We start from the raw sequence: 72,089 nt of genomic DNA on the forward strand, positions 1-72,089 counted from the left end.
GCAGCAGGAAACGAAAGCTGTCCAGGAAGACAGCAGGAGAAGAGGGACATTAATTAAAACCACACAGAGCACATTTCCATAAGAAAAATGTTTGGCATTCTGGACAGTCCAGTAGCTTGTGAAACAGCTTGAAATGTACAGAGATCCCCAAAGACAACTGGTTTGCAAGGCTCAGCCTGATACCCTCAGAAGCAGCCTCTAAGCAGCCTTAGAGGAGAGCCAAGAAAGAGTTAAAGGAAACTGGCTGTATTTACATGTTCTCCCATTAATGCAGTGTCAGAAGACCTCTGCATTATTGTCCTTGCCGTCAATCCCTCCTTAATGTTTCTTCCTAAGGACATCTCATTTAAGGACATAAGTCACTGCAGGTGTTTTCATCTGACAGCACTACTCTCTTGGACATGGGAGAGGCCCCAGTGAGCTCTAGACCTTTGTCATGGGCTGTGACCCACATTCTGATGTTCCCACTCTCCGTGGCCGGCAATGTCCACACCCATGAGATCTTCCTGGGGCCTGCTGCATACTAGCTGCAGGGGCGGGGGTAGGGGGGATGCTTAGGGGATTGATTTGACTACTCTGTGCCTTAACTTTCATATGCCCAAATAAGAGCAACAATAGCATCTGCTTCACAGTGTTGCTGCAAAGGTAACCTCAGGTGAGGCATGTAAAAGTGCTCATAATACAATCGGGCACATAGTAAGTTTCAATACAATTAGCCTTTCAATACAGTTAGCTCTGATCAACACCGTCACCGGCATCATTATAATCATCACCACCGACGAGAGGCAGGCATGGCTTGTACTGAAAGTTGATTCAAAGATTTCAAACAGTGGTTTTCAAACCTGCCATATATGGAAATCACCTGCTCTGAATTCCCCCACCCCAGACCAATTAGATCAGAAGCTTCAGTGGTATTCTTTAAAGCTCTTTGCATGACCCCAGTGTGAAACCAGAACTGAAATTCAATGATATGGAGTCGTCAGGCCCATGCATACTATTTAGAACATGATGTTGCCAGCTAAAAGGTCTGCATCTTGCAAAGTGGCAAAGCCCTCATCTCAGCCTCCCAGAGAGCAATGGGAATCTTGGAGTTCCACTTTGAGATGTGATAGTTTGGAGCACTTAATGACCCACGAAGGAGCAACCACAGCCTTGGCTAAAGGAATGTGCCTGGTGGCTTCTCCAGCTGGCAGAATGATGCATTTACAACATACAGAATATAATGCATGCAGCCAAATGTTTCCATAAGATACACCTGGGACTTGCACAATCCTCTGTCTGGGATCAGGACATGTATGTTCCACAAGGGCAAAGGTCACCTACGGGCGCTAGACAAAGGACTGTCTTCCCCCGCGGTTTAGCGAGGGCAGTACAAGCAGAAACTGCTCAGAGAGAGCATACTAAGGCCCCAGGAGAGGAAATGACTACCACCCAGATCTCAAGGAGTGAAGATGAACCTGTCAGAACGTACAAACTTCAGATTTGGGCTAACCCTGAATTAATGTGACAAACCTAACCAGTTAAATCCTTAGCTATCTTGATGACTTTGGCAGCTGTTCGACACTTGCATTTACAGGATCTAGGAAAACTGAAACTTTCAACTACTTAGACTCCTAAAACCAAAATAAATCTGCCAGATGCTCAAAAGACAATCCTCTATTTATTCATTTTTAATATTTAAGACACTTCCGCCACAGAAAGACCTCCAAGACCTAGGATGAAATGATAGAGAAACCACAATTTAAAAAAAGAAATTAAGAACAATAAGTAGCATCTAAACTCATCATTCATTTCAACTCGTGTTTTCCTTCCGGCAGGAAGGGATTAACTTAGACTGTGGTGGTTGCTGGAAATCTGAAAGGGGATCAGTTCATCCAAAGGAGTACAGGTTAGCACAACCCTCCTGCCCTCAAAGGGAGCCAGAAAGGATGCGAGGGTTCAATTTCCTTCCCAATTAGAGACAACAAACTCCCCACTTTGTGTAATTATTTAGGGTTTCATGGAGTTTTTGCTTCCGTGATTTTTTTTTTAAAAGGCAAAATCAAAATAAATGCAAACTATCCCTTGAAATAACAGAAGCATATCAGAAAAGGAAGATTTAAAGCATGAGAGATTGACTGACTTAGTCAGGAGTCCCTAGGCTGTCTCTGACCCTAGTGGGTTGAGTGACCTTAGGCAAGCTACTGCACCTCTTGGGGCCTTGGCTTTCTTGTTATTAAAACCAGGGAGTTAAGGAAGATCACCAAGGCCATGAAATTCTGAAGTCCACAATTCTACACTTTTTTTTCCCTTGCCTCATTATTCAAGTCTACTTTGGTATTTATGGAAATATCAGAATCACGACAGGCAAGTATTCTCCTCCCTACCAGTTATATAAAGAAAAGAGGACAGAGTTAAGAACAGTTAGATGAAAGTAACTTCACTGTCAATTTTATAGGCAAAGAACCCACAAAAGTTTGCAAACCCCAAGACTGAATACTGTTTTTGCATATTTCACTCCTTTATCAGGAAGTGTTTTGATCTGATTAAAGTAGTCTTTTCTTCATGATTGTAAGTTATCTAGTTAGAAGTTGTCAGGTCTATGCCTGCCCTTGAATGAGTAGCTGAGACTGTGCTTAAGACTCGGGAGACCAGCATTGTCCAGAGTTCACGAAGAGCCAGGTCATTACTACAGCAGAATGCAAAGAGTCTTTCCCACCACTGGGATCTTTCTAAACTTTCACGCCTCCCTCTTGGCAATCACTGCCATGATTTCAAGGGACCAACAACCCAACCACAATCTGCACTGTTAAGTATCTTTTTATCTGACTTTGTCCTTTCTTTCTGTGTTGTCTCTAAAGTATCTGGAAGTCAGGAATTTTGCTTCAGAACTCCTTGCCAAGGACCATGGCATCTAGGAGAAAGTAAGAGTTACTGCCAGCCAGCCTCTCAGGGCCACAAACCGTGCAATCTGCACTTCGTTCTTTAGGCCAGTGACTCTCATTAAAGGAAAATTTGTCCTCGTTCCCATTCCAGGGACATTTGGCCGTATGTGGAAACATTTTTAACTGACACAAGTGAGGGGAGCTACTGGCATCCAGCTAGTAGGAGGCAGGGATGCTGGCTAAGCCTGCTACAATGCACAGGATGACCACTACGACAAAGTAGTACTCAACCCAAACAGTCAATAGTGCCAAGAAACCCTTCTTTACACCACTGAATGTTTCATGAAAATTCTAGAAAATAGATTTTCTCATCCTTATTTTTACAGTTAAAGCTCAAACACGTTAAGTAACTTCTCCAAAGTCACCTAAGGCAATAGAAAGGTCAGAAATGGATCTCAAGTCTCTAGGTCCAAAGCCTCACTGCCCCTCCTCGAATGAATGAATGAACAGGGAATAAATAGCCTGCTGTTCTGTGTCAGGAAAGCCGAAGAAGGGCAGACTGTACTAAAGTCCTAGGCAGACTGACCTGAGACCACCTCACTGTTGATGCCCCAAGCCAGATGCTCAGTTAATACATGCTCACAGCCTCTCCGTCACTGTTCTCTGGAACTGCCCACCCCCATGGAATGGAGACAGTAAGGTAAACGAACAGGACCTCACGTCTTCATGACACTGCCTGGCTCCAGGGAGCTTCTGGGGAGGGCACAGCTAATACTCCCCAGAGTGGCTCCTGAGAAAGCCGAGAACTGGGACTGCAGAGGTGCATGGGCAGAAACTGCAGGCCACCTGGGGCGGTGGTCCAGCTCCAAGGAACCCTTAGGTCCTTTCTTTCAGGAAATGGAGATGGATGGGAGAACAAATGATTGGGAATGGTCCCCCTGTCCTAGACTTTCCCTTGGATAGACCACCTCTCTATCAGCTAACTGCTTCCAGTTTTTTTTTTTAAAGTAAGCCATTTATTCAGCAGAACAACACACAAGATGATGGTGATTTTAAAAGATAAACTCCCCACTCCAGGACCTCCCCAAAAGCCTGCTTTACACTGCCACCTGAGGCTTCCCCAGATTGATGACAAGCACTGGATTTCATGGTGCGGTATGGTGGAGAAGGTCAGCTTCCAAAACCTGGTCACTGGAATCCACACTTGGGCAGCCCCTTCCCACCCAGTGCCTCCTGGCCCCTCACATCCCCACCAGGCCCTCAGAAACAAGGGCCCACTGTCTGAGCCATTGCAGACCAGTCAGCTGGATGGAGTGATTAAGGGCTGCTTCTGTCAACCGTTTGTGCTGAAAAGTCTTAAGAATATTTAACTCCCACAAGCCCCAGGCATTAATTAAATCCTTTTTACCTGCTCTTTCAGACTTTTCTGGAAGCAGAAGGCTGCTGGGGGAGAAGAGAAGCCCTACAGCATGTCACACTGTAGACGTTAAAACCCATCCATCAGGGGTTTAGCAAGTGCCTTCAAGGTGGCTGGGCATCTCGTTCACTCATAAGGGCCACTCTCCCAGGGACCAGACCACAGTGACAGAGATAGATGTGAGTTTGCAGTTGCCACCCAAGGACACTATAAGGATACTGTAGTTCTAGAGTCATCTCCAAAGCACCCACAGCTGGTGGAGTTTTATATATATATATATATATATATATATATATATATATATATATAAACTATCGAGCAAAAGAAACAAAATTTATTAAATAATATATGATAAGGTGTTTTTGCTTTATTTTTTTTATGGGCTTCCCTAGTGGTTCAGATGGTAAAGAATCTGGCCACAAAGTGGGAGACCCAGGTTTGATCTCTGGGTCGGGCAGATCCCCTAGAGATATTTTTCCTCACACTATTAACTAAAAGTTAGACTTTATTTAGATTTTACTAGTTCTTTATTAATGTCTTTTTCCTGTTCCAAGATCGAATTCCAAATAACTCACTGCATTTAGTCAACTTAGTCTCCCCTCATCTATGTCAGTTTCTCAGTCTTTGCAGGTTTTTCATGACCCTGACACTTCTGAGGATGGTCAGGTATTTTGCGGAACATCCCTCAATTTAGGATTGTCAGTGTTTCTCATAGTTCGACTGGGGTCCTGGGTTTTGGGGGAACAATAACACAGAGGTGAAGTACCTTCTCATCACATCCTACCAGGAGGCATGTGATAATTATACACCCACACATCCCTGGACATGTTCGTCCTGATCGCCTGGTTACATGTGAGCAGGGCCAGCTCCTCCACCACAGACTTGCTCCTTTCCCCCTTCTGTAGTCTATCCTTCTGAAGCAAGACACTAAGTCCAGCCCACATTCAAGGGGGAGTGAAGCATCTTATCATGTGCTGCCCTAAGACAGACTTCTCAATAAGAAATAGAAATCAACTTTTATAAAAAACCATAAGCTGGAAGCCGGGACCTCCGTGGGCTCCAGTCTCAGCTGTCTGACATGTGATGTGCTACCGCCGCTCAGAACAGCTCACACAGCCTACCCTCTGTGAGATAGGCAGGGTGGCCCTGCCTTCTCCAGAGGCTTGCTGAGGGATCAGAGGAGCAAGACAATGGGAAAGGAGTCTCAGCTGCCGTGCTGTACCCCATGGCCATGACAGTCGAAATGCTTCCACCTTCCTTGCGTTCCCCCTGCACCTGAAAACACCCAGCACTTGCCCATTTTTGGCCTCTGTTACCTCTGCTGGAAATGCCACCTCCCCTCAACCCCCCGCTCAAACATGATCTCCCTAGCAAAGTCTTCCTTGACCTTCCTACTTAAAATAACATTCTTGTACACGCTATCCTTCACCCTGCTGAGATTTTTTTTGCGGCTGTCAGCACTACCTGCCATTATATTCTATTTTTAATTCTATTGTTGCCCCCTGGACAAGGTTGCTTTCCTCTTGAATAGCAAAGACTTAGCATGCTATATTTCCCCACTGAAGCCTCAGTGCCTAAGACAGAGTCTGGCCAAAGTAGGCAGAGTGTCAAGAGGTATTTTTGAATGAAGGAACACATGAAAAGTGAAAGTTAAAGTCACTCAGTCGTGTTCGACTCTTTCTGACCCCATGGACTATCCAGTCCACAGAATTCTCCAGCCAGAATACCAGAGTGGGTAGCCTTTCCCTTCTCCAGGGGATCTTCCCAAACCTGGGATCGAACCCAGGTCTTCTGCATTGCAGGTGAATTCTTTACCAGCTGAGCCACTAGGGAAGCCCAAGAACACTGGAGTGGGTAGCCTATTCCTTCTCCAGTGGATCTTCCCAACCCAGGAATCGAACCGTGGTCTCCTGCATTGCAGGCAGATTCTTTACCAACTGAGCTATCAGGGAAGCTCTTAAGGAACACATGGAAATGATATTTCTCTGTATCTTTGCAATGCTTGGTGCTCTTGTAGATTCATGAACCCTCAGGATAACTCTACAACATCATACAACCTCCCACCAGGCTTAGAACCAGTGCCTAAACTATGAGTAACTAAGGTTATAATGTTGGATGAAGATGCCTCAGGCAGGAGAAAGACTGTACCACAGGGGTAGGGAGATGGCTTTATCTACCATGATACCTGTGGTCCATGGACAGTGGCTGCCTAGAAACTGTTCTAAGTAAATTCCTGAGACCAAATCCAGATTAAGTGGGAGAATGTAATTGGTTGAGCTGTAATTTTGTAATGTCTGCAGTGAGTTAAAGAACAGGAGCAGTGAGGCACATGACATTATTATATTCAGGAGTAGTGAGGTACATGAGATTATATAGAATCTCATCATTCCACTGTGAGTAGGCCTAGTTTTCTAATACAAAATGATTGCCATTTAACCAAACTCCTGTAAAATAATTACTTATATCCAGGGATGGTAAATTTTATATGTAAAGAGTCAGTTAGTAAATATTTTAGTATTTATATTATTTAGTATTTAGATATATAACAGTCTCTGTGGAAAACACTCTATTCTGCCACTGTAGCATAAAAGGGGCCATAGACAAAACATACATAGTGGGTGTAGCTGTGTTCCTATAAAACTTTATTTCTAAAAACAGGCTTCAGGCTAGACTTGGTGGGCCACTGTTTGCCAGCCTCTGACCACAATAAATTTCCCTTCAAGGAATATCTTTCACCAGTCCACTCTCCCTATCCCCCCCACAAAACAACCAAACAAACAAACAAACCAAGGTTTTTAGAAAAACCAAAAATTATTACTCAGCATAGCTAGATCTTCTGACATCTGCCTACATAGGGTCCACAGAAATTACTGACATATCAACATCTTCTGGCACTTTAAGAGTTATCCAAACTGTCACCAGTCACCAAATGTTTCATTAATGACTGCCAACATCTTTAGAAAAATGCCACAGTGGGTTTCTTTCACCAAGTGATTTATTTCAGATATAATTTCAGTTTAATTAATAGGGGATTTCGTTGTGACCCGGAGGGTGTAAGAATCAGCAGAGAGTCTGTGGTTTGGTTAGGAGAAAACTAGAAACCTGTCTGTGCCTGTAGAAGGAAAATTTAACAAAAAAGAAAGAAAGAAAGCTGGCTTTTTTTTTCAGCTGTGAACCTTCAGCCGATACCCTCATTAAAGACACCAGTGGAATATCTTAGAAAAGCAAACTCAAAGGACATGGAAGAGGAACTGAGAGGTACAAGAGAGTGGGGAAATGGTATCTGGCTTATGCATTCCCTGAAAATAAGTCTGCTCCTTAGCTGAACTGCAATCTTTGTCTCTACCATATGTTCTTAAAAATCCGAAATCAGCAAAAGCAACACGTCAACAGAACGATTTATTAGACCTCGCCTGGCACCACACAGCAAAAATTAAGAGACATGGTCCCTGCAGTTGAGGAGCCAAGTCTTCCTTAAAGTGGCTTCATTTGAACTTCCTGGCACTCTCAAAACATACAATCACTTATCTGAGCAATAAAGTTTATTTTTTGAGGGGTGCATTTGGAGAAGGGAGGGCTGTTGTTTTCAATTACCAATAAGCAAAATGCCTCGTCCACATTTCCCAAAACACCAGGTTACATTAGTTTCAGTTTTAATATCCTGCCAAAGAGAGAAAAAGAGGCCCTAAATACGAAACAAATACAGCTGTCTAATATTGCTGTTCAAATGCCACTGCATTAAATAAAATTCCATGCTGTAAAATTTTGCAAGGTGATAAAACAAAAATGATATAATAAATATAAAACATCTGCGTTTTTTTAAAAGCAAGACATTTGGAAACTGATTTCATTTATATTTAAACTTGTTTTGAAGTGTTCCTCATTTTGAAAAACATCCTAGTTACAGTATATTAGATTTTTTTTTCCTAGGCAAAAGATTAAAGGGCTGATGCCCAAGTGCAGGAGGACGAGAGGAGGAGAAACCACCACTGTGCTTTCCAGAATGAACTTTGAATCTTCAGCTGGCTTTCAGTCATAAAAAGGGGAGATGAGCTCCTTCCATCAGCAGGGCTGGAAAATGGATTTTCACACACGCACAAAAATGCATTAAAACAACATAAAGTTTCTGGCAACAGCTGAGGCACATACATCCCAAAAAGAAGAAAGTTTAACAGTGTTTTTGCCTCCCTCCAGGTGCCTAGGCAGTGTAGTTTCTAAAACACTGGGAGAAGAGTAAGACCACCCACCACTTTTGGTTTTAGGCAGGCTTTGACCTTGAGGGGTAGGGCTCAAATAGGGGAACTCTGCCTTTACCATCAGTCTGGGAAACCCAAGGTCTGAGCATCTGGGCACTGGACTTAAAAACAGCTCAAAAGGTCTCGGATTTCCTTTGGTTTCCTAAGGGAGCACAAATGGCATTTGGGAAAGAGGAAACAATGCATGCATCTGTTTGCTACAGACAGACATGCGTCTGTTTGCTACAATCTTGAGCAACTTCATTCTCCACTGCTAAAGAGAAGAATCTAGGACACCTGAATTCATAGATGGGAACTCCACCACCACTCTACCCAAACACCATTTTATTTACAACACCTGTCTTTCGACCCAAACTCCAGCTGCTGCTGCTGCTGCTGCTAAGTCGCTTCAGTCGTGTCCGACTCTGTGCGACCCCATAGACGGCAGCCCACCAGGCTCCGCCGTCCCTGGGATTCTCCAGGCAAGAACACTGGAGTGGGTTGCCATTTCCTTCTCCAGTGCATGAAAGTGAAAAGTGAAAGTGAAGTCGCTCAGTCATGTCCGACTCTTAGCGACCCCATGGACTGCAGGCCACCAGGCTCCTCCGTCCATGGGATTTTCCAGGCAAGAGTACTGGAGTGGGGTGTCATTGCCTTCTCTGCAAAATCCAGCTACAGAGCTGCAAAACTAGGAGTGAGCTCTTTGTTGATTTCATGGCTTCTAGCAGAATGCACAACAGGTAAATTGTGCTTGGAATAATCAAGGGAAGGGAATCTGACCTGAGGATGGCTCATAAAATGAGCTTTCAATATTAATATTAACTAACATTCATTGAGCAGCTCTTTGTGCCAGGAACTCTACAAACACCACCACATTTCATCTTTACGACCACCACTGTTGCAGGTGATCGTTACCATCACTTCCAAATGAGGTTGATGAACTTCAGCAGAGCCAAATGAACCGCCCTGGATCACAGTGCTGGCCTGTGGCAGAGCAGGAACCTGAACCGAACTCTGGATTACAGAATCACTACAAGTCATTCCTCAGCATCTGGTGAGTAAGGAGTGGGTTGTAGCCAAGTTTTACATAGAAAGTTTACTGATCAATCACTGAAGACAGGACCTCTGAATAGATCAAAAGGCTGCTTAACAGAATGTGAAGAGAAGTACAATTATTTTTTGGCTAAGACAGCACTTGGGACTCCATTAACCATGTATCAAGTAAAATCAGAATACCACATCTTGATGCACAGTTAATAGTGGTTTGTGTACAACACATGTCACTTATACATAAATGCAGTTTTCAAGGCCATTTGCAAAGAATTCACTTCCACAAACTCAATCTTTTCTACAATGTTCTTTATTAATATGTTTAGGAAACTTTTTTATTGAAGTATACTTAATTTATGGGCTTCCCTTGTGTCTCAGCTGGTAAAGAATCCTGCAATGTGGGAGATCTGGGTTCAATCCCTGGGTTGGGAAGATTCCCTGGAGAAAGGAAAGGCTACCCACTCCAGTATTCTGGCCTGGAGAATTCCATGGACCATTCCATGGGGTTGCAAAGAGTCAGACATGACTGACAGACTTTCACTTAAACCTAATTTACAATGTTTGATTAGTTTCAAGTGTACAGCAAAGTGATTCAGTTAATTTATTGATATACATGTGTTTTTTTTTCAGATTCTTTTCCTTTCAGTTCAGTTCGGTCGCTCACTTGTGTCCAACTCTTTCCAACTCCATGAACTGGAGCACACCAGGCCTCCCTGTCCATCACCAACGCCCAGAGCTTGCTCAAACTCACGTCCATTGAGTTGGTGACCATCCAACCATCTCATCCTCTGTCATCCCCTTCTCCTCCCACCTTCAATCTTTCCCAGCATCAGGATCTTTTCAAATGAGTCAGCTCTTCGCATCAGGTGGCCAAAATATTGAAGTTTCAGCTTCAATATCAGTCCTTCCAATGAATATTCAGGATTGATTTCCTTTAGGATTGACTGGTTGGATCTCCTTGCAGTCCAAGGGACTCTCAAAATCTTCTCCAACACCACAGTTCAAAAGCATCAATTCTTCAGTGCTCAGCTTTCTTTATAGTCCAACTCTCACATACATGACTACTGGAGAAACCATAGCCTTGACTAGACAGACCTTTGTTGGCAAAGTAATGTCTCTGCTTTTTAATATGCTGTTCAAGTTGGTCATAGCTTTTCTTCCAAGGAGTAAGCGTCTTTTAATTTCATGGCTGCAATCACCATCTGCAGTGATTTTGGAGCCCAGAAAAATAAAGTCTCTCACTGTTTCCACTGTTTCCCCATGTATTTGCCATGAAGTGATGGGACTGGATGCCATGATCTTAGTTTTCTGAATGTTGAGTTTTAAGCCAACTTTTTCACTCTCCTCTTTCACTTTCATCAAGAAGCTCTTTAGCTCTTCTTCGCTTTCTGCCAAAAATGTCATAAGGTGTCACCATAAGGTGTCATCTGCATAACTGAGGTTATTGATATTTCTCCCAGCAATCTTGATTCTAGCTTATGCTTCATCCAGCCTAGCGTTTCTCATGATGTACTCTGTATATAAGTTAAATAAGCAGGGTGACAATATACAGCCTTGATGTACTCCTTTTCCTATTTGGAACCAGTCTGTTGTTCCATGTCCAGTTCTAACTGTTGCTTCCTGACCTGCATACAGGTTTCTTAAGAGGCAGTTCAGGTGGTCTGGTATTTCCATCTCTTGAAGAATTTTCCACAGTTTGCAGTGATGCACACAGTCAAAGGCTTTGGCATAGTCAATAAAGCAGAAATAGATGTTTTTCTGGAACTCTTATAGGTTATTAAAAGATACTGAGTATAGTTCCCTGTGGTACACAATAGGTCCCTATTGTTTACCTGTTTTACATATAGTAGTGTATACATGTTAATCCCTAATTCCTGATTTCCCTCCCTCCTTCCCTGCCCTTGCTATCCCCCTCAGTAACCATAATTGCTTTCTACACCTGTGAATCTACTTCTCTCTTATAAATAATTTCATTATATCATTTTTTAGATTCCACATACAAGTGATATTATGTATTTGTCTTTCTCTGATTTATTTCACTTACTATGGTAATCTCTAGGTCTATCCATGCTGTTATAAATTGCATTATTTCATTATTTTTATGGCTAAGTACTATTCCATTGTACATATGGATCACATCTTCTTTACTCATTCATGGGTAGATGGACACTTAGATTATTTCCAAGTCTTGGCTGTTATAAACAGTACTGTTATGAACATTGGGGTGCATCTACACTTTTGAATTGAAGTTTTCTCCATACATATGCCCAGGAGTGGAATTGCAGGATCATATGGTATCTCTATTTTTAGTTTTTACGGAATCGCCATACTGTTCTCCATAATAGCTGCACCAATTTACATTCTCACCAAACATATAAGAGTGTTCTTTTTTCTCCATATCATCTCCAGCACTATTTGTAGACTTTTTAATGATGGCCATCCTGACAAATATAAGGTGATACCTCACTGTATTTTTGATTAGCATTTCTAATAATTAGCAATACTGAGCATCTTTTCATGCGCCTGTTGGCCATCTGTATGTCTTCCTTGGAAAAATGTCTGTTTAGGACTTCTTCCCATCTTGTAACTGGGTTATTAGAATTTTTTTTATACTAAGCTGCATGAACCTCTTGAATATTTGGGGAATTAATTCCTTGTCAGCCACGCTGTTTGCAATTATTTTCTCCCAGTCTGTAGGTTGTCTTTTCATTTTGTTTATGATTTCCTTTGCTATGCAAAAGCTTTAACGTTTAATTAAATCCCATTTGTTTGTTTTTGTTTTTGTTTCCATTACTTTAGGAGATGGATCCAAAAAAATGCTGCTGCTATTTATGTCAAAGAATGTTCTGCCTATGTTTTCCTCTAGGATTTCCATAGTATCCAGTCTTACAGTTAGATCTTTAATCCATTTTGAGTTTATTATTATATATCGTGTTTATTATTGCATATGGTATTTGAGTTTATTATTATATATGGTGTTCTAATTTTATCCTTTTACGTGGAGTTGTCCAGTTTTGCCAGCACCACTTGTTGAAGAAACTGTCTTTCCTCCATTGCATATTTTCACCTCCTTTGCCATAGACTAGCTGGCCATAAGTGCATGAGTTTATTTCTAGGCTTTCTATCCTGTTACACTCACCTATATGCCTGTTCTTGTGTGTCAGTACAATACTGTTTTGATTATTGTAGCTTTTTGTATAGTATGAAGTCAGGAATGGCGATTCCTCTGACTCTCTTGGGTAATACGGTCATTTTAACAATATTGATTCTTCCAATCCAAGAACATGATGTATCTTTCCATCTGTTTGTGTTGCCTTCAATTTCTTTCATCAATGTCTTATAGTTTTTAAGAGTACAAGTCCTTTGCCTCCATAGGTAGGTTTATTCCCAGGTATTTTATTATTTTTGACGTGATGATAAATGAGACTGTTTCTTTAATTTCTGGGAAATTTTTCCTCATAACTAATTTAAAAGCTACCTTCAGCCCAACCCCTGTTCAATTCACACAGAAGTGCTTAGTGAACATGTTCCCCTGACACCATCCCATGAACACAACTGTCGATCAAAATTTTAACTTGCCTTCGTGACATACGCTTTCCCTAATTACACAAGCAATTTCAGATTTGGGCTTTCCGTTGCTTTGGGGTTCTTATGTGACAATGATGGACTCTGTGATTATCTCCGTAAGATCTATTTTATGCCCCCAATGAGGCATGAGGCATGAGTCTTCCAATGAGGACTGCCCAGACCCTGGCTCCAGGATCATTTAGCCCATCACAGTAATCCCATCTCTCTAAACCAAACAGTTCAAGGCTCAGGGATGGTCCAATCAGGGAGAAGAGCAGGATTCTTATTTGATACTTCTGGGGGAAGACATTCCTTCTACCCTTGGATACAAATTAGGAAGCAAACAGCTCTGGTCATGGCTATCTACTCTCTTGCAGTTAAGAGAGGCATTATCCTGACAATGAACTGAGAGTGAAGTTCAACCCACACACAAAGGAGAAAGCTGAGAAAATCTGAGAGAAGGCGAGTAAGAGCCCTGAATGAGCTTGACCACACACTAGCCTTCTCAGTAATGTGCAGCAATTCATCCCCTTCCCTGTTCAGGCCAATTTGAGTTGAGTTTCATTTTGCTTCGGAGTTTTATTCTGCTAACTGGCACACAGAGTTTGTTAGAGCTCTTTGAGGATGTACTAGGCAAACCTCTGGCACAAAATCATATAGCATCCACTCAATACAATGAAGTTGCATGAGTTTAGAATCTAATATCATGATGTAAAACAAAAAACCCACACATTGTGAAATTCACTATGGAAAATTCCCTAAAGATGCTATACAGTAATCGTTACATAAAGTTTGAAACTTAACTACAGGAAGAAACACATAAACATGTTCTATTTGACATATTTGTATCCCTATATTAATGTTCATGGATTCAATATTTCTACCTCGAAACCTACTCCATAAGGAGGCATTTATGGTCCTTCCCAATCAGACCCCACCTACTCCACTTGCCTCATCACATTTCATGCCTCCATGCTTTAGCACAGGTTGTTTCCATTAAAGTTCCTTCTATATTTTTCCTCACCTACTTATACTTACTCCTACTTATACTTCAAGGCCCAACTCAAATATCATCACTGCCTAAAGTCTCCTGACTCTCCCAGGGAAACAATCACTATTTGCTCTGCAGTCTCACAGCACTTTGTTCAAATCTCTATTAAAGCACTTACCTTGTGGTGTGAGACTTAGTGGCTTACGCATAGACCATGAGCAATTGTAGAGTGGAAGCATATCTAATTCACCCCTGTATCTCCTCTTTAGCCTACAGGACTGGCTCAGTGTATGCTGTCATTGTTTTTGCTGAATTAAGACATTCTTAATTCATTTGACATGTCCTAAATCTATCTATTTCTCTCTATCTCTGTCTAATTCTGTCTTAGCTGAGTGACAGCAAGAGCCTCTTAAATTATCTGACCACTTTCATTCCTACTCTTTTCAATCTTTTCAGGGCAGACACAGCTTCACAAGAGTTAAAAAGAAAAGCACCCCCGCGCCCCTGCCCCCACACACCCCAGCCGCCTCCAGTGGTTAAGTTAGAAAAAAGTGCCCCTTCTAGGCTGATACTGGGAAATCTGAAGAAAGAGGCCTCCTCTTTTCAACAAAGTTACCAAATTGACAGGAATGAAAATGAAACTAGCAACTCTAGGAAGAAAGCCTGCTAGTGGTCTTTGGTACTGCAATGAGGGATGCATTCTTGAGACTGAAGTCGACTAGAAGGAAGAAAGATGGAAAAGGACAGATTCCTGATTATGTTGTTGAGCACCTGGGTTCAGCCACACCCGAAAGAGATGTCTTTGGACTTTTCAGTCACCTGAGCCAGTTAAGTTACCTTTGTCCTCAAACTAGTTTGAGTTGTACTATAGACATTTACTACCTAAGCAGTTCAGAATATATACCATTGCTACATGCTAGGAGTATAACATTACAATGTGACTCAGGCAGAATTTTCTGCAAGATTAGAGACCAGATTTATTGACACCAGGATAGACCTAGACTCTTCATGATCTCTGATTCAAACCCACTGGCAGAATCTGCTTGAATGAAGACTCTCCACTGTAACTGTGCTTTGAGTTCAATATGAGTGAGCCCCAAACTGGAGTACACAAGATTCACCTTTTACGTTCAGAATGCTTTTGTCATATACATCAGAACTAAGAGGAAACGCTCATGAGAGGTCATCATCAGCATCTCTCTACCCCTACATCACCCTTAAATCTTTCTGCCCTTAGATCACCCCCAAAACAGAGCTCCCTAACACTGTCTTCAAAAAGGAAACTGCCAGATTCTCTGAAAGAGTGAATGTTCAGATCATTTCATATCATTTAAAAAAAAAATGCTCAAAGATACCAATGCAATCCTATGAAATACTAAACAGAAAGTCTTGAGAGAAAGTCAAAAGCACCCGAAATCATTAAGTAGGCATGCCCTATTGTAACTAAGGTTATAACTGTGGCTAAGAAAGTGAGAAATTATACCAATGGTTTATTTATTTCCTGCTATAGGCACATCCCCTGTCCACTTCCCACTTACCCATCACATCTCACACAATGTTAGATGATTTGATTAGAAAAGTTTGTGGCATGGTAGATGGATTGTGGGTTCTTTTGATTCTGACACTTATTTTCTAGGTGACCTAGGCCAGTCAATTACTTTCTCTTGGACTCAATTTCCTCTTGGGAACAAATGGGGACAGTAACAACACAGCAACTCCTTCAAGAAGTGAATGAGATTCCCAGTTCAGAGTACCTCCAAAACATCATAATCACAGCAGAGTCACCAGATACATTTGCTCACTTTTTACTGAACTGACTGTCTTAAGCAAAACCAGGCAGTTATTTTAGTATTAAACAAGGTAATTTCTTGCTCAAAGCATTCCCTGGCTATTCAATCCAACCAACAATGACCCACATGCTCAGACCAAAAGCGAAGTACTATATTGATCTTGTTTCCCTCACACTCTACATCCTATCCACCAGCAAGACCAGTTGGTTATATCCCATATATACCTCAACTCTGACGATCTCTCCCCTCCTCCCACTTTCCTGTCCACGTCATTACCACCTCTCTGCTGGATATTGCAGCAGTCTCCTGTCTCCTGCCTCCCCACTCATCTCTCTCCAGCCTCTACATGGCAACCAGGTGACATTTTCTGAAGTGCATATCAGATAATATCACTCTCCTGCTGAAATCCTCTCCTACCTTGCAATAATATTTATAATAGCAATAATAGTATCATTAATTTACTGAGCATTTACTATATAAAAAGGACACAGGTCTAAGTACTTTGGGGCATATTACATTATTTAACCTACAATAACTTTTCAGTGTCTGTTGATAGATGAAGAGATAAAGAAAATGTGGTATATGGTTCAGTCGCTAGGTCATGTTCGACTCTTGCGACCCTGTGGAATGTAGTCCACCAGGCTCCTCTGTCCATGGGATTTCCCAGGCAGGAATACTAGAGTGGGTTGCCATTTCCTTCTCCAGGGGATCTTACCAACCCAAGGATCGAACTCACATCTCTTACATCTCTTGCTCTTTACCACTGAGCCATAGAGAAGTCCGTGTGTGTGTGTGTGTGTGTGTGTGTGTGTGTGTGTGTGTGTATAACAGAATAGTATTCAGCCATGAGAAAGAAGGAAATCTGTCATTTGCCACAACATGGATAAAGCTGGAGGGCATTATGCTAAATGAAATAAGTCAGACCCAGAAAGACAAATACTGTATGATCACATTTACATGTGGAATACAAAAAAGTTGAACTCATAGAACCAGAATGTAGACTGGTAGTTGCCAAGGGTAGGGGTGGGGGAAATGGGAAGAGGCTGGTCAAAGCATACAAACTTCCAGTAAGAAGATGAGTAAGTTCTGGGGACATGATATACATCATGGTTATTATAGTTAATATCACTGTATTATGTGCCTGAAATCAGCTATAAAAGTAGATCTTCAGTGTTCTCCACACACATACACAAAATGGTAACTAGGTGAGGTGATGGATGTGTTAATTAGCTTGACTGTGGTAATCATTTCACAATATGTATGTATATTAAATCATCATGTTGTATACCTTGAAAAACACATCGTGTTGTATAATCTAAATATATACAATTTTTATTTGTCAATCATATCTCAATAAAGCTGGGAAAAAATAAAGCTATGCAAGAATGGTAGCGTTCTATTCCCCCTTTCTTATGCATAAAGGTCATACAGTTAGTGGTGCAGGAGCCAGGAGAAGGCACAAATCCTTTCCCTCCCTGAGAGGCTCTATAAGGATGATCCTGGTGCCAACAAAGGTCCATCGAGTCAAAGCTACGGTTTTTCCAGTAGTCATGTATGGATGTGAGAGTTGGACTATAAAGAAAGCTGAGCACTGAAGAACTGATGCTTTTGAACTGTGGTGTTGGAAAAGACTCTTGAGAGTCCTTTGTACTGCAAGGAGATCCAACCAGTCAATCCTAAAGGAAATCAGTCCTGAAAATTCATTGCAAGGACTGATATTGAAGCTGAAACTCCAATCCTTTGGCCACCTGATGTGAAGAGCTGACTCATTTGAAAAGACCCTGATGTTGGGAAAGATAGAAGGTGGGAGGAGAAGGGGATGACAGAGGATGAGATGGTTGGATGGCATCACCGACTCAATGGACATGAGTTTGAGCAAGCTCCAGGAAGTGGTGATGGACAGGGAGGCCTGGCGTGCTGAAGTCCATGGGGTCGCAAAGAGTCAGACACAACTGAGCGACTGAACTGAACTGGTGCCATCCACTTCACCACTTCACCTCCTGACACCCACCCTCCCTAAGCTCCTGCCATGTGGCCTTATCTGTCCCCCAAACATACCACAGCTCATTTCTTTCTCAGGTTCAGAGACTCTTCATCCAGGCTCTGCTCAAAGGTCACCATCATGACCGCACCGATGGGTGAAGCACATATGAGTACTGGTTTTATCACCACCATTGTAATCACTTGCATTAGTTCAGAAGGGTGCTCCCTGAGGACCTCTTATTCTTTTTGCCGGGGATTTAAAAACATAGGGAAGAGGAGAATGAGTTTGAGTGCTATGATGTATCATTTTTATCAGGTAGTTCATAAATCCCCCTAATTTTAAGTTTGATTCTGAACAGTAAAAATGCCTATGGAGAGAGTGAAAATTCTATAGAGTGGTTTTGGAAGCTGCTTCTTAGAACCCTGAAAAATTTTTCGCCCCCTCAGTGAATGAACTTTACTCTCTCAGAAACTCTGAAGGCTGAAAACTGACAGTACTGAAAACATTCTCTCACCAAAAAGGGCTTATTTTAACTTTTTAAAAAATATTTATGTTTCTTCAAATATGTCTACGGTTCTTTTTTTAAAAAAAGCAATTTAATTTGGGGGGAAAACATTATGACAATATGCTTCTTCATGCCAAAGAAAGCTTTTCATTGGCCTCTCCCATGTTTCTGGATTTCTTTTTCCAGCTGTTATATCAGATATAATCATCCAAAACTTCAATTTGTCATCTCCATCAACGTTGGTTTATAATTCTGTGTTGAACTTTATATGAAAACATTTATGGATTAAAACTCAAGAGTAAAGTGAAGATTTCACAAATTAGGGACAAAGTTAACAGTCTTCAAAAGGCTGGATTTCAAGTAGACCTGAAAAACACTGAAGTTTATCCCAGATAACAGACACATTACCGCCTGTTCTACTGAAATGTGGTAAAGCAGATTCACACTGCCAAGCCAGTCTGGGAATTAGGTTCCCTCCTACAAGTAACTGAATGATCTGGGGCAGGATGGTGGATAAAAATGAGTTCTTAGACCACTGAATCTGTCAGTCCAAAGACAAGTATCAAAGTGTCACATTTATGCTCCTCATGACAGCAACATATTGAGTAATTACTATATAGTAGGCAGTGTGTTGGGAAATTGGCATGCCTTATTTTATTGAATACATGTTTGTGGCATAAGTAGAGGTTCTTTTAATATTTATCTATTTATTTTTATTTGGCTGCATCAGGTCTGAGACTGACATTTTTGTAGGTGAAAGCAGTCCAACAGTAGCAATTTCAAGCAGTTCATTCTAGTACTGTTCGGTGCCTCCTGGCTGGCCCAGCACAATGCTTATCACACAGAGAAGAGCACAGTAAGCTCACATTTCATTTATTCTTAGTTGTACACAGAAACAACCTCTGAGAGGAGGGACAAATAGCAGGATTTCAAGCAAGATTCAACCCAGCCATCTCTGCTGCATTATTCTCAGACACACAAGTTTCCTCTGAAGCGTCTCAGGCTACTGACTTGCCTTCATCCCCAAGGCTCACTTAGCAAAACAGTGAGCCTTCCCTGTGTGCCCTGCCAAGTGTAACTGCAGGGAGCTTTGGGACACTTCTGGAAGGTACTCAGGTACAGCTCTTCCCTCCTATCCCCAGGCAACCTACTTTTCCTATCTTGAAAATCAACGTCAAAGCCATTGAATGGTTAAAAAGCTGCAGAGGAGCGCTCAGGAGGACTGAATCCAGTACTGGGGTTAACCTTAAAAATCAAATTCTAGACTCAACATATATCTCAATTAATAACATTTATCATTTTTTAGGAGGTGAAATGAGACAAAAAATGAGTGACCAGAAAAAGATTGCATTCCTGATGAAGCTGAGGGACAGTGGTACAAGGATACTCAGAAACCCCAACCAAAACCCTAGAAATTTAACTAAATGTGAATAGAAAAGAAGTTGAAGCCATTCAGACAATGGAGTAAGACGTTGTTCCGTTTTTAAACGTTGCCTGAAGGAATGTCTTTGCCCAGCCCCTTCTCACCCAACAAAGAAACAAAATGAAACAAACAAACAAAAAAATTCACCAGAAATCAAGAGGTTCCAATTTCTCCAGAAGTTAAATTGAAACCAAAGAGCAATGGCTGAACAACAGACCACATTCCCACATCTCCCACCATCCACTTGAATATTTTACAGCCCAGAATAACAGAAGATGAAGTGACTGTCCAGATCTGGTATGTTTTGAACTAGGAATAATTTGCCATTCGAGGTGGGGGATGCTGAGCACATTCCAAGCCAATCTCTCTAGCCCACTCGTTACGGAGCAAACAGACAGAGGAATGCCTGTCAGCTCTGAACATGAACCACTGATTCATCTACAGATATGAGACACCCAACTTCTGTCCACCTGGTGTACAGGACAGCTGGAGCAGGGAGGGAAGAGAGGAGGGGGCTGGTTAGGGGAGCACTTTTTAGAACCTGAAGCCAAGAAAGTTCATGTAAGGACTCACTGTGGCCTACATATGCTTCTCTCCCTCTTCTTCCTTGCCCCATCCCACCCCTTATCCTTATGTGTTAACCAATGACACTGATATCTTGTAGGTTTTTAGCTACGGGAATAACAAATAAGAGATGTGTTCAGCCCTAATGAGAACAATATGCATGACCAAAAGATCTTTTCTTAATTTTGTGAAAGGAAAAAACATGAAGTAGTTGTGACATAAATCTAATGTGGAAATGCAATACAGGTTGAAAGTTGCCTTGTGTGCACTAAGTGGTACCCAGAGCACCCATTCTTCTATAAGGAGAATGGCCACTCCCAGCCCAACAGGATTCAAGATAAGAAAGATTAGGATCTATCCTCCACCAATCCAGATACAGAGCTGATGCCACACGGGCAGTGACCAGGCTGGGAAAGGCTCTGTCCTCTTTGGCCAAGGATTCTGCCCTGTGAGCTAGAAGTTCTACAGCAGGAATCAGAATGCAGCATTCCTGCAGAGGGGTTCATTTGTAGCAGCTCTGGGGGAAAAGCCTGGTCCTATCTCCCCTGATTTATAGCTTCTGTAATTCCTGAGCCATTGGCTCTGAGAGAAGAGTAGTAACACAGGTGAGGATTACACTAAATGAAATCTTAGAAAAGACCCTTGGGTCTTGCTCCTTTCTGCCAGCCCATCTTTATCCTGTATCCCATGCCATCCCTCAAATGGACAAGAAGTACACACTCCATTTCAGTGTCCTCTGTTTTCAAGCAAGAAACCCATGGCCCTGTCTAATAATCATCAAAGACATTGCCATTAAAAGTGTGAACTTCAGAGTTTGATAACCTGGTTTTGAACCCTGGCCCACCCCTGACCTTAGAGAATTGCTTAACTTCTCACTGCCTAATTTCCTGTGTAAGATCAGGAAGATAACTGCTAGGGTTGTTGTAAGGACCAACTGAGTCAATTTACTTAAAGGACTCAGAAAAGTCACTAGTGCATGGTGAGCAATTATCATCATCCTTGTTCTAGCTTCCTTTTGTCAAGAAATGAAAACTTATGTTTTTGGTCTCCCTAGTACACAGTCTCGGGTGGGGATAAACTGGACATCCAAAACAGCACTGACCAGGTGACACAGGACATATGCTTTGTAGGAGTCAGAACGAGGAGGGAGAAACAGGGCATGACGAGCTGGGAAAGGTGCACGGAGGGGCGAGGGGCCACAGGACCTCGCACAAAGGCGGTATGTGCATGGATGCATGCATGCGTGCATGGCCTGATGGGTGGAAAGACAAAAGAGGGACTGCAGAATCCAATTTCTTATAAAGGTTCTTTGTAGGGTGTATGTGTGCTGGGGAGGGGGGTTCTTTCTATTGTCTGTAAGTGACAACACTGTTGAAAAAGCTCTTCTCCCAATGACCTCTCTTGAAAATTTTTACATCTAATACGGCCCCAACTGCAAACAACCAGAGTAAACTCCCACAGTAGCAGTCTCTTCCCCCATCCTCCATCTAGTCAACACTGTAAACAGAACTGCCGTGCTATTATTGAGAAGGGTGGCAGCTCCCATGCAAACTACATATTTGATTACAATCTGAACTCTTTGCTGAACCATGAATTCAAAATAATTTAGGTGATACATATAAATTTAATTTCTTTGTTCAAACTCCACATCTGAAATGATGCCCTGCAAATGTGGAGCTCTCACTGAGGTCTACAAAATGAGTCTCCCTCCTAACTCGTCTATACTGTGTGGAAATAATCTTCAAGCAGAGGAATAAACCTACTTTAAAAACAGCTGAGTCCTTTAGATCATATACCCTAACCAATTTATGAAGATAAATGGAATTCAGTATTAAAGAAATATATTTTTTCCACTCTTCCAGAAAATGTAAATGCCAGCTACAAAATAAGAAAGAAAAAGACAAAGAAATCAAGAATAAAGCAGCAAAGAAAGAAAACCAGAAACACCAATTCAAGGACAATTGAAGAACTCTTGACTTATTGTCCTCTTCTGCCTCATCTTCTCACCCCCGTCTCCCCCACTGATCCAAAAGCATTGTATATAAGAATATCACAGAGGAGAGGAGCCCAGGGAAAACAACTGCTAAAGAAAACAGAACTCATGTCTGCCATCCGGAAGCAGGGAAGGCACAGTTCTCTATGGAAACAAACCCCCTCTTTCTACAGTGGGGCAGTGTTCACTGCTGGCCATCTTTGCTACATAGCATACACCATTTCAGTGATTCTCATCTCAACTCTAAGCTAATCATCAGGATGGACAAATGGAAAAATAACAAAAGGAGAAAGAGTAAGAAAGGGAAAACAAAGTAACACTGTGAGTGATTGCTTGTGTCCTATTAATATAATGAATACAAAATACTTTTAAAAAAATGCATTAGATATTGGCTTATGATGGGGTCAATACCACGATTTATTTAACTCTGGGGACAATAAATCTTGATATTGACTAAAAACATAAGTCAATATGTGTACTGTTGTGTGCATTCTATTACAAAAATGAGGTTTTTAAGTTTAATAGCTGCTTTTGCAAAGAGGAAAAATAAAAGAACTCTCTCAAAGGTCCTCAAATCACAATCACACCAGCCTGCTAAGAAGGGATTCACCGTCTGGCTCAGCCGCTCAGCCACTCAGCATCACTGGCTGAGGAGTGATCAGTCAGTCAATAAACATCGTAAACTGAGTTGTTGATCCTGACTCTTCCTCCCTCCTGCATCCACAATCTTTGATGTTCATCCTCCACAAAGCAGAGGCCACTCCTCAACCTGGAGCTCAGCTTGTGATATTTTAGCCCATGGAATACGGACAAAATTGAGTTTGTCTAATCATTAACAGGCATCCTATGTCCTGTCTGTTTTCTTGTGACTCTGCCATCACAATAAAAAGAACTTCTCTTAGCCTGAACCCCAAAATAAGTCTACATAAACAGACTAGAGGCCATGCCACAGTGTGGAGCCAAGTGCATCTGGACCTACAAGTGGAAGCAGTTACCCATTCAGGCTCAGCCTCGATCAGGGCCTCTCAAGTCAATCTGTAGCTACATGAGAGATCAATGCTTACTGTGAAAGCCACTGAGATTGGGTGGTTGATTGTTATGCTAATACAGGCGGCATCACTCGGTGATCGTTATTCATAGACCACTATACTTACTCCCTTGTGCGACTCAAAGAAAGTTGGAGAAACAGGTTCTGATCCTAAGTAACTCACAGTATAATGGAGGAAGAAGGACACTCACATGATGGACTGTCTCCCCTTAGGTTATGTTCCATATAACCCAGACAACTGTCAGACATCTCCCCATTCCCTCGGCCAGGGGTACATGTTCAAATTCATACATGTTCAGAAGTTAGACTCAGCTCAGTTTCTGCTGCTGCTGCTGCTAAGTCGCTTCAGTCGTGTCCGACTCTGTGGGACCCCATAGACGGCAGCCCACCAGGCTCCGCCGTCCCTGGGATTCTCCAGGCAAGAATACTGGACTGGGTTGCCATTTCCTTCTCCAATGCATGAAAGTGAAAAGTGAAAGTGAAGTCGCTCAGTCGTGTCCGACTCTTAGCAACCCCAGGGACTGCAGCCTACCAGGCTCCTCTGTCCATGGGATTTTCCAGGCAAGAGTACTGGAGTGGGGTGACATTGCCTTCTCTGCAGCCCACTTTCTAGTATCCAATAAAAATACAGTAATTCCCAGCATTAGGGATATTTGTAGTTTGGGGGTTTTTGTTTTGTTCTGAAGATCAGGAAGACTTCACTGGAATGCTAAATATGGTTTCACACAGAATTCTAAATGTTTCATTTTCCCCAAATTCCTCCTCAGTCATAACAGGGCTTCTCTCTTTCCCCTCTTTGGTGACCCAGTGGCCAGCCTCCCCAGTTAACCTGTTCTCCTTCCAGATTACTTTCAAGAGCTCCAGGCTCCTTACTAAGCAGAAAAATTCAACTACACCCCAGTTAATACTGCTGAACTTATCAACTCATTTGGTTTTAAGCAAATACTGAGCCTTAAACAACAGAACCACCCTTTCGAAGGCAGTTCAACTACATGAGAAGATTCTTTGGTGTCTCTAGTCCCCACTCCATGTGGTTGATCAAAGTCTTTTTTAAAAAATATGTGTATAAAAACATCCAAAGTAATTCTGGTGACTGAAATTGTCCTTATATCATTATAATCATTCATTAATTTTTTTCAACATGTAGTTACTGAATCAGTCACTGTTGTTGTTTGTGGGTTGTTTTTTTTTTTTTGAGAAACATTATTTATTTATTTTGGTCACACCCCATGGCAGGTGGGATCTTAGTTCCCTAATGAGATTCAACCTGTACCTCCTCCTGCATTGGAAGGCAGTCTTAACCACTGGACCAAAAGGAAAGTCCCCCAGCTATTGTTCTAAAGGCTGAGAATTCAGTTGTGAACAAAAGAGACAAACTCCTTGACCTCATGGAGTGTGGTCTCAAGAGCAAAAGACAGACATTAACAATTAAACTCACAGATGAAAGTGGTATTGGGCAGGGGTAAGTACTACAAAGAAAATCAGCCAAGGGCAAGGGTATCCACATGCTATTCTAGACAAGGTGATCAGGGAAGGCTCTCTGAGGAGGTGATTTTTGAGCAGACTTGAATTGAGCCTAAATCTCGAGCGCTTACTTAGTTCATCCATCCAATAAGTATTTATATCATGCACCTGCTGTTCTGAAGGGTTAGTGTTCACTGAGGGAAACAGAGAAGAACCATAAGTGGATAATCTCCTCAAGGAGATTTAGTCAATAAAAGAGATAAGACATACGTTTTTAAAAAGAAAAACTATAGGTTTCCCCTGCTACTTGAAAGTAGAGTATTCCTATGAAACCTTTCATAAGCTGAAAGGGTGTAAAGAGAAGAAACAATTACCTTAGGGCACATCTTGCTAATGAATGCACAAAATAAATGGAGACAAAGTACAGATGCTCACAGACACAGTTCAAAGCTATGATGGCTGGATGCTGAGATGCTGAGCGTAGGTCCCAGGGAAGGAGCTTGGGGTGTGCTGCCTCTACAACAGCTGCAGCAAAACCAATACTGAATGCTGTTCTCCCCTTATGCCTCTTCTCATAAAAGCAAAATTCCTCTTCAGATTTCTTTCAGTTAACTAAAACAGGTACTAAAGTGGATCTTTAGCAAAAGTGAAGTGGCATAAAGCAAACTTTCAAAAAGTAGGGGATACCTGTTGACATTAAGATAGAAGATACTATGTGCCATGTAGATAGGATACCAGGGAGATTTGAGGAGTGAGAAACCATACCGTAAGAAATCAACAGATCCTGTTACAATTACAAATTTTAAACAAACAATTTTCTGAAGAATCTAAAGTAATTTTAGCAAAAGTGGAAGGATTGTCCCACCCCAAATTTCCAGATCCTTTACATCCATCATATGCCATACACGATAATTTAAAGTGTAAACCAACAATCTATATTTTATGCCTAAATCTTATGACATATAAGGAAAATTTTTTTTTTTATTTTCTTGTTTCCTTTCATCTTATTTACTGAGTTTGAGGAGAGTGGCAGATAACTAAGTAAAATATGATTTTTCTACCCATTTTCAAAATTATTCTTACAACGTAAATCGGTACACTTGAAGCACAGAACAGATTAAGGATTCAAGCAGAGGTGGGATCAGAGAATGTTCTTAAAGACATTGATAGTAGCGCTGGTTGTTCACCCAGTTCTATGATTGGTTGACTGATATACAAAGAAGTTAGAGACACCACTCACAATAAGAAGAGCCACTCTCTGAATTATCTTTCTTTCTATGAATTCCTATAGATTTCTACTGACTAGCCATATCTCCAGCTCAGCTGAATGGATTTGTAGTATATAGGCTATAGTGGAAGAGTAGGTTTGAGGAATGTGACAGATACTTCTAGTTAACTGTCAATATCCTTTTTAATTTAGTAAAAGAAAACTCTGTGGAGTTGTAGCTGGGCCCATGGATGTCCAGCAAAGCAGCACATCTCCCAGACGTTCTTAAATGGAATGTGACCATGTTCAGCTAAAGTCAGGTGAGCAAAGGCAATACATTCTAAAAGGTATGCCCTTAAGAAAAATGGACATGTAATCCTCGTGCCTCTCCTCCCTCTTCCCTTCCCATTGGTTAGAAAAGGACACAGAGACAAAAATCACATCAATGATGGTAAAGATACCCTACCAAGTTCTGGATCTCTGACTTCTGTATTAGAGAGGAATAAATTTCTATCATGGTTAATCCTCTATACTTGAGTTTCTAGTACAGCAGCTTACTCTGTACCCTAAGCCATACAGGAGAGACAGCAATATGAGGGCCATTAAACTCACCAAAATTAACCAGCCCAAATGAACATGCTCATGGCCGGGTTTGTGCAAGGAGTGCTATCAACAGAAGAAAGAGTCTGCCCAAGTCAGGACTTTGCATTAATTACCTGGCTACTTTCTCTCTTCGACATGGCCATGTACTCATAGTTTCCACACATGACTTACTGTTTGCTCATGCTACGTGGTCACTGACAAAAATGCTTTCTGGACCAGAGGAACCAAGTCATTCAGCAACACTGAATGTGAAGAGCAACCATTCCAGGAATCAGGACAAGCATTTTCAGAAACTCTAAAAAAAAGTGTGAGCCTCTCTGCTGCTTTTCAGATCTAAAAGTTCATGCTTCTTGAATTTCTTAACTGGTATGTCCCTCCCATCTTATTTCCTAATAGAAACTGAAGTTATTTTCTAAGCTGTAGCTTCACAAAAAAAAAAAAAAAACATTTCCCCTTTGATAACAAGCAATGTGAGAAAGAGCAACTCCAGGGAACAGGGATTTCTTTCCCCTGAATACAGCCCCTTTATGGGGGAACCTAAGAAAGAAAGGACTCTCATATGGGATTGTTGAGGTTGACCAGATGCTTAATTTAGAACTTTAATTAAAGCTTTATTTCAATAAATATTTGCATCAGTTCAATTAAAGGTATAGGGCTGGGGGTGGGGAGAAAGAGCACAAAAAGGGAAATATTATAAATACAAAGATCTCCTGAAATCCAAGGGCAGGAAACAGAGTAGAAGTGGGATGGACACAGTGTGTGGTTGCAGACTCAGGGTAGTTACTGGGATCTATCAGCAGATACCCCTGGGTCTTCATTTTACTCTTCAGATTGACCTGAATCAGCTCCTCCCACAGGAATCCACTGTGTTTTGTCCTGCTCCCACCAGCTTGGGTTCTGAATATCCAAATTCCTGGTTCTTTTCAACAAAAACTAACAGCACAGGCAGTTCCCAGAGAAAGTGGACTAAGGGTGAATCAAGAATCCCAAAACCACCCCACTATCCCAGTGGTTGAGGAACAATACAGACACCTGGAATTTTCAGGCTACGTTGAGGGAGAGAGCTGAATTCTTAATGCTTTCTAGTTCTGTGATAAATACTTTTGGCCAAGGTCATCTAAGCTAAGAGATCTTAATTCATCTATTTATTTATTCATTCAAACATTCATTCAATAAACATTTATGAGCACTTGCTCTGTGCTATGGACTAGGAAAACAAAATTGAATAAAAAAAAAAAAAAACGAAAAAAAAAGGATCTCATTTGTTCAGAAGCTCACAGGCAAACACATAAACAGTTACTTCCCAGACAGCTGCGGTATCTGAGGAAGGTCACATATAACTCAAAACATGAATTTAAAAATAACTGGTTGATATATGGTTTGAAATGGTTTTAATGCAAACTGATGTTTAAACTAAATGTGAATTCATTTACATAAGTAAACGTATTTGCACAAAAACCATCCATATTTCTTGAAGAGGTCAGCTAACACTAGATCAGAGCATGCCAGGATGATCGTCCTTGTGCTAGCAAGACCCTCCTTACTGCAGGTGGGATCTGCCATCTACCCTCTCTGCCACTATTGCTAAGGGTCTCAAATGCCAGTTTTATGTATCCTACTGCTGTTTAATATTGTTTAATCAGTAAAAGATGAATCAAGGATACCTTCTGTTCCAAAGCATCAAAGAAACCTTTTCCTTGTCTGATACAGATTAATCCAGGTACATTCTTTTTGCTCACTGTCAGTGGATCTAAACCAGCATTGCCTTACCAAGGTTGTTATAATAAGTCATTCCCATTTTTTAAGTCAGTCTCATGGATTCACTAAGGATACAAAAAATTAATTCATCTTTAAAAAAAAAAACCTTAAACCACTTAAATTTCCTTGATATGTATAATTTAATTGGTTTGGTTTGGGTTTTATATTTTACCTTTTTATACATCGTTCCATAGTTTTAAGTTTTTGTGGTACATTAAGTACTGTATGGGTCTTTCCCCTTCCCAATGTCTGAAGTGACTGGTTAACTTTATATTTAACCATATAACTGTTCACTAACACTGTACTATTACAATTTGCACAAGCGGCTGCTAGTGATGTACATTATACATTTAATGGGGTATTGTTCTATTACAGTAAACAACTTAGTACCTATATAGTTTCAAACAAGAGAAATCTACAGATTCTTTGTAATTTTATATTTTTACAAATGTGTTAAAAAAAAAAACACAGTCTACAAAGTGGGCGATGCAAACATGGATAACCAAAAATAGACAACAGTTATGTGACAAAACATGAACCTGGTACTTTTCCAGGTCAAAGGAGGGCATGGCTAGTGTCACAGGGAAGGTGGGATTAGGTGAGACCCTGCTGGAGAGGGTTACAGAGGTAGGTGTCAAGGAAAAGTTGCACAGAGAAGATAGTTCTCATAATATAACTATTAATGGAAATAAAAGAAAACTTTGTTTTCTCAAAACTAACACAGAGAGGAAATACGGTGACCTAACTGGAAGCAACAGTTAGAACTGGACATGGAACAACAGACTGGCTCCAAACAGGAAAAGAGGTACATCAAGGCTGTATATTGTCACCCTGCTTATTTAACTTATATGCAGAGTACATCATGAGAAACGCTGAGCTGGAAGAAGCACAAACTGGAATCAAGATTGCCGGGAGAAATATCAATAACCTCAGTTATGCAGAGGACACCACCCTTACGGCAGAAAGTGAAGAAGAACTAAAGAGCCTCTTGATGAAAGTGAAAGAGGAGAGTGAAAAAGTTGGTTTAAAGTTCAACATTCAGAAAACTAAGATCATGGCATCCAGTCCCACCACTTCACGGCAAATAGATGGGGAAACAGTGGAAACAGTGGCTGACTTTATTTTGGGGGGCTCTAAAATCATTGCAGATGGTGACTGCAGCCATGAAATTAAAAGACACTTACTCCTTGGAAGGAAAGTTATTACCAACCTAGACAGCAAATTAAAAAGCAGAGACATTACTTTGTCAACAAAGGTCCGTCTAGTCAAGGCTATGGTTTTTCCAGTAGTCATGTATGGATGTGAGAGCTGGACTATAAAGAAAGCTGAGCACCGAAGAATTGATGCTTTTGAACTGTGGTGTTGGAGAAGATTTAGAAAGTCCCTTGGACTGCAAGGAGATCCAACCAGTCCATCCTAAAGGAAATCAGTTCTGGGTGTTCACTGGAAAGACTGATGTTGAAGCTGAAACTCCAATACTTTGGCCATCTGATGTGAAGAGCTGACTCATTTGAAAAGACCCTGATGTTGGGAAAGATTGAGGGCAGGAGGAGAAGGGGACAACAGAGGATGAGATGGTTGGACGGCATCACCGACTCAATGGACATGAGTTTGGGTAAACTCCAGGAGTTGGTGATGGATAGGGAGGCCTGGTGTGCTGAGGTTCATGGGGTTGCAGAGTCAAACACGACTGAGCGGCTGAACTGAACTGAATTGCCCTAGAAATTGAGGACTTCTCACAGAGAAGAGTCGGCATTCATATAGTCAGTGTAAGGGCAGACATTCTCTGTGCCACTGCTGAGAAGCAATGGGATATGTCCTGCTGTTAAGGTGTATTCCAAACAAGATAATAATTATTTTCATAAACTTCCCCTCCAAGCATTTCTCTCTCAACAATACCTAAAGGCATTATAATAGCAAAAGAGCTTTCAAAAGAACAAATGCAAAGGTCTACTTGGCCAACGAACTTTTATCTTCTTCCTGTATAACAGAATGGTGTGTGGCCCATAAAAGCAGCACCTTTCAGCCTCCAATTCAACTTAGTCACACACCTTTCAAGAAAAAGTTACAAGTCAAGATATTGTTGGTTCCCTTTCAAGAAAAAAAAAAAATACAGAAAATAGCCTGTTAGTATTTTTCCCCAAATAATTTAAGAAAAAATAATAAAAAGAAAATAACCATGAAAAGTCTACCATTCTTCATAATACTTTTTTTTCTCATATTTAGGCCACCATCACTGATTTTAAGTCATCATCCACTTAAATTGCCTCATAAAGCATTTCACTTGGTGTACCTGGGAACAGATGCAATGCAAACAATAACAATGTAACAGCTTACTTATCCCCTTCCTCCTTCCCAAGACACTGCAATGACCTGGGTACAAGAGGTAGTGAAGAAAATCTCCTATTATCTTTTCTTTTCTCTCTTTCTCTTTTCCTCCTTGATACCTTTAAAGACTTCCCTTAGAACGAAAGTGGAACTCATCATTTGATGATGAATTTGCATGTCGATCGGCAGCCAGTGTAGCAGCCCTCAGATTAGGGACATTCCGCTGCACACTAAAAGGGACAAAGAAGGAGAAGTGCATTTCCATCTGCCCTTCCTTTCCAGTCAGTGCATTCCCAGCCGCGTCTATTGATGAGCACTTGGAACAATACCAAAATGCAGTGTAAGATCAATCCTGCTGTTTACTTCGCTGAGCTAAAGGAACAAAGAACAGAAGAAAGGCCTTAAACCCAGCCATCGTAAAGGAGCGGGATGAAGGATGAAAAATGGGTCTGATGGGCAGCTGCACCGAGTAAACTTATTTGGAGAAGCAGCAGCTCCAGCTGAGATAAAACCAATGATGATTTGTATTTTGTACTGTATCTTCAGGGGATAAAAGCACTTCTATCAGATAGCATTGGAGGCAAAGTTGAAACACTGCAGTAAAGGGCGATGTTCCCTGCCAGGGAGAGAATAAAACCTCCCATAATTGCTGAGGAGTGTTAAATATCTGATTGTGCATGCCTCTCTCCTCCCATGGTGAGGCAACTCAACCAGGTCCTCTTTTTAACTCGACCAGCCCCTGGTAACCCAACAGTTGGCTGGGCTCTGCTGTCAACAAAGCAACAGGATACTGGGTTTTACTTGAGTAAATACCAGTAATTGTAATTTGTGGGATTATTTGTCTTTAAGCCTTTTTAAAGTTATTTCCAATAGGAAGCCCAGCAACTTCACTGCTTACAAAGTGAGAGTTGCAGGGGGAGGAGAGAGCCACAGGATGAGAGGGGTGAGGCAGAGTTAGCATTCAAATGCAAATATTTTGAGAAAGAGAAAGCAGAGTGACAAGGCCATTAAAGCAAAGGTGGGGGTTTTCTTTCTGAATAAAGAGCAGATGCAACCTTTACTGCTTCACCATTTGGCAAGACCAAATGTAACGGTGGCCAGCCCGCAATGAGAGGGCACTCCAGGTGAGGAGTATGAGGAAGGCAAAGGCCAGAAACACACAAGCAAAACTGGGCACCTCGTCCTTGGTGTGCCCTGCTCGGTTCTCCTCCCAGAGCTAGATGCAGCTCATCCCTTAGCCTTGCAACTCAAGTGCGGCCCAAAGACCAACTGCATTGGCATCACCTGCGAGCTTGTTAGAAGCAGAATCTCATGACCCACCCCACACCTGCGGAATCAGAGTCTGAAGAGGTGGGACCCAATTTATCCAAAAAACAGCTTTCCTGACTCCATCAGCACTCAGCAAACCCTCTCTTCTTTGAATCCTCCTGCCAACCACAAGGTTTTAACATATGCCTTTGCACGCAGCGGGGATCCAATAAACACTTGTTGCTTTGCCTGAGCCTTGACGTTTTCCTGAGTATTTATGTGATTTACCCATCTATCTTTAAACCTTCTCCATACCTGGTACACATTGGTGCCCATTAATTGTTGAAGGTTGATCTTGGCATTGGGCCTCCTATTTCTATTGGAGGATATTATTGTAAATAGTATTGAGTAGACTCTTCACTGGTAAGAAAAGGTCAGCATTTCTCTACTTTAGTTATCCTGACAAAAGGACATGTCAGGCTAAACAGAGCTCCCTTGGGCTCTCTGATCATCTTCAAGTGACTCAGTTCCTCTCATCTGCAAAGGAGGCATGGAAAATCATAGATGCATAAGTAAATATTTTGTAGAGATATTAAAAATTAACTGAAAAACATTTATCCTTGGGAGGAAAAAAGTTGAGTAGATTCAAACTAGCATAATCTGTGAATTTATAAGAAGTCAATGCATCCTTTCAACTTGGCTTTTTATGCAAAAGCCCATCTCTGAGTTAAAAGCATTTTATGGAAGTGATCCATTTTAATCCCCAAACAACTAAGTGAACTGAATATAATTTATTCTAAAGTAGGGTAAGAAAACTCAGGCCCAATAAGATGAAATACTTTTCCTAAATCCACCAAGTTACTCAGTAAAGCACATATTCTAATACTGGAAGATTCCAGCGCCCATGCCTGTTCTTACACATCCCACTGGAGGAACAAAAAATGGGGAATTAAACAATTCATCCAAATGTAACCTGAAGGTCTTTCTGTATACTCACAGGAATGGAAATGCCTGCCAACTGGAGGGACCTAAACTTTATCCACCAGAAGACAGATATGCTGAATGTGGCAACTTTGTAATTATATAGCACAGATAGGTGAAAGAAATAGCATAGCATAAATCTATGTCTACACTATGTCAGATAGTTCAATTTTCCTCAATAAAAATATTCCAATAATCATCAAGACATTTATAAACAGCAGTTCCCTGAATTTTTCATTTTTTCCTAAAATGTTTGGAAGACATATAGACTTAAACGTCCTAAACCTTTTAAAGAGATTTGCCCCCCAAAAGAACTTTGACATTGACCAAAAAGAAAAAAAAAATCAAGGCACTTAAGACGTTTCTTATTGTTCATATTATCTGAGCACAGAAAACACACTAGACACCATACAGAACATTAAGGGAGACTCAATTTCAACCGAGAGGGCTCATAATATAAATTAGACAGACACAATCTAAATTAAATAGACACAGTCTAAATTAGATAAACAACATCATCTGAGTTCTGATTCCTTCCCAGCAGGGACTATAGGAAAGAAAGTTTCCCAGAGTTTCTACCACACAGAAAGGTCTGAGTTTCCCAGGTCATTCTGTTAAATTATATTGTGCATCCTCTGGCTCCAAATACTGACCGTGGTGTTTTCTGACTGAGTCCAGCATGACCGAAAATAACATTGATGTCATTAGGTGGGGTGGAAGCATTAAGAGGGAGAATTTTACAGTTTGAAATATGTTTCACAAGAATTGCATTTTCTTAGGAAATTTCAGCTTGACTAGAAAGGCTTAATTATCATCGTTTGCCACAAAAGGCAGAAAGAACTTCCTGCCTTGCTTGTTCTATATTCTTCCATCCAAGAGTGAGCCTGGTGCAGATGCAGAGTGCCTTCAATGTATTCTCCTAAGTATCAGGAGGGAGTGGCTGCCTGCACCCTAGACAAGCCCCAAAGTCTGGCACTTTATGCATGAAAATGAGACCATTAGCATCTGGTAACTGTACAATTTTCTAACAGTTTTTTTTTTTTTTTCTTTTCCTTTCTTAACTAACAAAGCCTCTGAACAGCCTCTACCATAAAGACCTAAGGTACAGAATGGTCAGATGGCTTATTCAAGGTCACATGGAATTAGTGCAGAAGCAGGACCAAGACCAGCTCTCTGGACACCTGGTCCACTGTTCTTCCTTCTGCCTGGTGCCACAAGGACACCGCCTTCTAGCAGAACTGGTCAAGGTAAATACGCTGCAAGCACAAATGTAAGCCACGTATGTCTTTTTACATTTTCTAATAGTCGTGTTTTTAAAAGTGAGAAGAAAAGGTAAAACTAGTTTTAACGATAGATATCACTTAACCCAATACAAGTATCTTTTCAACAAATAGTCAATATTAAAGAATTGTTAAGGAAATATTTCACATTACTTTTTTGCATGAAGTCTTCAAAATCTTGGGTGTATTTCACACTTTCAGCATATCCCAATTTAGATGAGCTTCATTTCAATTGGTGAATGGCCACACATGGCCACTTTCTTGGATAAGACAGCATTATAGTGTCTGTCTAAAATACTTGAAAAAGCACAGCCCTGCCACATCCAGCCATAGATCAGACAGTTCCTTAGTGGTCAGAACTAAGTGGTCTCACTTCCAGCGGTGGAAGTCAGACCAACCAACAGCTCCATTGAGAAGTAGGAGAGAGGTTTCCAGGCAGCCTCCAACCATAAGCAGACTCTAACCCCTCCCCTCCCTACACCACCAAGCAGACAGCACGCTCACCCAGCATTCTACAAGCCCTGAAGGGACACTGTAGAAGACAGCTGCATCACATGTCTCTTGCAGATTATTATTTTATTAAGAAAAATAGAGAAGTCATATTTAGTATTGCCACAAATATCTACTGGGTGACAACCTACTGTGTAGCACATGGAACTCTGCTCCATGTTATGCAGCAGCCTGAATGGGAGGGGAATTTTGGGTAGAACGGATGCATGTATATGTGCAGCACCTGAGACTATTACAAAGTTGCTAATTGGCTATACCCCAATACAAAATAAAAAGTTTAACAAAAATCAGAAAGTATGCTAGGCCATTATTTATATTACCGCTTAACCTCATGATAATCTTGTAAGTCAAATCCTGTCATCTCCATTTCACACACAAAGGTCACACCACTAGTAAGCAGAATAGCCAGAGTTCAAGGTCAGAACAAACAGCACCATTCTCTTTCTATTCTATCATGATGGCATTCACTTTTATATCATGTGGATTTGTTGAGCAGCAACAAGGAACAGAAACTGCACTAACCCCATATGGGCTGGAAAGAGCCTCTGCTCTAAGAACTGAACTTCAAGTCATTGAAAATAATATTTCTAAAAAGCACTGAAATGCAGACATCAAGCATCACAGCATGGTGGATGAGGGATTACCAATGGACTGCATCTCTTGAGGATGACTGAGAATGGTGTGGCAGTATCTGGGCTCAAGGCCAAGAAGGCCATAATCAATAAGCTATGTGTGTCATGACTGGGGACAGGTAGAATAGACATACTTGCTAAGTATTCATCATCCCTGAGGCCATTATAAACCCTGGAACAAATCCCTGGATCCTGGACTAAAAAATAGATCTAACCTGAGACCATATTTGGTTAAATGCTGGTCAAAATCAATGACTTTTGCTGACCCTGGTTGAGGAAATAGTTAGCATCCTGGGGCCTCATCTTCAGACCCGAGACCTTCACAGGACTCAGAGCAAATCCATGGATGCTGAACTGCCTACTAGGTAGATTCAACCCCAGACCACTCCTGGTAAACATCTTACCAAAGCTTCAGAAAGGTGGGCTTAGTAGTTGACAACAAAATTACATGGAAGTTGTACCCTTTTTTTGTAATTTATTATTAAATTGTGTGTAAACTGTTAAATTTATATCAAGGTGAACATTTAGTCATTTTCCACTAATAATTTTGTTGTATTTTAAGAGACTCAGGATAAAAGTACTTCTTTCAGGTTATATAAGCACCAATGGGTTTCCCCAGTAGCTCAGCAGTAAAGAATTTGCCTGCAATGCAGGAAATACAGGAGACATGGGTTCAGTCCCTGGGTCAGGAAGATCCCCTGGAGGAGGGCATGGCAACCCACTCCTGCATTCTTGTCTGAGGAATCCTATGGACAGAGGAACCTGGCAGAATACAGCCCATAAGGTGGCAGAGTCAGACATGACTAAAAAGACAGAATGCACACACAAATACCTGGGCAGGCAGAACCAACACCGAGGCCCCCATGGACAGACATCACTTTAGGTGAGCAGTGTCTACATGGGATACCGAACTGGGGACAGACTAGGTTACCAGTGCCATTTTTCTCCTTAGGGACAGACTGGTACCTACATCACATGTCCCACCAAGCCTGGGGAGGACTTCCAAAGACCAGAGGACTCACACATAACACAACAGCACACCCTGTGCAGTTCAGGCTCCCTCCCCATCCCCTCTAATCCCGGAAAATGGTTATATTACCTTCCAACAGAGACCACCTCAAAATCTTCTCCTACCTCGCCAACCTAAACCCTGATATTACAGTGTTTTCCACAACAGTCAGTCACAGGGAACGTGAAAATCTCCCTCCCTTCCGATCATGGCACAGTCACAGGAGAACATAATCTTTGGATGAGCAAACTTCCTCTTCAAACAAAGGCATACTTCTCCCTGTGCGGCGGGAGACATTTAGCCCCTCTAAGATCCCCTGTTGTGGAAGGTGAGCCTTCCAGGCTTCGGTGATGGGGATAATTATAAGGGGATTTGCCGTCAGGACCTGCAGGTGGGAAGGAGGGAGGGCAGGAGGAGAAAAAGCAAAAATCCAGACAGTTTTTTCATATCAGGGAGACACCTTTGTGCTCAAAATGAGCGCAGCTTCTTGATCACTGACCTCCTCCTCACAGAAAAAGTCTCCTCATTTGTGAAAAGGTGCTTGTAACTATGGTTTCCACAGCCTGAAATGTTGGAACGTCTGAGAGACGGTATCACTTCAGCCCAGGCCACAGCAGTGCGATGCCAGGCAGGCGCTCTCATAGTCTCTGCTATCTTTTACCTCACATTATCATGCAAACAGCCAAGGTACAGGCTGACAGTCACTTTACATGTAAAGAAATTTACACAGGAAAAAAAAAAAAACCAGAAAGCCTACTGCTTGGAGCATCCAGGCACCCACCAGTCCATCAGCTTCAACTACCAAGCCACTCAGAAGCCTGCTTTCAAGGGCAAAGTATCAGAGAAGAGGAGAGATGTAAAAGACAAGAAGGCATCTGACTGCCGTCTAAGGTGAAAGTCTCTGTGGACAGGCACATTTCCAGTTCAGTGATCTGAGCTGGGAGCCAGGGCATGGGCTGTTCTGAAGAGCCTGTACAGAGCCATATGCTCCAGTGAGCAAAGGGACACCCTGCCCTTGTCTGAGTGTGTGGTGAGATCCTGTCAGCCTCTCTACCACCTGGAACTTTTGCAGCACCTGGGTAGACAGTGGGGCACCACTCCCCATGAGGAAAAGAGTGAGACTCTATTCATGGAACACAACACTAGATACATTTCAAAATGTACTCAGTATCTCTATATTCCTTTATTTTGGTTGATTGCTTGGTTAATTTAACTTACCCTCTTTATATCCCCTTGTAACCAGATGTCAAGCCCCTCAGTGGGAAAAAGCAAAAAGGAAAGATGATTCTTCAAAGGACAGTAGGTTAGGGTATGTTATTTCTTAAGGAGAGCAATGTGGAATAATAACTTGCGATGGTTTTGTCTATGGTACTCAGAATAAAAATACATTTGGCCTCTGTTCTCAGAAGAACCACCTCCCTGAGCCCTGCATCTCAGGAAAGGGATTGAACTTCACACTTTTCCCTGCACGTCCAGACTACTCTGCTTCCAAGATGTTAGCTGAGCAATGAAGTGATCAGGAAGGAAGGAGAACTACTAACATCATTAAACTTTTGCTATTTTATTACATACTTTGAAATACATGCAATTTCCTGTAGTTCTGTTTTTCAAAGATTACTCACAAACGTACAGTATTTAGCAACACAAAGACTGTGAACTCGCAGCTCCCTTTCCCTGGAGTATACAGCCTGAAGGACAGAGTGTTCCAGGGCACAGGGGACTTGGTCCCCTGTGCAGACGGTGGGGGCTGCAGAAGCAGGGTGTGGAGAGACATGCCCCAAGTCAAAGAGGCAGTTCTGACGCTGGAGCTAAACTTCACTGAAATGTGTGAACTCAAAAGGAAAGGAAAGAAGAAGAAACAAAGGCAGCTTAAAAAGACAGACAGGAGAGGATGGAGAAAAGGGGAGAAAGATCCTAGAGCCTTTGAAGTTCTTCCTGTTCTCGCCCACCTTTCTCTTGCTTGAGCCGCTGGGAAAGTAAGCAGTGGGTGGACACAGGACGGACTGACATCCTCCCCCTTCCACTATGTCACCTTTCTTCATCTCTCCTTCCCTCTGTCTTCCTCTTACTCTGAAAAGTTTCTTCTGTGTCCACAGTCCTCTTGTTTCTCTCCACATCTGCTCTTATCCAGTTTTCCTTCAGATTCCCTTTCAAAATTAGTTGCTATTTTCAAAACTGAACATGAGCCTGGACCCAGAATAATCTTCGGAATCATCCACTCCTCTGCACTTTTCCTCCTTTACACCCAGTGTTCCCCCATAGGTGTCCCATTCCCCCACAACAAGGGCTTCTCTAGTCTCTAGATTGAAAGTCCACTGCTTCCTGGCCAAGATTTTCCAACAGGGCCCCTCCGCCAATTAGAATAGATGTTCCCCTCAGACAGGTATAATAAACACATGCTGGGATCAAAGACACTATTAATAATAATACCATTAAACAGGCCCTGGCAGGCTGGGGTTAATCTGGAAACACGCATGCTCATCACACATGAAGCCCATAATACACGATGAGGGAGAATCTTAATTCTCCAACTCGATAGCCTTCATTTATATTCCAAAGTCTCCACCTCTCTCCCAGCGGAATCTTTCAGCACAGTAGGATTTTCTCTGCTCAAACCCACCTTCACTTTAAAAGAACAGAAAAGGCTGGGTTTAGCTCTTGTTGCGGGCATCAAGGCTTTTTCTCTTTGACAACTGGCCTGGGGATCTGCAGCTTCATCTTTTTTTTTTTTTTCCTGTACACACATATGCAAAACCCACAGCATCTTTACTGGAAGCAACATGTAAGTGATATACATAAGGGTTCACATTGACCTAGCACTGGCTAATCGTGCAAGCTAGAATAATAAGATATTAATTTTTGACCAATATGGATTAAAATGAGCTGGCCCCTAAGTCAAAGAGAGAAAGACAAATATTGTATATTAATGCATATATATGGAATCTAGAAAAATGGTACTGATAAACCTATTTGCAGGGCAGCAGTAGAGATGCAGACATAGAAAACAGACTTGTGAACACAGTGGCTGGGAAGGAGAGGGTGGGACAAATTGAGAGAGTAGCACCAAAAGACACACGTTACCACATGTAAAATAGATAGCCAGTGGGGATCTGCTATATGACACAGGAAGATGAATCCAGCGTCTGTGACAACTGAGACAGATGGGATGGGGTGAGGAGGGGGTGGGAGGTTCAAAAGGGAAGAGACATACGTATACTGATGGCTGATTCATGTTGACGTGTGGCAGAAACCAATGCAACACTGTAAAACAATCATTCGCCAATTTAAAAAATTAATAAACTGAAAAAAATGTTTTGCTTTTGAAAAAAAAAAAAAAAATACTGAGCTGGCCGCTCCCTGAGAAGAAACCCAGAGGCTGTCTGTCTCACCTCTCGTTTGACTTTAATAGAATCTTCCCCACAAAGAAATTAGGGTAGTGACAAAAGCTCGGCTCCACAGCTGCCACCCCTGGAAGCAGCTGCTCTTAGCACCCCTTCCAGCCAGGAACAGCAGGGTCTGTATGTAATGTCAATGGGGAGCAAAAACACACACCAGCCCACCAGCCAACCTGGAGCTGAACCTGCGGAGCCTGCTCTGTCGCCTGCGGTTAGCAAATCACACCTGGAATTTCCCTGAAGCTGGGCAGGAACCATCTGGGTCAGCCAAAGGGTCCATCTGTTTTCTCCGAGAAGCCATCACCTGTTTGGGTTTTTTTTTTTTTAAGCCTACATAGAGCATCCTGCACCACCCCTAGATTACCTAGAAACATTCCGCTCCTAACTCCGTTGTCTTCCAATCCTGACTGTGCAAAACTGCAGGTGGCTCCCCTTATCTCCAAGTAAGCTGAGAAACTCTTAGATTCAATTCTCAAGACAAAACTCATTCCATTCCCTTTCATTTTTGAAAGTGCTTAGCACTACATTTCAGAGTAAATAGAGAGTAAATTAAAGTTAAACAAAGAACTACTAAAACTCTTGTATCCCTCAAAATAATGATACTATTAAATGTATTACATGCAGGACAAAAATATTCAAGTCATCTGACTCACTGCAGATCTTTTAACTTTAAAGAAGTACTGAATCCAGGGGTTTTTAAGCAGCTCTTCTGCTTTGTGCATAGAGGTGAACTCTGGCACCAACTCCATTTTCCCATCCAGCCACTCTTTCACAGATATGACCTTAGACTGGTGATGATCTTCACCACTGCCTTCTGTTTTCCTTTCCCCAAACTAGCTTCACATGAAATACAATCATAGACATAGATTAGCTCTCACTGTATGAAACAGTGGCCATTTCTGCAGATGAAATATAATTTAAGGTACTGTGTTCATAGACACATCAATCTTTTTATTCACTCATTCATTCATTCATTCATTCATCATTCCACAAGTAAGAATGGTGGCTCTATTCTCTACCAGATCCAATGTTAGGTGACTGGGATACAGCAATGAAAAAGAATGACCTATCCTTCTCCCATGAAGCTGATATTAACAATATGTGACTAAAATAAAATTAAAAGACGCTTGCTCCTTAGAAGAAAAGCTATGACCAACCTAGACAGCATATTAAAAAGCAGAGACATTACTTTGCCAACAAAGGTCCGTCTAGTCAAAGCTATGGTTTTTTCAGTAGTCATGTATGGATGTGAGAGTTGGACCATAAAGAAAGCTGAATGCCGAAGAATTAATGCTTTTGAACTGTGGTGTTGGAGAAGACTCTTGAGAGCCCCTTGGACTTCAAGGAGATCCAACCAGTCCATTCTAAAGAAAATCAGTCTTGAATATTCATTGGAAGGACTGATGCTGAAGCTGAAACTCCAATACTTTGGCCACCTGATGCGAAGAGCTGACTCACTGGAAAAGACCCTGATGCTGGGAGAGATTGAGGGAAGGAGGAGAAGGGTATGACAGAAGATGAGATGGTTGGATGGCATCACCGACTCAGTGGACATGAGTTTGAGAAAGCTCCAGGAGTTGATGATGGACAGGGAAGCCTGGTGTGCTGCAGTCCACGGGGTCGCAGAATCAGACACGACTGAGCAACTGAACCGACCTGAACTGAAAATAACTGCAGATTAGAGTAACTGACAGTGAAAAGATAAATAAGATCTAAGAGACTAACAGATTAACAGTTCAAGTAGTCTTGAACTACATTTAAGGAGGTAGCATTTAAGCAGACACTGACTAAAAGAACAAGAAGGAACTAAACTCTAGGCTAATTCTGGGCATTGCCTTTTAATTACAGTCTAGGGGAGGAGGAGCAAGCATAAAGACCCTGAGGTTGGAAAGAACTTGGTGAGTGCAGGAATTAAAAGCACCATTTGCCTGGTGCATAGTAACCAAGGGGAGAATGGCGCAGAAGGAGACAATGCCCACTACTCGGTTACGGGTGTGCCCAACTCTCTGCCTGCTCCCTCTTCTGAGGAAATACGTCAGAATGCAGTTGGGAAGAAAGATGACATAGAGATGGCCTCGAATCTGCTTTAATTTGTAAAAAAAAAAAAAAAAAAAGCCATCACAAACATTGAGACTTTAAATAACATGGGTAATAATACAATTCGTGGCATACCTCAGTCCTGAGCATATCACACCATCATCTTGGAACACCCTGTTTGAAAATCTGCAGTCCCACAACCCTGGTCCACTCAGGCTCCAGCTGACACATGGTGAGAGCTGCCAACAGGACTGATAAAGAAACCACATCTTCACTAAATGCTGCCCTAACTAGCAGTCCTTTGGATATTTACTTAAAACTCATTAGCTGATTGATACTTTATCTAACAAACAACTTCGGCTTAATCCACTCTTAGAGTCCATTTGCCCAGCAACACAAAAATGAATATTCTATAGCAGTACTTTTCAATAAAACATAAAGTAAGCCACAAGTATGAGCCACCTGTATAATTTTAAATTTTCTAGAAGTCTTTTAAGAAAAAAGGTTTTTAAACACAGAGAAATTAATTTAATAATGTATTTAACCAACATATCCAAATCATTATAATTTTAACACATAATCAATGTTTTTAAAAGTATTAATGAGACATTTTACACTCCCTTTTTTGTACTGTCCTGGATATTGGGTATGTATTCCACTCTCACAGCACATGTCAATTCAAACTAGTCACATTTCAAGTGCTTAACAGCCACATGAAGCTCCTGTCTACTATAATGGATAGTGTACCTCTGCAGGGATAATCAAGGGCTTCCCCGGTGGCTCAGTTGTAAAGAATCCACCTGCAATGCAGGAGACTCAGGCTCAATCCCTGGGTTGGGAAGACTCTCTATAGAGAAGGAAATGACTACCCATTCCAGTATTCTTGCCTGGGAAATCCAATGGACAAGAGGAGGCTGGTGGGCTACAGTCCATGGTGTCACAAAAAGAATCAAACACAACTTAGCGACTAAACAATAGCAAACAGAGATAATCAGACTTTCAGACATTTGTGCTCTATGAGTTGTCTTAAATATAACTGCAAGACAGATGAATTGCAAGGGTAAGAAAAAATAAACAAGGCAATAGAGAGAGAGCCAGTCCCATGTTTAAAAATCCATTCTGGTTTCCGAGTGTTGATGAAACTTTTTAGCTTTCCTGGCTTCCTGAACTATTTTCCATGAAGCATTCATTCAACCATCTATGTATTCACTCACTCAACAAACAGTAACTAAGCACTTTCTATTGTCTAAGTACCAGGTGCCAGGAATGCAGACATGAACAAGCATAATTCTTGCCCACAAGATGCTCACTATGTAGGTAGGAATCTTTGAACCCAATAAGTAGTCAGGTCCACAAGTCAATTCCTCAAGACTTCTCCCTCCCTGGCTAGAATTTTGGAGAAATAGATTCTAGCTTTGACTCTTCTACTAAGAAACTCTAAATCCCAGAGAAAACATTTTCCCTATCAGAGCCTTTGCTTCCTTTTCTGCAAACTGTGTCAGTTGATCTGAATAACCACTAAGCGTCCTTTCAGGCTGAGATGGCAGCTTCAGCCTGAACCCCATTACCCTATTTCTTATCTTAATGATGTTTGGGAACACAGGACAGCAAGCTGAAGAAAGCCCCCTCCCCTAACCCTACCCCCAGGAGAAGATGCAGCTTTGATTTCTTTTGAATCCTTTCCCTCCTGGGCCTTCTGTGGTTGCCAGTGGTCTAGCTTTGTTTTACTTTGCTTTGTTTTAATTACACTCAAAATTAGCAAAACAATCCCCATGATCCACCTAGAAAAGTAATTGGCCCATTTGGTACATCTGACTGTGTGGCGAGACCCCCTTGTCATTACACCAGAGCCCCACATATATTCTGCTCCCAGGTAGATGATGGCTAAGTAACCCAGAGAGCTCGTTCAGCCCATCATTAACCTCATTTTGAGACAGCCCCAGAGGCAGTCCTTTAGCCACCGGCACAGCCGGCTGTCAATTGTGTCAAGCCAGTAACATATTAGTTAGCAGGGGAGCAATCCAAAGAGGTAGCCATACATCCAAATGCCTAAAAGATATTCTGGAATGCAGTAATTATGTCCTGCAGCTGCCAAGGGTGTCCTCTGTGAGTTCACAGATAGGAGTTGTACCATGGAAAGAAGAGGATGGATAACAGCAGCCCAGCTGTTAATAACAAACAACAGGTCTTGGTTCGAACTCACCAAACAGTCCTCAACACTTCAGTCATGAGCCATCTTTAGGTTCACACAACTATTCCCAGGAGACACTGGTCCCCTTAATGTGGGTACTGTGTATTCTGCCCCTGAACGCAAGAGATAAGGTACAAGGGAAAAGGAGAATAAAGTTAAGAATAAATAATAGGGGAGTTAAGAGGAGAATATTCTTGGCGTTACCATGGATTCTATAGCTCTATTGTTATAAGTGAAATTTCCTAATTTCTGTTTTTTTTTAAATGGGCAATTTTCATACTTTTTAATAGTTCATTTGTTTGTATTACTAAGCAGTATTCCATTGTACATATACCAAAATTTTTTATCCGTTCACTTGTTGATAAACATCAAGTTGTTTACAGGTTTGTGGTATTACAGATACTGTGAACATTTGTGTGCAAGAGAGAATGTGGCAAATGTCAGTTAACATTTGGTGAATTTAGGTGATGGGTATGTGGGTTCACTGCACTATTCTTGCAACTCCCTCTACGTTTGAAACTGTCTCAACATAAAAACATATACAATGAAGTACAATTCTTACCAAACCTGATTAAAAGACACTTAAAACATTTTTAAACAATTATCATAAGGCAAAATTCACTTTTACAGTACAGCTCAATGAATTTTAAGACACATAAAAATATGTAACCACTACCACAACTGAATATTTCCATCGCTCCAAAAAGAAACCCCTCTACGATGCCTCTATACTTACACCGTCTCCCTAAACCTAACCCCTGGCAACCACTGATCTCATACTCCAACGATCCTCTTTTCAAGAATGTCATATACATGGAACCATACAGTAGTTAACCTTTGAGGTTGGCTGCAGCATAATGTCTTTAAGATGCTACAGAGCATCCACCTGTTGGACGCTTGGGTTAGTTCCCATTTGGGGCCATTAAGGCTAGAGCTTATATAAACCTTTGTATATGTTTTTGTGTGAGCACAAGTTTCATTTCTCTAGGAAAAATATACAGGAGCATGATTGCCAGGTCCTTAGTAAGTATATGTCTAACTTTACAAGAAATTGTCAAATGTTTTTGAACACCTGCCAGAATGGATGTGTGTTCCCACTTGTCCCACATCTTAATCAGCAATTTGGTGTTTCAGGTTTTGGTGTGTACTGGTATAGGATTGTGGTTTTTTAAAACTGAGGCATAGCTGACTTACAACATTATATTAATTTTAAATATAGTGGATAGCTATATTAGGTGTTGTTTTTGCTTTTGGGGGATTTCCCTGATAGCTCAGTTGGTAAAGAATCCACCTGCAATGCAGGAGACCCCACTTCAATTCCTGGGTCAGGAAGATCTGCTGGAGAAGGGATAGGCTACCCACTCCAGTATTCTTGGGATTCTCTTGTGGCTCAGCTGGTAAAGAATCTTGCTGCAAAAAAAAAAAAAAAAAACCTTCCTGCAAATGTGGGAGACCTGGGTTCAACCCCTGCTTGGAAAGATCCCCTGGAGAAGGAAAAGGCTACCCACTCCAGTATTCTGGCCTGGAGAATTCCATGGACTGTATAGTCCACGGGGTCACAAACAATTAGACATGACAGTGACTTTCACTTTACTTTGCTCTTTAGTCGCTAAGTTTTGTCTAACTCTTCTGTGACCCCGTGGACTGTAGCCGACCAGGTTCCTCTATCCATGGGATTTCCCAGGCAAGAATACTGGAGTCAGTTTCCTTGCAGCTTATTTATTTTATACATAGCACCTTGTACTTCTTAATCCCCTACCCCTATCTGAGACCCAATTCCCTTCCCTCTGCCCACTGGCAACCACTGGTTTGTTCCTAGTTATGAGTTTGTTGCTTTCTCTTTTGTTGTATTCACTTGTTATTTTTTACATTCCATATATAAGTGATGGAAAGAAAGTGTTAAGTCACTCAGTTGTGTCCAGCTCTTTGCAACACCAGGGACTATAGCCCACGAGGTTCCTCTGTCCATGGGATTTTCCAGGCAAGAGTATTGGAATGGGTTGCTATTTCCTTCTTCAGGAGATCTTCCTGACCCAGGGAATGAACCTGCATCTCCCGCATTGCATGCAGATTCTTTACTGTCTGAGCCACCAGGAAAGCCCAATATAAGTGATAACAAACAGCATTTGTCTTTCTCTGACTTATTTCACTTAGCATAATGCTCTTCAAGTCCATCTATGATGTTGCAAATGATAAAATCCTGTTCCTTTTATGACTAATTAATATTCCATTATGTTTTGTGTGTGTATATACATATGCACATCCACATACTATTTAATATATATATTTATATATACACATCTTTACCCATTCAGCAATTGATGGAAACAGGTTGCTTCCACATCCTGGCTATTCCACAATGCTGCTATGAACACTAGGGTGCATGTATCTTTTCAAATTAGTATTTTTAAATTTCTTCAGATATATAACCAGGAGTGGAATTTCCAGACCGTATGCTAGTTCTTAGCTCTTTGAGTAAACTCCATACTGTTTCTCATAATGGTTACACCAACAATGTACAAGGTCCCCTTTTCTCCACATCCTCATAAACATTTGTTATTTGTAGTTTTTTTTTTTTTATGATAGCCCTTTTGACAGATGTACGGTGGATATCTCGTTGTGGTTTTGACTTACATTTCCCTGATGATTAGTGATGAACATCTCTTCATGTGCCTATTAACCATCTGTATGACTTCTTTGGAAAAATGTCTATTCATTTTTTCTGTCCATTTTTAATCAGGCTGTTTGGGGGTTCTTTTTGGTATAGAGATGTATGAGCCATTTATATATTTTGAATATTAACTCCTTATTGGTCATATCATTTACAAATATTTTCTCCCAGTCAGTAGGCTGTCTTTTCATTTTGTTGATGGTTTCATTTGTAATGCAAAAGCTTTTAAGCTTAACTAGGTCTCAATTTATCTTTGCTTTTATTGTCTTTGCCTTTTCTTGTTGTTGAGTCGCTGAGTCATCTTTGACTTTTTTGGGACACCATGGGTGGTAGCTGAAACTCCAATACTTTGGCCACCTCATGCGAAGAATTGACTCATCGGAAAAGACCCTGATGCTGACAGGGATTGGGGCAGGAGGAGAAGGGGATGACAGAGGATGAGATGGCTGGATGGCATCACCGACTCGATGGACATGAGTTTGAGTAAACTCTGGGAGTTGATGATGGACAGGGAGGCCTGGCATGCTGCAATTCATGGGGTCGCAAAGAGTCGGACACGACTGAGCGAGTGAACTGAACTGAACTGGGCAGTAGCCTGCCAGGATCCTCTGTCCATGGTATTTCCCAGGCAAGAATATTGGAGTGGGTTGCCATTTTCTTCTCCAGAGGATCTTCCTGACCCAGGAATCGAACCTGCATCTTCTGCATTGCAAACGGATTCTTTTTACCACTGCACCACCGGCAAAGCCCTATCTTGCTTTCCCTTAGGAGACAGATCTAAGAAGATATTGCTAAGACTTATGTCAAAGAATGTTCTGCCTATATTTCTTTCTAGGAGTTTTTATAATTTCTGGTATTACATTTAGGTCTTTAAGCCATTTTTAGTTTATTTTTACATACGGTGTGAGAAAATTGTCTAATTTCATTCACAGTCATCCAGTTTTCCCAGCACCACTTATGGAAGAGACTGTATTCTCTCCACTGTATATTCTTGCCACCTTTGTCATAGATTAACTGTCCGTAAGTGCATGAATTTATTTCTTGGCTCTTTATTCTGTTTCATTGACCTGTGTATCTGTCTTTATGCTAGCACCATACTATTTTGACTGCAGTAGCTTTGCAGTATACTCTGAAGTCAGAGAGTATGATACCTACAGCTCTATTCTTCTTCCTCAAGGCTGTTTTGGCTAGTCAGGGTCTTTTTCTTCTTCTATACAAACTTTAAAATTATTTGTTCTAGTTCTGTGAAAAATGCCATTGGTTATTTTGATAGAGATTGTATTGCTAGACTGCCTTGGGTGGTATGGTCATTTAACAATATTATTTCTTGCAATTCATTTATACAGTGTTATCTTTCCATTTGTGTTGCCTTCAATTGCTTTCATCAGTGTCTTCTAGTTTTCTGAGTACGAATTTTTGGGTTTTTTTTTTACCTCTTTCTATCTATCCATCACATGCTCAGTTGGTCTGACTCTGTGACTCTAAGGACTGTAGCCTGCCAGATTCCTCTGTCCATGGGACTCTCCTGGCAAGAATACTGGATTGGTTGCCATTTCCCCCTCCAGGGGATCTTGTCAACCCAGGGACTGAACCTGTGTCTCTTGCCTTGCAGGTGGATTCTTTACAGTTTGAGCCATCTGGGAAGCCTTTTTACCTCTTTAAGTAGGTTTACTCCTAAGGATTTTATTCCTTTTGATGCAATTTCAAATAAGATTATTGCTTTAATGTCTCACAACAGATTTCTGTATATTAATTTTGTATCCTACAACTTTACGCTGAATGCATTGGTGCGCTCTAGTAGCTTTTGGTGGCATCTTTAGGACTTTCTTTGAACAGTATATTGCCATCTTCAGTGACAGTTTTAATCTTTCTTTCCAATTTGGATTCCTTTTATTTCTTTTCCTTGTCTGCAATGTGGCTTCCAATAATACACTGAATAGAAACAGTGAGAGTGGGCATACTTGTCTTGTTCCTGATCTTAGAGGAAACACTTTCAGCTTTTCTCCATTGAATATGATGTTAGCTGTGGGCTTAATACATATGACCTTTATTATGTTGAGGTATATTCCTCTATACACACTTTCTGCACAGCTTTTTTCATAAATAAATGTTTAAATTTGTCAAAAGCTTTTTCTGCATCTATTGAGATCATCATATGGTTTTTATTCTTCAATCTGTTAATGTGGTATATCATGTTGACTGACTTGCAAATACTGAACCATCTTTCATCCCTGGGATAAACACAACTTGATCATGGTGTATGATCCCTTTAATATATTGTTGAATATGGTTTGCTAATATTGGTTGAGGATTTTTGCATCTGTGTTCATCAGTGATATTGACCTATATTTTTCTTTTTTGTGTGTGATAACTTTGTCTTGGTATCAGAGTGATGGTGGCCTTCTAGAATGAGTTCAGAAGCATTTCTTACTGTGTCATTTAAAGTCAGTATTTCCTTATTGATTATCTGTCTGGACAACCTGCCCATTGATGTAAGTGTTGTGTTAAAGTTCTCGACTACTATTTTGTTACTGTCAATTTCTCCCTTTATGTCTGTTAACATTTGCTTTATGTATTTAGATGCTCCAATGTTGGGTGAATATATTTTTATAATTATTGTATCTTCTTCTTAGATTGGTTCCTTTATCATTATGTAATGTCCTTCTTTGTCTCTTATTACAGTCTTTGTCTTAAGTCTATTTTGTTCAATATAACTACTGCTACCTGGCTTTGATTGTCATTTACATGGAATACCTTTTTCTATACCCTCACTTTCAATCTCTGTATATCTTTAGATCTGAAGTAAGTCTTTTGTATGCAGCATATATGTGGGTCTCGTATCCATTCAGCCACTATACATCTTTGACTGGAGTATTAATTCCATTTACATTTAAAGTAATTATTGTCATTTTGTTCATTGTTTTGGGGTTGCTTTGTGGTTATTTATTTCCTTTCTTTTGTTCTTTTCTCTTGTTATTTCATGACTATCTTTAATGTTACATTTGAATTCCTTTCTCTTTTTTGTGTATTGATTAGAGGTTTTTGGTTTGTGGTTACCATGAGATTTATATATTACAGTCAATATATATACATGACTGTTTTGAGTTGCTAATCTCTTAATGTCAAGCACATTTTAACAACCCTGCGTTTGTACTCTCTTCCCCTCACCATTACTGTTTTTGACATTACACTGTACACCTAATTGTTTTATGTATCCCTTAACTGCTTATTGTAGTTATGAACGATTTTACTACTTTTGTCTTTTAACCTTCCTACTAGCTTTACATATGAATCATTTATACCTCTGCAGCATATTTGCCTTTACCAATAAACTTTTTCCTTTCATAATTTTATTTCCAGCTGTTGCTTTTACTTTTTCACTTAGAGAAATCCCTTTATTTTTTATAGCACTGGTTTGGTGGTACTGAACACTTTCAGTTTTTACATATGTGTAAATCTTTTTCTCTCTCCATCAGATCTGAAAGAGAAAAAATCTTGTCAGGTAGAGTATTCTTTGTTGCTGTTTAGTCTCTAAGCCATGTCCAACTCTTCAGCACCCCATAGACTAGAGCATGCCAGGCTCCTCTGTTCTCCACTATCTCCTGGAGTTTGATCAAATCTGTGACACTATTCAACCATCTCATCCTCTGCCATCCCCTTTTCCTTTTGCCTTCAATCTTTCCCAGCATCAGGGTCTTTTCCGATGAGTCAGCTCTTCACATCAAGTGCCTAAGTATTGGAGCGTCAGCATCAGTCCTTCCAATGAATATTCAGGGTTGATTTCCTTTAGGATTGACTCATTTGATCTTTTTGCAGTCCAAGGAACTCTCAAGAGTCTTCTTCAGTACCACAATTTGAAAGCCTTCTTTATGGTTCAACTCTCATATTTGTACATGACTACTGGAAAAGCCATAGCTTTAATTAGATGAATCTTTGTTGGCAAAGTAATGTCTCTGCTTTTTAATATGTCTTATAGGTTTATCATAGCTTTTCTTCCAAGGAGCAAGCACCTTCTAATTTCACTTATGCAGTCACTGTTCGCAATGATTTTGGAGCCCCCAAAATAAAATCTGTCACTACTTCTACTTTTTCCCCTTCTATTTGCCATGGAACAATGGGACCAGATGCCATGATCTTAGTTTTTTGAATGCTGAGTTTCAAGCCAGCTTTTTCACCGTCCTTTTTCACTCTCATCAAGACGTTCTTTAGTTCCTCTTCACTTTCTGCCATTAGAGTGGTATCATCTGCATTTCTGAGGCTGTTGACATTTTCCCCCAGTAATCTTGTTTCCAGTTTGTGATTCAGCCAGCCCGGAATTTTGCATAATGTACACCAAGGAAGCCCAAAGTATTCTTGGTTGTAGGCTTTTCCTTTGCATCACTTTAAACATACTCCCTTCTGTCCTGCAGAGCTTCTGCTGAAAAGTTAGCTGATAGTCTTATGGGAATTCCCTTGCATATGACTTGCTGCTTTTTCCTTGCTACTTTTATTTTCTAATTAATTTACCTGGCTGCACTGGGCTTTAGTTTTGGCACACAGGATCTTTAGTTGCAGCAAGCAGACTATTAGTCATGGCATTCAGGATCTAGTTCCCCTACCAGTGATCAAACCCAGACCCCCTGCATTGGGAGCACAGTGTCTTAACCACTGGACCACCATGGAAGTTCCACCCATGCTGCTTTTAATATTCTTTCTTTATCTTTAATTTCTGACATTTTAATGTGAATGTGTCTTGGTGTGGTCCTCTTTGGCATTATCCTATTTGGGACCCTGTAATTTCTGGACTTGGATGTCTGTTTCCTCTCTCAGGTTAGGGAGATATTCAAATATTATGTCATCAAATATGTTATTTGCTCCTTTCTCACTTCTCCGTCTGGGACCCATATAATGCAAATGTTAGTGCACTTAATGTTGCCCCATACATCTCTCAAACTGCCCCCATTTCTTTTTATTCTTTTTTCTGTTCAGTGTCCATGATTTCCACTATTCTATCTTCCAGCTTGCTGATCTGTTCCTCTATGTCAGCCTATTACTGATTCCTTCTAGTGTGTTTTTCATTTCAGTTATTGTATTCTTCACCTCTGGCTGTTCTCTATATTTTCTAAATTTTTGTTAAACTTCTTAACTTCTTACTCTGTTCATCCATTCTTCTCCTGAGTTCCTTGATCATCTTACAACCATTAACTTGAACTCTTTTTCAGGTAGATTGCTTATATCCACTTCACTTGTTCTTATTCTGGTGTTTTATCTTCTTCCTTCATTTGGAACTTATTGCTCTGTCACCTCATTTTATCTAACCTGCTGTTTTTTGTTTCTATGTATAGGGAAGTGTGTGTTAGTTGCTCAGCCATGTCTGACTCTTTGTGAGTCCATGGACTCATAGCCCACCAGGCTCCTCTGTCCATGGAATTCTCCAGCAAGAATAATGGAGTGGGCTGTCATTTCCTTCTCCTCTGTATAGGATAGGTTGGTTACATCTCTCAACCTTGGAGAGAGATGTGGCCTTTCATAGGAGATGTCCTAGTATTCCAGCAGCACACTGCCCTTATCACCAGAGCTACATGCTCTAAGCATGATCCCTATGTCGGCTACTTGGGTCCTTCTGTTGTGGTGGGCTGACTACTGGGATGTGTTACTGATCCCTGGTCTGGATGACTGCCAGGCTGCCTTCTGTAAGGCTGTCAGCCACTGGGTGCATACAATGACTGGCTGCAGAATCTGGCAGTAGGAGGAGGATAATGCTAACTTACTAGTTGGTATAGTCAAGGTCCAGATAATCCCAGGGCTGGTTTCCTCTCACCAGTGGGTTAAGTCAGTTCCTGGGGCTAGAAGAGGTCCACTAGCAGGCAAAGCTGGATCCTAGAGTCTGGCTGCAGGGCCCAGGGGTCCCAGAGCTGGTGTGGAATTGCTGGTAAGCGGGGTCAGTTTCTGATATATCTGGCTATGGGCCTGGGATGTCTCAAAACCTCTGTTGGCCTGCTAGTGGGCAGGGTCAGGGCTCTGTCAGTCCCAGGGTCTATGCTAGCCTGGGTAAGTGGTTGGGTCTGCAGATAAGTGGATTGGGCCTACAGGCTGTGCTGTTGTGGTTGTCTTGGGGCTGATGTCTACCCACTGTTGGGTCAGGCTAGTCCCAAGGCCAGAGCACAGTCACTGGTGGGCAGGGCTGGGGGTTCTCAGGCTGGTGCCTGTGGGTTCTGAGTATAACAACAAAAACTGAGAAGCTTAATCTACCCAAATTTCCAGTTATTAATGAACAACAGTGATCCTTCAACCAAACTTAGAATCAAAATATGTATTTGGAACAATCACTCCATGCAGTCCATTAAGATACACCATCAAAAAGCCAAAATAATTTTCTACCTGCAGAGGATTAAGTTGGACTTGTCCTTCTGTCTGGTCTTCTAGACATGTACCAGGTAGACAGAAAGATGGATAGAGAGAAAGAGAGAAAGAGATGCAGCCTTATAAAAATTAGTTATAACTGCCCCTTTAATGCAAGGCATTTGAAAACTAAATTGTCACTGAATCACAACTGAATACCCTGTCTTTTGGGGCTTCGGTAACTACATGACAATTTGCCAGGACCTAAGGCAAGAAAGACGCAGCTCTTACTATGCTCCTCTCTTGTTTAGCTTTTTATTAAGATTCCCACTTTTATTACATGTAATGGGGGTTGGTTTCATTACTGCCAATCTGTAAGCTGCTACAGTCACTCTGGGAGACATTAGCCTGTCACCACTGAACTAGCTGGGTCACAGAATTCTGCAATACATCTCACTTTTTAGCTTTAAGAACAAACAAAAAAAAAAATTAACCACAGAGAGAAAACAGCATTACCTGACTTTCAACATCACCCCAGGACAACAGCAGTGAAAAATTGACGTGATCTAGTGCCTGCAGAGGTGCAATACCATGACCAGAGGCCATATCCACTTGGCAGATCCAAAGAAACTTTCCAAAGAAACTACCACCACTGAACTTGAAGCTGGGCAGAAGTGCCCTCTAAGAAGACGCATATTGAACAAGACTATTATGACACGAAAAGTCATTATTCCACTGTGGGAAAATGATGCCACTGTTGCTTAATATGAGTATAATTAGAAAGAAAGAAAGAAAAACACCAAAATATTGATGATTGGGGATACTATATTACAGTTATTTTTTAATTATTATTTTTTGCTTGTCTGTGTTTTCTAAATTTTCTGTAATGAAACAATTAAAACATTACTTTTATAAGGTTAAAAATTTTAATAATGATAATAGCCACTGGAATTCATTTTGGCAACAAGCTAACCAAGTCACACATGAGCCTTGAATAAATTAAAGAGGCAAGACTGTGTCTGAGCTTGTGTAAGCGTGGCTAAAAACTTCTTCATTTTTTTGAGCTATATATATCAGGTATGTACTAAATGGCAGAAGGGTTTCCCAGGTGGCTCACTGATAAAGAATTCTCCTGCAAAGCAGGAGATGTGGGTTCAATCCCTGGGTTGGAAAGATACCCTGGAAAAGAAAATGCAACCCACTCCAGTATTCTTGCCTGAGAAATTCCAAGGGCAGAGGAGCCTGACAGGCTACAGTCCATGGGGTTCACAAAGAGCTGGACACCACTCAGTGACTAAACAACAAATGGCAGATACTGCTCCTAGTGGTGAGAATACAGTATTAAACAAGGTAAGCAATGTCCCTTGTGGGAGCAGAGGAAAGACAATAAAATACACTACCTAAATGTCAGGTAGTTCTTAGTACAATGGTAAAGACAAGCAGGTGCTGGGATAGAGAGTGACTAGGGGCCTCTCTATGGTGGATGGCTGGAGAAGGTAACTCTGAAGAGGGAACATCTGAGCTGAGACCTGAATGAGAAAAAAGGAGTTGGCCATAAGGAAAAGCAGGAAGAGCATTTCAGGCATAGGGAACAGCCAGAGGAAAAGCCCCTCTGCGGAGGCAAGCCAGATGAGTCCATGGACAGGAAGAAGGGTCAGTGTGACCAGAGCTTTCTGAACAAGGAAGCAGGTGGGACAACAGGAGATGAGAGAGGCAAGGAGCAGCAAGGTCACAGAGGGCCCTGTAACTGCTTCAGATATGGTGGGGGGAGAAGGTTGTATCAAAAGCTGTGGAGAGGACCAGCAAGCTGAAAACAAAATGCTGACCGTAGAATTTAAAAACATAAAGGTCATCAGTGACCCTGATAGAGCAGTATCAGTAAAAAGGCAGAATTGGGAGTAGATCAGAGGAGAATGTGAAGGAAGTAGAGAGAGAAACTATAAATCACAATTATCAAGATGTTCTGCTGTGGTTAGGGGCAGAAAAATGAATGTAGTACAAGTAGCTAACGTGCGTGTTTAAAGATAGAAAATACTGGAACATGTGTAGATGTTCATGGGAGGAACCATCCTAGAGGAATGGTGAGACAGAAAACAGAGGAGAAGACTGCAGCACAAACTTCTTGAGAAAGGATGAGACAGGATCTAGAACACAAGCAGATGGGCTGCATTTAAATAAGGACAGAGCACTGTAACAAGAGGGAAGATGGAAAGTGCAGGGACAGGTACATATTCGGGTGGTGGGAAGCAGGGAGAATTCTTAGCTAATTGATTTTCTTGTCTTAATAATGCACAAAGCTGCTCAACTGACAGTGTTAGACATTTTAGGAAGGAAGGTGTTAAGGAACGTGGTGAGAAAGTACTTGCTTACTAGGGAAATGCAGTAGCAATGCCATGTAGATAAGACTTCATTTGAGATTTGCAGTCCAGGTTTTAATATGAGATTAGCTGGCCCAACTGTATGTTTTCTCCAAGAAGTTCCAGCTATTCAAGTACAGACATGGAAGAGACAGTTGGACGGTGCTTAACCAGAATTGGGTCTTATCAGGAGACCCAGAGTGGGACACAGGAGGCAGGAATGATCCTAACCAGCAAGGGAATTCTATCTGGGAAGGGTGAAAAGTGTGGAGCTGAGGACAAGAAAGGATAGGAAATGGGGTAAGTGCCCTAGCCGGAAATCTCAATGTAGTGATAAGGTCATGAGTGTATCAGAAGGAGTGGGCAGAGGAGTTGGGAAGAGGAGAAGATTCTCGAAGTAAAGGTAAAGGGACAGAACAACTGAGAAGCTACGATACTCATGAGTCAAATATCTGAATCCTAGAGTCCCCATCACCAACAACAGAGAAAGGACTAGCAAGAGAAGAACAGCAGGGAGCTGAACACTAAATGCATCAGAGTTTGGTATGTAGACTAGATAGTTTCCAATTGCACCCTCACTATTTATCTCCACCCTGCACTGTATGGACATATGAACAGGTTCCCTGGCCCTCTGGCTTCCAAATGGAAAACTGGAGAGAAAGAGAAGAGTGACCTGGAAACATTCACCTCCTTTGCTTCACTGTTTTCAGGATTGCTGTAGACCAGCCTTATCCATTTAACAGAAAGACTCCACTCCAGTTAACAGTATCCTCAAACAGCCTTCCTCACACTCACACCCACGCCCCCAACCCCTCCTTCTGTCTGGTAACAAAGGAACTCTACTGTTACTAGCCCCAGGCACACCCTGCTTGGGACTTCCCTCACCCTAACCACACTTTTGTAAATAGCCCCTTTATTAAACTCCTCTCAAATTATCCTAATTTGAGTGAGCCATCTGTTTCCTTCTGGGAGCCTATGATACAGTAGATGACAGCAAAGTGAATATCTACCTTGTAGGGTTCTTGTAAAGATTAGAGAAAATATATGCAAGGCATCCAGCACACTGTCTGGCACATCAAACACTTAATGAATAGTGGAGGGGGGGAGGTTGAGGGTGGGGGAGATAGCTGTTTGGTTATTGTTAATATAAAAGTATATACTAGGTCCAAGCAGGTCCTGTAATTTGTAACTAGTCATTACTTCAATCCACAGTGAAGCGCCTGGCTTCTGCTACTACCAAGGTACTCTCAGGTCTGGCAGCAGCCAGCCAAGTCATTCAAAGCAATGACGTGAACAAGTACATTCAAAGAAAAAGGAAGAAGATTTGAAGAAAGATTTCAACAAAAGCTGTTGACCTCTGGATCCCTACAGACAGGCTGCCTGGCAAGATGGTAAATACGAATCTATTCTGGGCAAGTGAGGGAAGAGGCTGGAGAATCAGAGCATGGGGACACACCCACATCTTACACCTTGGACACACTGCTCTTCTACTACACACTCAACTGAAATCTCCTTCCAGGGCCCGAAAGAAGAATGGCCATCTTAACACCATTTACTTATAGATTTCATTTTTTAATCATAATACATTGTAAATGAAATTATTTATTTACAAACTGACAAAGTTTACCTAAATGTTGTTAGCATGGGGGACCCAGGCCCCAGACCAGAGCTGGACATTTCACCAAGGTTCACAGTCAGCGTTAGCTGGGGCCACAGAGGTTGTCCAGAGGCTGACTTTACAGGGGAACAGCTTCCCACTTCAAAGCCAGACCCCTTCTCTGGAATGGAAAATACAGAAACCACAGATGAAAACTCCAAATTTTAGAGCCCCCTTATATTGGTGACAAATTTGGATGAGTGTGAGGGGAAAAAAAATATCAAGGAGGCAAGAATAAACTCAGAAAGGATTCAACTCATCTGTCCATTTTGCAATACAAAAAGGAAACACATGTGTGCTGCCAACAATGCTCAGTGGAAACCAATCAGATAAGACTGCTCTCTTTTGTGGCCCATTGATCATGCCATACTCCCCTGCTTAAAACTCTCAATGTTTTCCACTGCCCTCCCAGTAGAAACCAAAATCCCTCACACTGTCTCAATCTGTATGACTCCTTACAACCCACCCTTGACTCCATCTGGCTCTTCCATTGCTCACTGTACTATGCTCTCCTAACATCAGAGCCCAGCGGTGACCATGCCTTCTCCCCCTCTTACTGCCCTCCTCTCCTACCACACTACTCAGTACTAGGTAACTCTTATTTATACTTTAGGGCTCAATATATATTATGTCCTCCAGAAAGCATTCCACACTGTCCCAGAAGAGTTACATCAGCCTGTATTAGCCTCATCTAGCCCTTTGTACTTAAAAAATTCAGCAGTTTTTACATTTCCATGTCTGCCTTCCCCACCAGACAATGTAATCCATGAGGGCAAAAAAATGTGTTTGTCCTGCCTGAAAAGACTGCCCAAGTATCTGGTACACAGCAGTTCCTCAATAAACATTTACTGAATAAATAGATGGCATGCATAATGCATGCAGAGTAATACTGTGCAGAACTGCTAAAAAACACATAAATCATATAGTTATGTTCATTAGAAAAATGGTATACTGCAGTTCAGTTCAGTTCAATTCAGTCACTCTCTCGTGTCTGACTCTTTGTGAGCCCATGGACAGTAGCATGCCAGGCCTCCCTGTCCATCACCAACTCCCAGAGTTTACTCAAACTCATGTCCACTGAGTCGGTGATGCCATCCAACCATCTCATCCTCTGTCGACCCCATCTCCTCCCACCTTCAATGTTGCCCAGCATCAGGGTCTTTTCAAATGAGTCAGTTCTTCACATCAGGTGGCCAAAGTATTGGAGTTTCAGCTTCAGCACCAGTCCTTCCAATGAATATTCAGGACTGATTTCCTTTAGGAATGAACTGGTTGGATCTCCTTGGGATCCAAGGGGCTCTCAAGAGTCTTCTCCAACACCACAGTTCAAAAGCATCAAGTCTTTGGGGCTCAGTTTTCTTTACAGTCCAACTCTCACATCCATACATGACTACTGTAAAAACCACAGCCTTGACTAGATGGACCTTTGTTGGCAAAGTAATGTCTCTGCTTTTTAATACGCTGTCTGCTGCTGCTGCTGCTGCTAAGTCACTTCAGTCGTGTCCAACTCTGTGCGACCCCGGAGACGGCAGCCCACGAGGCTCCCCCGTCCCTGGGATTTGCCAGGCAAGAATACTGGACTGGGTTGCCATTACCTTCTCCAAATATGCTGTCTAGGTTGGTCATAACTTTTCTTCCAAGGAGTGTCTTTTAATTTCATGGCTGTAGTCACCACCTGCAGTGATTTTGGAGCCCCCAAAAATAAAGTCTGCCACTGTTTCCCCATCTATTTGCCATGAAGTGATGGGACTGGATGCCATGATCTTAGTTTTCTGAATGTTGAGCTTTAAGCCAACTTTTTCACTCTCTTCTTTCACTTTCATCAAGAGGCTCTATAGTTCTTCCTCGCTTTCTGCCATAAGGGTGGGGTTATCTGCATATCTGAGCTTATTGATATTTCTTCCGGCAATCTTGATTCCAGCTTGTGCTTCATCCAGCCCAGCGTTTCTCATGATGTACTCTGCATATAAGTTAAATAAGCAGGGTGACAATATACAGCCTTGGCGTACTCCTTTGAAACCAGTCTGTTGTTTCATGTGCAGTTCTAACTGTTGCTTCCTGACCTGCATGCAGAATTCTCAGGAGACAGGTCAGGTGGTCTGGTATTCCCTTCTCTTTCAGAATTTTCCACAGTTTACGTGATCCACACAGTCAAAGGCTTTGGCATAGTCAATGAAGCAGAAATAGTTTTTTCTGGAACTCTCTTGCTTTTTTGATGATCCAATGGATGTTGGCAATTTTATTTCTGGTTCCTCTGCCTTTTCTAAATCCACCTTGAATATCTGGAAGTTCATGTTCATGTACTGCTGAAGCCTGGATTGGAGAACTTTGAGCATTACTTTACTAGCATGTGAGATGAGTGCAATTGTGCCGTAGTTTGAGCATTCTTTGGCATTGCCTTTCTTTGGAATTGGAATGAAAACTGACCTTTTCCAGTCCTGTGGCCACTGCTGAGTTTTCCAGATTTGCTGACATGTTGAGTGCAGCACTTTCATAGCATCATCTCTTAGGATTTGAAATAGCTCAGCTAGAATTCCATCACCTCCACTAGCTTTGTTCGTAGTGATGCTTCCTAAGGCACACTTGACTTCGCATTCCAGGATATCTGGCTCTAGGTGAAATGATCACACCATCATGATTATCTGAGTCATGAAGATCTTTTTTGTACAGTTCTTCTGTGTATTCTTGCCACCTCTTCTTAATATCTTCTGCTTCTGTTAGGTCCATACAATTTCTGTCCTTTTTTGTGCCCATCTTTGCATGAAATGTTCCCTTGATATCTCTATTTTTCCTGAAGAGATCTCTAGTCTTTCCCATTCTATTGTTTTCCTCTATTTCTTTGCACTAAACACTGAGCAAGGCTTTCTTTTCTCTCCTTGCTATTCTTTGGAACTCTGCATTCAAATGGGTATATCTTTCCTTTTCTTCTTTGCTTTTCACTTCTTTTCTTTCCTCGGCTATTTGTAAGGCCTCCTCAGACAGCCATTTTGCTTTTTTTCATTTCTCTTCCTTGGGGATGGTCTTGATCCCTGTCTCCTGTACAATGCCATGAACCTCCGTCCATAGCTCTTCAGGCACTTTGTCTATCAGATCTAATCCCTTAAATCTATTTTTCACTTCCACTGAACAATCATAAGGGATTTGATTTAGGTCATCCCTGAATGGTCTAGTGGTTTTCCCTACTTTCTTTAAGTCTGAATTTAGCAATAAGAAGTTCATGATCTGAGTCACAGTCAGCTCCTGGTCTTGTTTTTGCTGACTGTATAGAGCTTCTCCATCTTTGGCTGCAAAGAATATAATCAATCTGATTTCAGTATTGACCATCTGGTGATGCACATGTGTAGAATCTTCTCTTGCGTTGCTGGAAGAGGTTGTATACTGCAATCTATATATAAAATAGAATATAAAAAACTAGAAATTGCTGGTTTCCAGCTTAAAGTGTGAAAGTGAAAGTCGCTCAATCATGTCCGACTCTTTGCAACCCCATGGACTATAAAGTCCATGGAATTCTGTAGGCCAGAATACTGGAGTGGGTAGTCTTTCCCTTCTCCAGGGATCTTCCCAACCCAGGGATCGAACCCAGGTCTCCAGCACTGCAAGCAGGCTCTACCAGCTGAGCCACAAGGGAAGTCCAAACTTAAAGTTTGTCTGTAATAATTTCATTTATAATGTGTTGCAAATAAAAAATAAAACCATTTACCAAACAATTGTAAGAGAGACCTTAAGAAAGAAAGTGATAAATGCTGGGGGTCTAAAGGATTCACAACAAAGAATCATTACACATCAATCCTTTATTTTTTAATGGGGTTAATGAATGGTATGTCAGAAAAATGTTTTGGAATTCAGAAGGCAGTTTATTCATTCAACACACTTACTGAGCCTTCACTGTGCATTAGAAGCTGGAAGTATGAAACGGCACCGGGCGAGATTCCTGCCTTTATATAGCCCACAAGTGCTCTCCTACACGGGGAAAGGAAGGCGGAGAGACATTACATTGAGTTGAGTCAATAATGGTTGATCTGGGAACCAGTAAGTCATCTTGGCTCTGCCATCACAAATGAAGCTGAAGATCTGGATGATCTGTCACATTTCTGGTAGAAGTGGCCCTCGGTTTTAAAGGGAACTGCATTTCAACAGCCATAAAAAGGCTGCTTATCATTGGCCTAGTAATTTGACCCCTATAATTTATACTAGGAATTTACTCTGTGAAAATAATTCAAAAGAGGAAATTGTAAAACATATGCAAAAATATCATTGTTGCAGTATTTTTATAATGGTTAAATACAGGAGAAAGCCTGATTATCCAACAATAGAATAATGTATAGTATATTATGGCATAATCACAAGACAAAATACTATGCAACTACTCCACATTTTCATTTTGAGGGCTGTAGCAATCTGAAAAATACTTAAGTGTTATTTTAAAACCAGTCTACAAAATTTTGTTTTATGGAAGGCAACTATGCTCACACTATACCACCAACACTGTACTTGTCTATTGTATGACACAAAGTCGTATAGATTTTTCTTGCATATGAAATAAGAAAAAAGGAGGACATTATGATAGTATGTTAGGAAAATCATGTGGGTTTTTTTAAAATTTTGACATTTTTATTTCCAATTTTGTTAAAATAAAAGTATTTGAATTATGTTGTTAGTTGTTCAGTCATTCCATCATATCCAACCTCTGTGATCCCATGGACTGCAGCATGCCAGGGTTCCCTATCTTTCACTATCTCCCAGAATTTGCTCAAACTCATGTCCATTGAGCTGATGATGCCATCCAACCATCTCATCCTCTGTCACTCTCTTCTCCTGCCCTCCGTTTTCCCAGCATCAGGGTCTTTTCCAATGAGTCAGCTCTTCACATAGGTGACCAAAGTTTTGGAGCTTCAACTTCAGCATCAGTCTTTCCACTGAATATTCATGTTGATTTCCTTTAGGATTGATTGGTTTCACCTCCTTGCTGTCCAAGGGACTCTCAAGAGTCTTCTCCAGGACCCCATTCTGAAAGCTTAAATTCTTCAGCACTCCTCCTTCTTTATGGTCCAATTCTCATATCCATACATAACTACTGAAAAAATCATAGATAGCGTTGACTATACGGACATTTGTTAGCAAAGTGATATCTCTGCTTTTTAATACACTGTCTAAATTTGTCATAGCTTTTCTTCCAAGGAGCAAACGTCTTTTAATTCCATGCCTACTGTCAACATCTGCAGTGATTTTGGAGTCCAAGAAAATAAAGTCTATCATTGTCTCCATTTTTCCCCATCTACTTGCCATGAAGTGATGGGACCAGATGCCATGATCTTAGTTTTCTGAATGTTGAGTTTTAAGCCAGCTTTTTCACCCTCTTTCACTCTCATCAAGTGGTTCTTTAGCTCCTCTTCGCTTTCTGCAGTAAGGGTGGTGTCATCTGCATATCTGAGGTTACTGGTATTCCTCCTGGCAATCTTGAATCCAGCTTGTGATTAATCCAGCCCGGCATTCTGCATGACGTACTCTGTTTCCTCAGTGGCTCAGAGGAAAAGAATCTGCCTGCAATGTGGAGGCCTGGATTCCATCTCTGGGGTGGGAAGATGCCCTGGACAGAGGAGCCTGGCAGGCTACAGTCCATAAGGTCGCAGAGTCAGACATGACTAAAGCGACTGAGCATGCACATACAAGCTCTGCATATAAAGTTAAATAACTAGGGTGACAATATATAGCCTTGAGGTACCAATTTTAAATCAGTCCTTTGTTCCGTGTTTGGTTCTAACTGTTGCTTTTTGAACTGCATACAAATTTCTCAGGAGGCAGGTAAGGTGGTCTGGTATTCCCATCTCTTTAAGAATTTTCTACAGTTTGTTGTGATCCACACAGTCCAGAAGCATATATTTTTCTGGAATTCTCTTGCTTTTTCTGTGATCCAATGGATGTTGGCATATTGATCTCTGGTTTCTCTGCCTTTTCTAAATCCAGCTTGTACATCTGGAAGTTCTCAGCTCACATACTGTTGAAGCCTAGCTTGGAGGATTTTAAGCATTACGTCACTAACATGTGAAATGAGAGCAATTGTGTGGTAGTTTGGCATTCTTCAGCATTGCCCTTCTTTGGGACTGGAACGAAAACTGACCTTCTCCAGTCCTCTAACCACTGCTGAGTTTTCCAAATTTACTGGCATATTGAGTGTAGCACTTTAACATCATCATCTTTTAGGATTTGAAATATCTCAGCTGAAATTCCATCACCTCCACTAGTTTGTTCAGAATAATGCTTCATTCATAGGAATGCTTTGTTCATAGGAATGCTTTGTTCATAGTAATTTTAATTATAAAACCCTTAAAAATGCCATATGGCTTATCATATTTTCATTGGATACATCAGGATTCAGAAAGAAAAATTCATTTTTTAAGGCTTATTAAGGATTAAGCTCTTATTGAAGCTCAAAGCAACAGTTCTATTAAAAAAAAAACAGACAGGTGACTTCCTGTCACTGACATGAAAAAGACCTGGAAGCTTTCATTCCTGAAGATTTTAGATCAGCAAACAGTGTAATACAGTTGTTAACAGAAGAAATTCAGAGCATGCTAATAAAGCAACTAGGGAAGAATCTGTTCCTCACATTCCCTGACAATCAGACCACACTTTGGGAATGCTCCAGCTGTCTGTATCAGCCTTCACTAGATATCTGATAAACCAGATTAAACTCCATAGAGAACTGACCAAGACATTGAGAGGTCTGAAACACCTCCACTTCAATACAAGGGACTATTGAGGGAACAGGGGATACTAACCCAGAGAAGATGTCACGTTTGTATGATTCTCATCTTGTGGAAGAAAGTTTTATTGAATGGTACTTATCATCACGTGAAATGCCAGGCTGGCTGAAGTATAAGCTGGAATCAAGACTGCCAGGAGAAATATCAATAACCTCAGATATGCAGATGATACCACTTTTACGGCAGAAAGCAAAGAAGAGCTAAAGAGCCTCTTGATGAAAGTGAAAGAGGAGAGTGAAAAAGCTGGCTTAAAACTCAACATTCATAAAACTAAGATCATGGAATCTTGTCCCATCACTTCATGGCAAACAGATGGCAAAACAATGGAAACAGTGAGAAACTTTATTTTCTTGGGCTCCAAAATCACTGAAGATGGTGACTGCAGCCATGAAATTAAAAGACACTTGCTCCTTGGAAGAAAAGCTATGACCAACCTAGACAGCATATTAAAAAGCAGAGACATTACTTTGCCAACAAAGGTCCATCTAGTCAAAGCGATGGTTTTTTGAGTAGTTATGTATGGATGTGAGAGTTGGACCATAAATAAAGCTGAGTGTGGAAGAATTGATGCTTTTGAACTATGGTGTTAGAGAAGACTTGAGAGTCCCTTGGACTGCAAGGAGATCCAACCAGTCCATCCTAAAGGAAATCAGTCCTGAATATTCATTGGAAGGACTGATGCTGAAGCTGAAACTCCAATACTTTGGCCACCTGATGTGAAGAACTGACTCCTGGAAAAGACCTGATGCTGGGAAAGATTGAAGGCAGGAGGAGAAGGCGACGACAGAGGATGAGATGCTTGGATGGCATTACCAACTCAATGGACGTGAGTTTGAGCAGGCTCCGGGAGTTGGTGATGGACAGGGATGCCTGGCATGCTGCATTCCACGGGGTCGCAAAGAGTCAGACACAACTGAGTGACTTAACAGAACTTTTTTTTTCATCTAGTAACCAAAGTAATTGTGGCACATTTCCACCTCTATCATAATTCAAACTGCCTAATGCTGGACTCTGCCCACCCTTGCCACAGGCCTCATGCACTCTCTACACTCCACACCTCAAGGTGTACCCACAACCTGGTCTATCTAAACCCCTCACAGATCCACAAATGCACATTATTTTTCCAGGCCTGCTTGCTGTTCCCATTCTCCAAAACTGTCCCACTGCGGTAGTGATTTTGCATTCGTGACTCACTCCCTCTGACCACCCAAGAGAGCTTACCCCTTCCTTCCCTGGGCTCCTATGGCATCTGGCATGGGCCTCCATTGGGAAAGACTTTTCACTTTACAATGGAGTGACTTATCCACATTCACCACTCGCTGTGAGGTTCCTGTTGCACTGTTTCATTCCAAGCGTTCGGCACACTGTCTGACACTGAATAGATGCCCTGTTACTGCTAGTCAATAAATGAACCTCTTCTTTCTTTGCAAAATCCACTTTAGTCATTTTCCCAGTGAGCAGATGTCTCTAATTGCGTAATATCATGGGCAAATGTTGGAAAAGCACTGCCTTTGTTAAACAGGTACAAGATGGTTTCTTTCTACTTCCTTGTACTCCCTGAACAAGAGTCCCTCCAATGGCGCAGCCCCTAAAACCACTACAAATGTGTGCAAATCCCATCAGCTTAAAACACGAAATATAGGCAAGTGCTTTAACTCACTCTATGAACTCTGCCATTGTTGGGTTGTTGGTTTAAAAAAAATTCTATCTGCCATAAATCTACATTTCCCCCCAAATGAAATATAATACCCCCGCTTTCCTCTAGCAGTCAGATAATCATCTCCTTGTTTTACGGAAAATGATTTAGAAGAGAAAAGAATTGGTCTGACAGTCTCATAAGTTTCAGAAAGTGCTTACCCTGACAGTCCCTTTCTTGCTTGTCCTATTTTTTCTCATCCACACACACACATGCATGTACACACTCTCATACACAAGCATGCACGCACTTCCACATGCTCATGTTGAAATCTGGGTTTCTGTTATATGAAGTCAGGACTGGTATCATGTCATTAATAGCCTTTGTTAGACTCAGGCATATTCTTCTATCTCTAAATCACTTCATGTATATCCTTTGTCTGCTAATTTTCCAGCTCTCCATCACTGACTCAAGTCCAAGAAAATAAAGAGGACCCTCAATATTATGTAGCCCATCAACTCTGACAGGAGAAAACACTCCCTTGGTACTTTGAGAATGTCTGAGGAAGAGAGGAACCCACCATCTTACTGATTTGACCCTGCCTTCAGTGTTCCCCCTGAGGCTACAGACTCAGCCATCCAGCTGCCTTCCAGCCAGCACAGCACATCTCCAACAAGAGGCAGTCACTTCCTTACACGCTTCCCCCCGAACCCTCTTTCAGCTGATGTTTAGCAATGTTCACCTTGAGCAAGCAGAAGATGACACCATGTAGGTGAAGGGAACATGACAGAGGCCACCGCTACTCACCACTTCCCAAGATGGAAATGCCCCTGGGGTACTCAAGAGAATGAGCAACTTTTTTTCTTTACCACTGATGTTTATTGATTTGTCCAGTTCATAGGGAACATCCCTTAATGTTCCGCTTTCATGTTTCTGCTTTGTTGCATGGGTGCAGAAAATAATATTGCAAATTGATCTGTCTCCCTGGCCTTTGCTGGGATTGGCCTCCTATTACTTTAGTTTCTCAGGTCTGTCACCACATGTTCACATTCCAGGACCTATATAATCAGCCTAGCTAAACACAGAGAGTCGAGCTGATTAATTTCTAACATTCTGAGTCCATTGATGGCATGCCTGTTTGATGATCTCGGCAATATGTGGCCACTTCTGATTGTTTGACCTCTGCCCTTCACCTCAGAGCTGTCTCTTCTAGCACGGCTAGAAGCTGACAGCACACACTTTGTGTCTACAGCATGCTTGAAGAAAACCATAATGCCCTGGTGCTATGCAAGTCCAGAAGAAGGGCTTTTAAGAGAAACCCATTTCCATTACCAGTTGAACGGCATTTGAGAACCAATCATAGATCCATTAAACAAAAAGAAAAGACATTATCCATAACCTCCATTATTACGCCTATACTTTAGAACCTACCCATTCATTCTGATTTAGCTTATGTGCTAATTATGATCAATGGATTTCCATAAGAACATAAAATCATATCACAGCTTTTAATTTCTCATTCCACCCTTTCCCAGAATTCTGTTATTTTAATTACATTATATTCTAACTCATTTCTAATGGCTCAGAACAAAAGGGTCATCATCACCATCACCAATATCTCTCTTTTTATATATATATATATATATATAATTTTAGGCATGCCATCCCATTTCCAATGTAACCCTAATATGAGGTTAGATGAGTTTTATTTTTAGTTTCATTATAGAAGGGGAGCCTCTTTAACAATTTCAGAGATGTATTTCACTTATCCTAAAATACCTTTGGTTGTAAGATAGGTTGGGGTCTATTTATAGAACTAAGTTTTCAAAAATGCACATAATTTACATCCTCACTCACCAAGAACCTAGTTAGAGAGCTAACGCAGGTGCACTTGGCAGTCATTTTTTTAGGTCACACCAATGCTCATCCACCCCACAGGAAAATGGAGAATTATATGAGAACACCAAGGTCACCAAAGGACAAAACACATGTGCCCTTAGTTTAATGAATCGTACATGTCCTACATCAAGCACACATTGAACAGCAGACTGAAGTGAGGAAAGGCTTGAGCAGAAAGGTAAAGACACTGAATATTCAAAATTGTACTAGAGATCAGCCTGTAGAGGTGGGCATATAATTATACCAAACTATGTCTCCTTTTGAAAATGGCACAGAAAAAGAGCACGTGCTGTGTTGGTGAAATCACAGAAGTTTACAGCTTCGAGGGACTATGGAGACCACAGTGAATCCTCCATTAGTGGGACACAGGGGGAAGAGCGAGATGGGAGCAGACTCAGCACTTCCTGACACCAGCAAAGTGTTCCTGTCACTGCACAGTGCCATTACCCTTTCACTCCCAGGTTCCCTGAGCCCCTTCTCTCTTACTCCAGCTCGCTTCCTAATTCTTTTCCCATATATCAACTTGCAAATACTAAATACTGCAGGTGAGTTTATAATATTTTGTTCAAGTTACCTCCTTGAGAGACAACAAAAGGACATACGTCTGGCTTAGTTTCATTGAAACATACATATTTTCTTTCAGTTTGTGATCAACATGAGTAGTAAGATTCACTAATTATACTTAAAAAATTAACAACTCAGAGTAAGGAAAAATGCTTTAACAGCTTAGTTGTTAACTTCATTCTGTGTCATGTAAAGTCACACATGAGCTGAACATACTGTTAGTGTAGAGAACTAAACTCTCACATACCTGTTTGTGTCATTTAGACATTAGTTAGTATGCTATAAATTTTAAAATAGAGGATCTTCCAAAATAAATGTGCATGTATATATACATATTTGTCTAAATCTCAATTTTTTTCCTTTTTTCACTTTATGAAATATTTTAAACACACAGGAAAATTCAGAGAACAACAGCATAGCTCACATCCCTCAACTTGAATAAATGCTTACACTTTGCCATATTTGTTTCAGATTTTTTCATATAAATTCAAAGAAATAAAAAATTACAGATACTCTTCAAACTGCCTGTGTACTCATATCCTAATCCATTCCTTGCTCGTTCATCTCAGAGAAAGCCAAATTCTTGAACTTGGTGTTTATCATTCTCATAAGCTTGTTTTCCTCTTACTACTTATGAATGTATCCATAAATAATATATAATATTGTTTTGCATGTTTAAAAATTTTACACAAATAGTATCTAAAATGTATGCTATCTTTAACTTGCTTTTTTTAAAGAAAGAAGAAAAAAAAGTTAGTCACTCAGTCGTGTCTGACTCTTTGCAACCCCATGGATTATAGTCCACCAGGCCCCTCTGTTCATGGAATTCTCAAGAGAAGAACACTGGAGTGGGTTGCCATTTCCTTCTTCAGGTTATCTTACTAACCCAAGGATCAAACCCAGGTCCCCTGCATTGCAGGCAAATTCTTTACCATCTGAGCCATTAAACCCATCTTTAAATACTGAGACTTATCATGAGATAAATGTAACAATACTTATGTGAAGAATTCTGTATTTCATTTTTTATATGAATACACAACAATGTCTTTATCTATTCCCATCTTACTGGATACTTAAGTTGCTTCCAATTCTTTACTGTTACCAGCAAGACTTCAGTAAGTATTCTTATCCACATGTCCTTGTACACATTTTCAAGGGCATTCCTATAATGCATTCAATGCAATGGAAGCTCTGGGTATTTTCAGAATAACTAAATATCACCAAATTGTTCTCTCAAAGGGTGACAGCACTCTTGAACATTACACTCACACCAACAGTGTATGAGAGTTCACATGGTTTCACACACCTGCAATGTAAGACTTCTGGATTTTTGTCAATCTGATGGGTATAAACTCATACATGTTTTTATATACTTTTGATATAGCTATATAAAAAGCCCTATTTACATACAATATGTATTTGCCATACAGAATTCTTCTATTGTTATTTCATATTCTGCTGGCTTTTCTATTAGACTGTTAGTCTCACTGATTTAGAGTAATTTTATATATCCTGAATATTAGTAATAATAAGTAACGTTTGGGGAGTGCTTACTAAACGTAAGGCATTAGTCTTAGGCTTTTACATATATTAATGATTAAATCCTCACAATAACCCCACAACCTGTCAGGTAGGTAAGATTGTTATATTTAAGAACGAAAAAAACTGAAATCAAAACAGGTTAAGTAATTTGCATAAGATCATATACAGTTAGTAAGTGATGGAGCCAAGATTCAGGCCCAGGAATCTGTTGCAGGCTGTCATATTCTTCTGCCTCTCTTTGTTTCAAAGTATGCAAATTCTTCATCAGCTTTCTGCATTGCAAATACCTTCCTCCAATTTAAAGCTTATCTTTTCAATTCATTCACTGTTGTTCAGAAGTATACACACATACACACATAGGTATATACATGTATGTGTGTGTGTATGTCCACACATAATACATATGTTATATATGTGCCAAATCATGCTTTTTTTTTTTTAATTTTTTTATTAGTTGGAGGCTAATTCAAATCATGCTTTTTGTGTCCACCTTAGGAGACACTTCTAAACCTCAAAGCCACAAAGATACTGTCAAACACTTTCTTTCAAAATTTTTCAGAATATTCACTTTTTTATGTACAGAATAAAAGATTTAATTTTACTTTTTACAATGCAGAAAACCACTTGCCCCAGGCATCATTATCTGAATATTTCCTCAATGATTTGAAATATGATTTCCGTCAAATGTCAAGTAGCTATCTATGTGTCAATCTGTTCTGAATTCTCTATTCTGTTCTATTGATCTATTTGTCCCAATACCAATATCATACTGACTTATTACTGTAGCTTATAATAATTCATGATATTTGATAGGCCATGTGTCTCTACTTGAGGGCTTCCCTGGTGGCTCAGAGATAAAGCATCCGCCTGCAGTGCAAGAGACCATCTACAATGCAGGAGATGCAGATTTGATCCCTGGGTTGGGAAGATTCCCCAGAGAAGGAAATGGCAACCCACTCCAGTATTCTTGCCTGGGAAATCCCATGGACAGAGGAGCCTGGCAGGCTACAGTCCATGGGATCACAAGAGTCAGATACGGCTTAGTGAGTAAACCATTACCATCAACACTCCACATTATTCTCTTTTTAAAATCATCTTTAACAGATGTATGAGCACATTATCAAGTTCCATCAAAAATCCTGACAGAATTTTTATTATAATAGCTTTCAATTTATAGATTCAGAATAAGTTAAGATCTTTATTAAAGCTTCCCACCTTGGAACATAGTATAATTCTATATTTATTCAAGTCTTTTAATACTGTCTGGTAAAGTTCTTTTTAAAAGCCATTTTTGTTTATTTGTATATACTTACATTTATTCTTAATTCACTGATGTTGTTGCTTTTGTGACTAGGAGCTTTTTCTTATTATACTCTGTAATTGGTACTACTATTTGACAACTTCTACAACAAAAGACTTCTTCTGACAGTTTGACTTTTGCCCTTTACTCCAGGATTGACTCAAAGACTTCTTTAAGTTTACAGCACTTGCATTGCCTCTACAATATATTTAAAAGAATCTTTTAAACGTATTTGTTTAAAATATGTATCTTTGCTCTATGAAAGCTCAAGAAAGGATGGAATTTGGGAACACTTTTGATTTTGTGTATTGATCTGTGATTCAACAACTTTAACTCTTATTATTTCTAAAAATTGTCTGTATATTGTCTTGAATTTTCAGTCTATGCAATTACATGCCTGGAAGTTACAGTTTTGTTTCTTCTTTTTCAGTTTTTATTTTCTTTTTCTTGTTTTATTGCATTGGCTATGACTCCAAGGTTAATAGAAAAGAAAGCAGACATCGCTGCCTTGCTCCTGACTCTGATGGAGATATTTCTAATGTTTTACCATTGATATTAAGTTTATTGTGAGATTTTAATGATAGTCCTTATGAGGTTAAGGAGGATTCTCTCTTTTCCTAATTTTCTTAGAATTATCATAAATGAATATTGAATTAACTGGATAATTCTGTATCACTGTTGCTCACCCCCTCAGTCATGTCTGACTCTTTGCTACCCCACGGACTGCAGCACACCAGGCCTCCCTGTCCTTCACCATCTCCCAGAGCTTGCTCAGACTAATGTCGATTGAGTTGATGATGCCATCCAACCATCTCGTCCTCTGTCATCTGTATCTATGGAACAGACTAGATGGCATTTCTCTTTTTATCTGATAAGAGAATTGTTACATCAGTAGATTCTCTGATGATTATATTCAAACCAAAGATAAACCTTACTTAGTTACAATGAATGATCCTTTCTAAAGATTCTGTTAAATTTGGAAAAAAAAAGCTTCTATATTATTTTAAAAATAGTCTACGTTCTACAGTTTTCTTTTCTTGTTATGCCTTTGTCCTTTTTGGCTAACAATGAGCTCCAAATGTATTCAGTAGCATTTCCTCTTTTATTCTCCTCTGAAATATTCATATAAGATAAAAAAGATCATCCAGTCTTTAGAGTTATGCAAAAACTCACCTCTGACACTATCTGGGCCTTGTACTAACTAAGGCCTTGTACCAATTAAGAAGAGATATTTGTGATAGTGATCTATGTGGTTTATTTTTTTCATTTACATTTTTCTAAGAAATTACTCATTTTTCTAAGTC

Source organism: Cervus elaphus, chromosome 11 (assembly GCF_910594005.1).
Source record: "Cervus elaphus chromosome 11, mCerEla1.1, whole genome shotgun sequence".
In the NCBI taxonomy this organism is placed as follows: Eukaryota; Metazoa; Chordata; class Mammalia; order Artiodactyla; family Cervidae; genus Cervus; species Cervus elaphus.